Raw genomic sequence first — 67,791 nt, 5'->3', positions numbered from 1 at the left:
CTGCCTGCCTGCCCAGCTCCCCTTCCTGTCCCCTGAGTGCTCAGCCAGACCCTGCTCCTGGGAGCTCTGGAGAGACTGGTGGTCGGCTGCCCCTCTAGAGGGGTGCTGGGCCCATAGCTCTGGGGCTCCTGGCTCCTCTTGCCGCCAGGAGTGCCCAGGCCGGATGAAGCACCTCCCCATCGCACTGGTCCCAGCAGCCGTGGCCTGAGGGAGCCCCCGAGCAGCCGCAAGGGCCCCGCCCGACCACCTTCCCTGTGGCTGACTCCCCGCCTCGGGCGGCCCCTCCCGGGCATGCTGCTAGTGCCCAAGGCTCAGGGGCTGGTGGAGATGCTGCAGACCATCTATGAGACGGAATCCTGTTTCTCAGCAGATGGGATGCCAGGCCGGGAACCAGCCTTGGAAATCCTGCCCCGGACCCCTCTGCACGGCATCCCCGTGACAGGTAAGTGCCTCCGTGTCCCCGCCTGCCCTCTGACATTGGGCATCTTCGTCTCTGCAGCTGAGCGTCTGGCTCCAGGTCTCACCCAGGTGGGGTCCTGCCTAAATCTTTCTGGAGGTCTTTGTTGAGAATATGTGCAGTCAGGGGAGGTGTGCTCTCTCAGGTGGGCTTCCCTGCTCTCCCAGACCTGCCCTCCCACCACGCCCTCCAGCTGCACTGCGCAGCATCTCTTTGGCTGCTGGCAGGGTCGGCATCCAGTGCTGGGGGCTGTGGATTACTAGACGGTCCTGGCCTAGTTGGCACTGTGGTCAAGAGGGGAGAAAGTGGGTCAGTGACCTGCCTCCAGGCTGTCCGCTTCCCAGGTTTGGACAAGAGAAGAAACTAGAGCTGGAGTGTCCATAAGAATAAAGGCTTCCCCCCAGCCACCCCGCCAGCTCCTCTGGTGCGTTCTTGGGGTCAAGAGGGTCCATTGCAGTGATTTCTGCCTGTCCACAGGTGAGCGTGTCCTGGGAGTTGACACCTGGGGAGGAGGTTTGTCCAGTTCTGGTCGAGTTAGGCAGAGGCTGGCAACTGGGATGTTGGGGGCCTTGGCTCCCTTGACTACCCCCACCCCCCATATCGCTCCTTCCCACAGGCCTTGGTTTATTGTCAACACATGAGGATGAAGGAATGTTACTCAGGCTCACAGGGCTTGAGGACTCCCTAACCCTGCCCCCTTCTCAGCAGGGACTCTTGGCTGGGGGTGGGATCCCCCAGGGCTGAGCCACTCCCTCTCTCCCTCCCAGGAACCTGTTGGCAGCATCAGGCCTTCCTGGCACAGCCTCCCCACCAGGCCGGCACCACCAGATGCTTCCTCTAGGGAGGGGCCTGCTGGACCCATGCCTGCTTGGCCCCTCCTGGCAGTGGCTTGGCACTTGGGTGTGGGTGTCTGTGTGTGTGTGTGTACGGGGAGTCTTTGCCTCTGGGTAGGTGGGTGTGGGTCCCAGGCTTTGGATTGGAAGGTGGGAGCCATGTGCCTGCACAGGCACCCGTGATTTGGCTCTAAGCTGTCCAGGGATAGGGTTGCAGCTGAACTGGGATGTGTCAGAGGATGAAGGTTTGGGGAAGATTGGAAAACCCTTCAAACAAGGCCAGCCGTCTGCCTGGGCAGGGATGCCCATGCGGTCTCCTAAGGTCGTGGCATAACCCTGGGGACCAGCCCTGAGGATGCCCGCTGTGCAGGCCTCTGGGATGGGACTAGAACCCTAGGGCCAGCGGTGCAGTCTGTGCATAGTCCCCTGGGAGGGGTGTAAACACAGGGGGCCAGTCTAGCCCTGCTCCAGTCGAGCCCACAGCTCTAGCTAAAGAACCTATCTGCTGACTTCTGCCTTGAAGCCCCTGGGAGTCAAGGTGGTCTCTTGGAGAGCAAAAGGCTGACTGTGCAGAGCATCTCTGCTTGGGGGAGCAGCTCTACCCCATTTGGCAAATGCCGTATCAGCCCACCCATCCTGCCCTGTCCCCACTGTTCTGTGCCTTCCAGAAGCAGTTGGCTGTTGGCCTGAAGTTTCCTCCTTAGCATGTCTTCTCTTCTTCTTTCAAGTTGGACCCCAGAATCCTTGCAGGCTGGATTTCTGCCGCCCCCATCCCTTTGCTAAAGGCTCCCCATCTCTACATCCCGCTGGCCCCTGCAGCCAGTCTGGCTCTCTAGATCCCTCTGGGTACCCCCTCCTCCGCCAAAACCGACACACGCACACTGCCTAGCCTTCTGAGCGGTGGCGTGGTCCATGCTGGCAGGAGGGAGGCGTGAGTCACCTCAGCGGCTCGGGGAGAGGGCTAAGAATGTTCCCCCTGTGCAGCTCTGATGCTGTGTCTGTGACGCGGCTGGGGACAGATATAGGCCTGGATCTCGGCTGCCTTGTTTTTTTTTTGGACTCTGGAATGTAAATAGATGTTTCAAATAGAAACGCTTTAACCTTTGGGTTAAAAAAAAAATCCACCCCGGATAAACACAGCCATGAGGGCCAGGCAGCCTGGTGTTCCCCCCTACTATCCCCTCCTCCCGCCCCACCCCCCTCCCTGCCCCACCCCCTCTCTCCATCTCTTGTTCGTCTCCAGACAGGATGCAAAAGCCTGTGGCTAAAAAAGCAGGTGTCCAGGAGCACTTCGTGGGCAGTGTGCGTCGCCAGGCCTCCCCAGCCCTAGGGTTTGAGGAAAGGGAGCTTTCCAGGGTGGGTGTCTGCCCTGAGCTCTTTGCCCACGCCAGCAGCAAGTCTTTGGAACCCTGTTTGAGGGGTATCCTTGGCGCTCTGGACGGTCTTGTGCACTCTTAGCACGGTGCCTGGCACATGGATGAATGAATGTTGCTTGAGGGGGCTGGCATCCGGGGTTGGTTGACAGCAGGATCCTCGGGCTCTATTCTCAGGCTTGGCCCTCTGGGTGAATAGACAGATATGGTATGTTGCCCCAGTGGGTGAGCCAGAGTCCTGGCGGGCGAGCCCACGAAGGATGCCGGGGGCTCTCCACTATTCTTGTTGAAGGAGGGGGACAAACCACAGCTTCTGCTAGTGCCCTCAGGGCTTCCCTGATGGATGGGGTCTCTGCCTGGCTCCCCCCGCAGCCCACAATGGGCACCCTTCTCATCCAGGCTTGGTCTCGGCTCAGGAAACCCAGGAGATTGAACTCTGGGACACAGTGCTGGGGGTTCCCCTGCCTCCATTCTTTTGGGCCTTGGATTTCCCTCTGGCCTGGATTGGGCAGAGCTGCTGCTTGGGCAATGTGCAGGATGTTAAAAGCAGGCATGGAGGAGGAGTTCTCTTTCCCTAGTGAGGGAGGGTGTGAATTCCGCTCATGCCGGGAAGGGATGCTGTGGATGTTGGGAAGTGCCGTGGGGTTTGTGTTTGGTATTGGGGTTTCCCCTGGATATTCTTTTTTTTTTTGAAAAATTTATTTATCCCTTTGACTGTACCAGGTCTTAGGGCATCTGAACTCTTAGTTGTAGCACGTAGGGTCTTTTTCCCTAACCAGGGATGGAACCCAGGCCCCCTGCATTGGGAGCTCGGATGCTTAGCTGTTGGACCACCCCCTGGATAGGCCTCTCCCCTGGACATTCTTGTTCACATTCTTCATACCATTCCAAGTTTGGCTATGTAGGTGGGTGTGTAGGTGTTGGGGTGTGGGAAGATCGAAAGGGCGTAACTAGGTGGGAAGGAAATTAATATTATAATGTACTAAATGATGGGTATCGGTGCTTTCCTTACCTGTTTCCTTTGGAAAGGTATTAATAGTTATGTTTTACAGTTGAGAAAGATCTGAGAGGTTATGGAACTTGCCAAAGGTCACAGAGTAAATGACTTTGGGCTTTGGACTTGGGTTTTTGTGTAGGGACACCGCTAACCTACACAAGAGCTTCCCTGTGCAGATTTTTAAAAGGCAGCCTTTCTTCCAGGTGGCTGTATACTCATACCAGAGTGGATGGCTTAGCATGCTGGAGCATGCGCTAGATCTGAGCCCCCAACTTGGCCATTCAGTTGGGGGCCCTTGTACAGTCACAGACTGAACCACCGGACGTGGTGTGCCTGTCTTTGTGCTCCCAAAGTTTGTGCTCCTCGACAAGAGAGACCAGTCTGGCCTTGGGGACTCCTGAGGTTTCTGAGAGGAGACTCTTCTCTCTAAATCCTCGGGGCCACTGGATCAGCTGTTTTCCTCCGTGTAAGGATTTCGACCCAAGGGAGAGAAGCGGGCTCAGGAACAAAGTTGAACACCCTGTTGTCCCATTCAGACAGTCTCCCCTGCCCCCATCCCCTCCTACCTCATCCTCTCCTCTTGTTTTTGAGACCCTCAGCTGTCCCTTCCCTGCTGCACAGCTGCCAGACAGGAAATCAAATTAACTGTGTCCACGCACACAGCTGTAACAGCTGTCAGGTTGGCAGCAGAAATGAGTGTCGCCAGCCGGGGGACCCTGTGAGAAAGTACTTCTCAAACTTCCAGTTGCCACAGAATTTCCAAGTGGACATGTTAAGATGCAGATTTCCAAACCGTACCGCTCCCCCCAACCCTAAGTTTCAGATTCCACAGGGTGGCCCAGGAACCAGCATTTTAAACACATCTTAGATGATTCTGATGTGAGTAGGTAGGCTCAGACCACGCTTGGTGTAAGGGCTTTGTGGATGAGTCCCGTGGACAGGGGTTGTGGGGCCTAGCAGCCTGCCAGTGGGTGTTGCCTGTCTCCCTAGAAGGCCTCAGTGAGCTTTGGGACTCTCGGGAGAAGGGCTTACAACAGAGGGATGGAGGCCTTTGCCCCAGTCAGAGTCAAATCCAGCCCCCAGCAGCCTGGCAGTCTTGAGACGGAGGGCATCTTGAGACCCTGGGGAGCAGGTGTCTAAAGGCTAGCGGGGTTTGGGAATTATGACACGTGGCCAGGGACCCAGGGCACAGGGCTCAGGGCTGTACTTGCGGAGAAGAGACAGAGCTCCTGCCCTGGGGCCCCTGCTGTCCATCCCAGGTGTGGAGCAAGCAGTCCCAGCAACAGCTGCAGACTCTGAATGTCTTCAGTGTGCCTTTTAATTGCCTCTAGCATAGTGCCCGAGTGGTTCCTGAAAATGGCTGGGCTGAGAGAAGTCAGTCTACTTCTCTTCCAGAGAGCAGCCCCAAACCAGTGACTCCTTCCGTCTTCACTAGTGAGAGAGAATTTGTGCCTTCCACCAGGGCTCTAGTCAGTCCTAAAGGAAATCAACCCTGAATATTCATTGGAAGGACTGATGCTGAAGCTCCAATACTTTGGCCACCTGATGCAAAGAGCCGACTTATTGGAAAAGTCCCTGATGCTGGGAAAGATAGAGGGCAGGAGGAGAAGAGGGTGACAGAGGATGAGATGATTGGATGGCATCATGGACTCAATGGACATGAGTTCAAGCAAACTCTGGGAGATAGTGAAGGACAAGAAAGCCTAACATGCTGCAGTCCATGGGGTTGCAAAGAGTCGGCCACAACTGAGCGACTGAACAATAACAACATGCAGGGCTCTGCATCCCTTATGCTTAAGACTTTGCTGCCCTTGAGAGGCACAGTCTACCCCAAGGCTTCTGGGATTCTTTTCACTTGATCCCCTTTTCCCATGCACTCCTGGCTCTGGTGTTCTGGGGGCCAGCCAGGTGCCCCGTCTGGGTCCCTGGGCCCTCATAGAGTCTAGCTCTCTGCCCCATCTCTCATTAAATTTAGGAACAACTTTCTAGATTTCTCTTGGTTTTTGGTGGAAGGCAAGAGAGAGCCGGGCTTCTCTGATGGCTCAGAATCCGCCTGCCAGTGCAGGAGAAGTGAATTTGATCCCTTTGTCAGGAAGATCACCTGGAGAAGGAAATGGCAACTCACTCTAGTATTCTCTACTGGGAAGTCGCAGGGACAGAGGAGCCTGGCGGCTATAGTCTATGTGGTCACAAAAGAGTCAGACACGACTCAGCGACTAAACAACAGCAACAAGAGAGAACCAGAAGACCCAGGATTAAGCCTTGCCGCCTCCTTTCCGGGTGACCTTGGATGAATTTCTTCCATCTCTGGCTTTGCTTTACTCCTCTGTCAGCTGGGGGAGTTGAGTTGCGGATCCTGCTGGCCCTTCCTTCAGTGACATTCTAAGAGTCTTTGAAATAAGTTTCATGTTGCTTTTTAAAAAATTTACTTATTTTTAATTGGAGGATAATTGCTTTACAATGTTGTGTCGTTTTTTTCAATACGTCAACATGAGTCAGCCATTCCCTCCGTTTTGAACCTCCCTCCCACCTCCTACCACATCCCACCCCTCTAGGTTTCATGTTGCTTCTGACTAGAAGGGGCTTAGGGTCCCCTGAGTCCTGGCCTCAGGAGGATGTAGAATGGTACTGGGGAGAGGAGTGTTGTCTGCAGCAGGCACAGAAAAGTTAGATGCCTTTATAGGCTTTCCCACCACTGGAAGCTGGCTCTCCAAGAGCACAGACCAAAACTTGTGTTCATCTGAGTTAAGAAATGCTTTGAAGGGATGGAGGGACCCCACTGCTGGGGGGTGAACCTCAGAGGACAGTGTGATCCTTCTTGGAGGTAGCAAGGCAAGGGAGGCGAGAGAGACATGCTGTCATTGGGAGAAGGCTCCTCCCAAGGGGTGCCTCCTCCAGCTCTGGGATCCAGTTTCCAGCCACGCCAGCTTGTGTTGTGCAGGGCCCACCGGAAGGGATTTGATTGGGACAGGACCACAGAGTGACCTTGGGACAGTCTGACATGAGAGAGCTAAGGCTTCATCCTGGCAGAGGTCTGAGCCTGACTTCCTTAGAATTCAGGCCGTCTATGAACTTGTCCCCATGGAATCCTGAGTATTTTATTTCATGCACTTTAGAAACATTCTGAGAAGTGGTCCATAGGCTCTGCCGAAGTGGTCCAGGACACACAAAAAATGTCAGGAGCCATTAATAGCCTCCACCAGTACCTCCTGAGATTTTCCCAGGCTCTGTGCCAAGCTCCACTGCATGTCTTATCTCTCTGGAGCCCCGGCAGCTCTGGGAGGTGGGTGCTTCCTCCCATTTCACAGATGCCCGCCTAGAGCGCAGGGAGGGGGCTCAGTGTCTTGCCCCAGAAAGAGCCTGGATTGAACCCTGGCGTCTCTTACCCCAGAGCCCTCGCTCCTCACCATTACGTGATGTGTGTTGGCTTGCATTGCAGGAGGAGTTGGGAAAATTGCTAGGTGAGAGTCAACCCCAGCTCGCACATGTGGAAATACTGTCTGCATTGTGGTAGAACCTGTCGAACCTAAATTGGCCTCGCTAGTCACGTAAGAGCACAGAAATAGATCATGGGAAACCGTCCTCGGTGGGGAGGGGTCATCGGCGTCACGGGGAGGAGTATGAAATGCTGTTCCTGCCTTCTTCCAAAATCCCTCCAGGCCAGGAGAGGGATGAGAGCCTTTCCCCATTCTCCAGAGGGACAGAACGAGGTCACTGGACGTTTAAGGAAGTTGCTGACTCCCCGGCCTGCTGAGGGAGCTCCTGGGGGCCTGGGTGCTGGTGGAAGGCACTGCCCTCCAGGGCGGGCTGCCAGCCCGTTAACTCTCCAGAGGGGTCAGTTCTCCAGGGCCTGGGATGCCCGGCATTGGGGTTCATGAACCCGCTTGAGCCGGGAATCAGGACACCTGGGTTTGAGGCCCTGCTACTTCCTTGGAGGGATCTCCTGCAGAGCTGCCTCAGAGGCTTGGTCTCCTCGTCCGTGTTAGGAGCCGGCTGAAACAGAATTCCTTTTCTCCCTCTCCCCTCTCTTTTGGAGATTTAATTTATTTATATGGCCACGACACACAGCCTGTGGTATTTTAGGTCCCCCGACCAGGGATAGAACCCATCCCCCCTGCGTCGGAGGGACTGAGTCTTAACCACCAGACCATCAGGGAAGTCCCTTCCCTCTTATTGTTGGGGGTGTGTAGACATTCCAAACTGCTTAATGCACACTTCCCTCATATTCTTTGGGCCCTGGCTCCCCTCCTTCCCCTAGCCTTCTGTGGCTGGGGCTTCCAGGAGCAGGGTCTCTTTAGAGTCAAGTGTTATGCTGCTTAGGTCTGCTGGGTGGGTCCACACACTGGGGTGTGCCCCAGGACTTTTCTCCAGGGGGAACTCAAGATACTGTTTCCCTGCTGCTAGAGTTTGGGTCACAGGCACGCTGGAGTTGGTGACTTCTCCAAGAGAAGGCTGGGAGCTGGGGCATAGCTTGTGGTCTGTTCAGAGCAGGAGGCAGGCTTGACCTTGCCCTTGGGCAGCTGCATCTGTTTTTTATTTTGAACCCTTTTCCCGAAGGTGCTGCTGAAACCCGCTCGTTGTGTCCTAGAATCCCTTGTCTGCCTGGGGGCAGTGTCCGCTTGCCTGGGCACTCTCTTTTTAGTCTAAGCCTGTGCTGGCAGTCATCCCAGAGGTTACCCTGTCAGCACCTGCGTCATCGCCCCCACCCCCGCCCCCCCCCCCGCTGCCCCCCCACCCCTCTGGCGCACCAGGAGCCAGGCTATCCCTGGTTGTACCGCCCAAAGAATCTGCTGTGGGAGCCCCCACTGGGCTGATGGGGTGATGGGGTTCGTGGAGAGACCGGAAGTCCAGCGAGATGGGAAGGAAGTGTCCACTAAAGTGTCACTGGTGTTGCTTAGTTGTCCCCATGAGCAGGGCAGAGTGGTTCCCTCTGAGCCAGAGCCTGGTGTGTGCGGGGCCACACTCTGACGGCTGCCCACCTAGCTGCCTGGGCTGGGACTTCTCCAGGGAGACAGTGTTGGTTAGTCTTGGCCGAAAGCTAGGGGACAGGATGCTGTTACTGCTTGTTCCTACGGCCGTGGCTCCTGGGAGGCAAGGTCAGAGCTCCCGGAAGGGGTGGAGTACGGAGCAGGGCAGACCTGGTCCCTTCTGTCTCCCTTTGCAGGAGGTCTCTGCGCCAGCTGCTGGCTTCCTTTTGACTTCCTGCAACTCTGTCAGGCGGAGGCATGGCATAGGGGGCTGTGTCCTCCCACGTGATCCCTTCCCTGGCCTTGGCTAGCCAGGGTCCCCAGCCTGCCCTCTCAGGGTCCAGCAGTCCTTGCATCTCCTTTCTTCCCTTTCCAGAAGTCCGCCCGTCTCCTCCGTCCACCGGGAGGCGGTCGAGAGCTCCCTATCGTGACACACCCGTTTCCCCTCCAGGTGCTCGGTTCTCATGGCCGCCACTGCCACCTGCTCTGCTCATGCCACACTGGCCAAGGGCGCAGACCCTCGAGGGGTGGCACGCTCTAGGTTTTGTGCCCAGAAAACTACATTTGGAGGGCTCTGTGTCCCCCCACCCCACCCCACCGCCGACCCTTTCCCCGACCCCAGCTGTCCAGTCTTGGCACCGTCCATCTTGGATGGAGCTGGGTTACTACCTGGCAGACCCAGGGGGTGCCGCATCCTGTTTGGGCCCCTCAGGGCCTACAGATTAATATTCCCCAGTCGCCTGTGCTTCCTGCTTGTGTGAGAACAAGACTGTGCAGTGGGGCCCGCTGGCCGCCCCACCACCTGCATACCAACGGGGGTGCGGCCGCGACAGCAGCGCAGGACCCAGCATCTCCACTGCTGCTGTGGCGGCGGCGGCCGCACAGGGACCCTGGTGGGAGAGTCCCTACGGCTGAGCCCGTGGCTTCTTTGCAGGGCTCCGACAGGGGAAGCCAGCATTGCTGGCGGCAGTTCCAGCCCAAGCAGGGTTATCTGCTGGGAGCCAGGAGCGCTTGGACCCTTGCCCTTCCCTGGACGGGCGGGCTGGCATCCGGCTCCCGCAGCCCTGGAGCTGCCGGGAGCAGCAGGTTGAAGCCTGTCCACCTCTTGGCCGAGCGATCAGAGCACCACAGGCCAAGCCAGCCTTGCCGAGGAACAGATAACTCTCCAGCCAGCCTGGGGCCCTGCTGGGTATTTCCAGGGCTGGGGACACCCGAGGCTGGCTGCTGGCTCCTTGTCGCCACCCTGCTTTTGCACACCGGACAGGGCTGTCCACCTCCAGAAAGGGCCTCTGTAGTTTGCCAGGGTCTTTCCTCCTGGTGCTGGAGCAGGGCATGGGTTGGGAGGGAAAGTGAGTGAGCGTGTGTGTGTGTGTGTGTGTGTGTGTGTGCGCGCGCGCGCGTGTGTGTTTAACCCCACCCTCCTGGCCACATCTGGCCACTCCTGCAGATGTGGCTCTGGCCTTGTGGCCGCAGAGTCGTCAGTGTGGCTGGCGGGCAAACCACAGAGGAATGTGCCCGGCTGTGCTGGGGGAAGAAGGGCTGCTGGGGAGCGAGGGAGATCCTGTGTTCAGGCTACCTTCCCTCTCCCACCTCCAGTGGGCCCGGGGGCCACGTTCAGCCATGAGGATAGCATGACCTTGGCCTTCAGCGGGCCTTGCCCCTGCCTTGATGACATCCATTCAGGCTCCCTGGAGAGAGCCAGACTCATAGACTGCAGAGGGTGTGGGAGCTTTCTTATTAGCTCAGCCCTTCATCCCCCTCTCCACTCTTGATAAGGGACGGTGGTAGAGGCCTGGGCCTGTTTCCGAGGGCAGGGGACTCTGGCTGCCATCAGAATGGTAGGGTCTTTCCGTCTGCAGGCCTGGGTTGGCGTGGGCCTCCTTGCCACCGGAAAGTCTTCCCAGCTCCCCGTGACCTCCCTGGACCGGAGTGGGGAAAGTGAGGGCTGTCTTTGGAGAAAGAAATGGAAAAGAACAAGACGGTTTGGCTCTGCCTCTCTCACTTCCTCCTTCCCAGGCAGTGGGTAGCCTGCCTTCCCTTTCCTGCAGGCGTCAGGAGGCTTTGTGGGGTGTGGGCTGGGCTTGGAGCTCCCTGCTGGCGTGGTGTTTGCCCAGTTGCCCTGGCAACCACAGGGCAGTGGTGGGGAGTGATGACATTGAGCGGCCAGAGGACAGTGTACAGGGATCAAGAGGTCGAGACTCATCTTTTCCCATAAGTCCATTGGGATCTGTTGCCATTCCCTGGGGCCTCTTGGCCCATTGTCCACGTGGGGGCTTGGACCCAAGGTCTGGGGGCCCAGCAGATCCCTCCACTCCTTTTCTCTTCCCAGCGGGTTCTTCCTGGGACTCGAGTTCTGAGATCTCTGCCTAGGCTCCAGCCACCCCCCTGCCATTACCCTTCTTCCTGTCTGATTCCCTTTCCTTTCCTGTCTCCTCCTCCCACCTCCTCCCTGCGCCTGCCCTCCCATTCTCTCTCTCTCCTTCCCCCTCCCCCCAGGCACAGCTGCTGTTTGGCTCACTCTATATATAGCGGCATTTTCAGGGTAATTACAATAAAACTGTTGAAAGGAGATAATCCAGCAAAGGAAGCGAGTCTTGACTCCCAGCCCCCTCCAGTCCTTGGTTTGGTGCCGCCCTGCACCCCCTTCCCTTGCAGCCTCCTGCTCCCACCCCACCCTGTTCCCATAGCCTCACCCTCCCACCCCATCTGCCCTAGCTGAGTGTGAGGCAGGGAACAGGAGAATGGATAGACTGTCCATTGTCCGTGGGTGTGTCCACAGACCTTTCCTAGGCTTGCTTAGGCCCCTGGCTGCCAGCCCCATCAGTTCTAGAACCAATGTCGATGCCTTGGTTTCTTGTGTGCTATAGGCTTCTTGGCAGGGACGCTGTGGTGTTGAGAGGTGGGGGAGGAAGCGCAGGAAGGATGGTGGTTAAAAGCATAGGATTTGGATTCACATCTTGGTTTATTGATCACCTGGGCTGTCTGTCTTTGATCATGTTACTTAAACCTCTCTAAAATCTCAGTTTCCTTATCACGAAAGTAATTCAGGAAGATCCCCTGAAGGGGGACATGAAAACCCACTCTAGTATTCTTGCCTGGAGAATCCCATGAGCAGAGGAGCCTGGCAGTCTCTATAGTCCATGGGGTCACAAAGAGTTGGACACGACTGAAGTGACTTAGCACACGCACACGCCAAATAATTCACATAAAATGTCCAGTGGTCGTCTTTGTTAAATACTCATGATCTTCCAGGTACCCTGCTTTAGTTATGCACATTTTTGTAATGAAGTTCATGGCTTCAGTCTCATTTAAAGAAGGCAGAAGGCTGTATTCACGGAGCAGAGGGATTTGACTCCCCCCACCCCTGTCCCCCATTCTCTTGGGGTCTAGTAATCCTGCCTGGTAGCTTTCTGGGCCCCAGGCATGGTGACCAGGGCCCAGTGCGGATGGCCTGCTAACCCCTTCCTGGTTCTTCTCTTCGCAGTAGAGGTGAAACCGGTGCTGCCAGGAGCCATGCCCAGCTCCATGGGGGGCGGGGGAGGAGGCAGCCCCAGCCCCGTGGAGCTGCGGGGGGCTCTGGCAGGCCCTGTGGACCCCGCGCTGCGGGAGCAGCAACTGCAGCAGGAGCTCCTGGCGCTCAAGCAGCAACAGCAATTGCAGAAGCAGCTTCTGTTCGCTGAGTTCCAGAAACAGCATGACCACCTGACCCGGCAGCATGAAGTCCAGCTGCAGAAGCACCTCAAGGTGAGCGTGGGGGCCAGGGCACCCAGACCTCCGAGCCCCGCCCTGGACTCGGCTCACCTTGCCTCCCCACTGCCCCTGCAGCAGCAGCAGGAGATGCTGGCAGCCAAGAGGCAGCAGGAGCTGGAGCAGCAGCGGCAGCGGGAGCAGCAGCGGCAGGAGGAGCTGGAGAAGCAGCGGCTCGAGCAGCAGCTGCTCATCCTTCGAAACAAGGAGAAGAGCAAAGAGAGTGAGGCTGGGGTGCCTCTGGGTTGGGCGGGGGTCGCAGCTGGGATTCCTGCCCCTCCCCCAGCCATGGGGTCCTGGCCCCCAGCTCCTGGGTCAGCCGTGCCCTGTCTCACAGGTGCCATCGCCAGCACTGAGGTGAAGCTACGGCTCCAGGAATTCCTCCTGTCGAAGTCAAAGGAGCCCACACCAGGCGGCCTCAACCATTCCCTCCCACAGCATCCTAAATGCTGGTACGACCCTTGACAGGCATGGGTTGCAGAGGTGCCCAGCTCAAGGGCTGCCTGGCTGCAGGCAGACATGGGGCTTCTGGGCTGAAGTCATGTAGGGGCCCTGCAATCTCTCCTAAGAGATGGGACTCCCCCCGACTCCTGGTTTCTCTCCTCTCTGCCCTCCCGAAGATCCATTTCGTATCACCATAGGCAGTGGATATTTCATAAATGTAGATTGCTTGGTTGCGGGTCCAGCTGGCTGGGTGATCGCCTAGACCTGTCTCCATCTCCTCTCTCTAACCCAAAGACTGGGTGATCCCCTAGACATCTCTCCATTCCTTCCCTCCCCCCCGCAGGGGAACCCACCATGCTTCTTTGGACCAGAGTTCCCCTCCCCAGAGCGGCCCCCCTGGGACGCCTCCCTCCTACAAACTGCCTTTGCTTGGGCCCTATGACAGCCGCGATGACTTCCCCCTCCGCAAAACAGGTGAGTATAGCCTGGCCGCCCAGGTTATGGGGGGGGCAGGGCTAGGCAGAGGTGGGAATGTGGAAGGGCCAGGCTGCAGGTGTGTCCGCTCGTGTGGATGTGTCTGAGCCCCGGCTGCCTTCTCCCCAGCCTCCGAACCCAATTTAAAAGTACGTTCGAGGCTAAAGCAGAAGGTGGCCGAGCGGAGAAGCAGTCCCCTCTTGCGTCGCAAGGATGGGACTGTCATTAGCACCTTTAAGAAGAGAGCTGTTGAGATCACAGGTGCCGGACCTGGGGGTAAGGGCTCATCTCTTGTCCCTGTTCTGAGGGCCGGGGAGTCGGGGGGCTGCTCCGAGCAGGCCCAGGTGACAGCCGCCTCTCCCGTAGTGTCCGCCGTGTGTAATAGCGCGCCAGGCTCTGGCCCCAGCTCTCCCAACAGCTCCCACAGCACCATCGCGGAGAATGGCTTTACGGGCTCGGTTCCCAACATCCCCACCGAGGTACAGGCCCACCAGGGATTGGGCGGGTGGGCCAGAGCTGCTTCCTGTCCTGTGCGTTCTGTCTGGCTGAGAGTGCCCAGCAGGGGCCTTTCTGCCCCGAATGGACAGACTGGAGGGACCTGTTGCCCTGAAGTGGGATGTGTCCTGTGGGCCTCTGCATGGCTCTGACCTCTCAGTTCCCCCAGGTGGGGCTTGGTGTGGGAAGTGGGGTGCCATTCGGAGCCCTCCACCTTGGCCCTGGCCCCAGGTGGCTGTCCTTTGCCTGCTCTCATACCTGTCTCTCCCAACTGCTCCCCAGATGCTCCCCCAGCACCGGGCCCTCCCTCCGGACACCTCCCCCAACCAGTTCAGCCTCTACACGTCTCCCTCTCTGCCCAACATCTCCCTAGGGCTGCAGGCCACGGTCACAGTCACCAACTCGCACCTCACCGTGAGTACGGGGCACATCCCCTCTGGTGTTGAGGTCTTTGGTCCTGGATGCCCCCAGCTGGTGTGTTTATCCTCCCAACGTCCTGAGGGAGATCAGAAGGTCCTCCCCAAAGCTGGGGGTGGGGGTGGGCAGAGGGTAGGTAAGGGATACTGGTTCAACATTGGCAGACCTTGGGGGGCAGTATAAACCCTTCTCTCATCACCATCTCCCGTCCCATCCCAGGCCTCCCCGAAGCTGTCGACGCAGCAGGAGGCCGAGAGGCAGGCCCTCCAGTCCCTGCGGCAGGGCGGTGCACTGACCGGCAAGTTCATGAGCACATCCTCCATCCCTGGCTGCCTGCTGGGTGTGGCACTGGAGGGCGACTCGAGCCCCCATGGGCATGCCTCATTGCTGCAGCACGTGCTGCTGCTGGAACAAGCCCGGCAGCAGAGCACCCTCATTGCTGGTGAGTGGCAGGCAGCTGTGTGAGGAGGGGGTGTGGCCGGACCCCATCCTGAAGGCTCAGCTGGAGGGACCACTTGTCAGGGAGAAGTAGCCAGGGATACTCACCAGGCGTGTCACAGCTCCCCTCAACGGCATCATGGATTTTTTCCGCATTCTACAGATGCCAGCCAGGCACTGTACCTCTGCCATCCTAATGGAGCTCCTATTCCAGGGCAGTGCCATCCAGTAGAAATACAACACAAGGAGCACATGTACTTTAAAGTGTTTGTTCTAGTAGCCCCATTAAAAAATGCAAAAAAAAATTGCTGAAATTAATAACTTATACCTAATTCAGTCTATCTAGGATGCTATTATCGGAACATATAATGAATGTAAAGAATTAGCAGTGAAATATTTTATTTTGTTTTTCATACTGTCTTTTAAACCTGGTAGGTATTTCATACTTAGAGCACATCTTAGTTTAGACAGGGCAGTGGTCATGTGTGACTGGCAGCTATGGGATTGGACAGCATAGCTTTAGACAGACAGCCCGTAAGGACCTGGCAGCATCAGAAGAGGTTCTGCTTAAAAGTCTCATGATCTTGGGCCCTAGGCTTCTCAGCTGGGTGGGATCTATGTCCATGATCAGGGAGGTCCTACCGCTGGGGAGAAATAGTCATTGTTCATGCACAAGGAGGGCCCAAAACTGTGTATCTGCAAGTGAATTAAAGGAAGTATGTAGTGTGTGTGTTAGTCACTCAGTCGTTTCCAGCTCTGCAGCCCCATGGACTGTAGCCTGCCAGGCTCCTCTGTCCATGGGATTCTCCCTGCAAGAATACTGGAGTGGGTTGCCATTCCCTTCTCCTAACCTAGGGATCAAACCTGGGTCCCTGTACTGCAGGCAGATTCTTTACCATCTGAGCCACCTACCATCTGAGCCACCAGAGAAGCCCAGGAACTCTGATAGATTGGTAAAAATGTTCCTGGGCCTACCATAAAAGTTTGACTAAATGAATTAAAGGGAGGGAACAGTGAATCTAGGAAGGCTTGCTGGAGGTGGTGGCTCTGAGCAGCAAGACTGTTCAGTTGTAGGGAGGAGGAAGACTAGGACTCAGGTCTGGGGGCAGAGGTGCTCCAGGCCCCTCCCAGGTTCCACCACCTGCCCCGCCCCAGCCGGTAGAGTGCTGTTCCAGAAGGAGGAGAGTCTGGGGTGGGAGAGGGGAGCCTGGTATCCTAATAGGAATGCTTGCTCCCCTTCCCCCACCTCACAGTGCCGCTCCACGGGCAGTCCCCGCTGGTGACGGGTGAGCGCGTGGCCACCAGCATGCGGACAGTGGGCAAGCTCCCGCGGCACCGGCCCCTGAGCCGCACCCAGTCCTCGCCGCTGCCCCAGAGCCCCCAGGCCCTGCAGCAGCTGGTCATGCAGCAGCAGCACCAGCAGTTCCTGGAGAAGCAGAAGCAGCAGCAGCTGCAGCTGGGCAAGGTGAGCCAGGAGAATCCGACATCCGGGGCTGTGCTGGGGGCAGGACACGAGGGTGCTGGGCTGGCAGAGAGGGAGGCGCATCTGACCTCCTCGGCCACTCCCTGCTGCATCAGAGGAGTTACCTTGCCCTTTTTTTTTAAGAGAATGTGTCATATTTTTTTGAGGGGGGAATATTTATTTATTTTTAAAGCTCATTATTTTATTATTTATTTTTAGCTGCAGGCTGTCTCTAGTTGCAGTGCACAGACTTACCACTGCGGTGGTTTCTCTTGTTGTGGGGCATGGACTCTGGAGTGTGGGCTCCATAGTTATGGTGTGAGGACTTAGTTTGCCTCTGAAACGTGGGATTTTAGTTCCAGGACCAGGGATCGAACCTGTGGTCCCCTATATTGACAGGTGGCTTCTTAACCACTGGAGCACCAGGGAAGTCCCCACCTTGCCTTTTTCTGTCCACATCAAAGCCCTGTATGGGCTGGGCGACCACTGGGAAAGGAGGAGGGCAGGAATAGACTCTCCGGGGCCTCGGGCTGCATGGCTGCGCCCCCCTCCCAGCTGATGGGCCTCCTGGCTCTGCTTCCAGATCCTTACCAAGACGGGGGAGCTGCCACGGCAGCCCACCACCCACCCCGAGGAGACAGAGGAGGAGCTGACGGAGCAGCAGGACGCCTTGCTGGGGGAGGGAGCCCTCACCATACCCCGAGAAGGCTCCACGGAGAGTGAGAGCACCCAGGAAGACCTGGAGGAAGAGGAAGAGGAGGAGGAGGAAGAGGAGGAGGAGGAGGACTGCATCCAGGTCAAGGATGAGGAGCGAGAGAGTGGTGCTGAAGAGGGGCCCGACTTGGAGGAGTCCAGTGCTGGTTACAAAAAGGTGGCCCCCTGCGCCCTGGCCCTTGATCACCACCCGTCTGTCCTCCCTCCTCTTCTTTGCACCTTTGCCCTTCCGTTTGCTCTCCCCTCTCCGCAGTCTGCAGTTTCCAGGCTGTGCCCAGGGGAGCAGGAAAGAGACAAGGGGCTGTGGAAGGGAGAGAGCTGGTGTCAGTCTTAGAGCTCTCTCTGCCCCGTCTGCCAGCCCCTCCCTCTGACTGTGACTGCCCCCGCTTGTCTGCTTCTGTGTGTGTGTGTGTGTGTGTGTGTGTGTGTGTGTGTGTGTGTGTGTGTGTGTGTGTGTGTGTGTGCGTGCGCACATGCACACTTGGATGCACGTGGTCTGTGTATATCTGCGTCTCTGCCTACGTAGGGCCGGTTGTGCGTCGGTCTCTGTGTGCGTGCGTGTGTACACACCCGCCCCCGCTGTACTACAGTCTGCCCTGGCGCCGAGCGAGCGCACACTCCGCACACTCCATTCATGGCGGACACAGCTGAGCCCTCAGGGCCTGACTCATCCCACCCCCTCCCACACCCCCGTCCCTCCCAGCAGCTTACCTCAATGTTACTCTGGTAGCATGACTCATCTCATCCCCCCATCCCTCCCCATCTCCTCGGGGATGGAGATGAAGATGGAGATGGCTAAGACTGGAGTGTCTCCTGTCCCTGGAGGGAGGAGCTGGAGGAAGGAGATCTGGAAGAGAGGGTTGGATTCAGGCCCCCCGGGAGGCCCCAGGGCACCTGTCCTCACTTCCATCTCAGCCTCAGCCTCACCCAGGCTCCCTCCCGCTCTCTCCTTCCCAGGCATTTGCAGACACCCAGCAGCTGCAGCCGCTGCAGGTATACCAGGCACCCCTCAGCCTGGCCACTGTGCCCCACCAGGCCCTGGGCCGCACCCAGTCCTCACCTGCTGCCCCTGGGGGCATGAAGAGCCCCCCAGACCAGCCCACTAAGCACCTCTTCACCACAGGTGAGCCCTTCCCCCATGAGCTGTCTTCCATTGTGTGTGTTGCGGGGGCACGGGAGGGGGCGGTGGGTGGCATGCTGTGCATGACATGGCATCTGGTCTTGGGTGTTGTGAAGGGATGAGATATAGCCTCTGCCTTGGAGGGATGGCCAGGGACCCTCAGAGCACCCTGAAGGGAGGGAAGCAGGCTTTGGCTGTCTCCCTGTGTGCACAGCCACCTGTGGTCGTGGTGGCAGCCTTTGCTTCACTGGGCAGGTGGGGGTGAATGTCCATGTATTCCGGGAGCAGCATCTTTTTCAGGGTCCCCCCGCCCCACACCGAGGGACCACTGATTTTGCTTCCTCGATGCCTCTGCCCTGGAGGCCTGGGTGGAGGGAGCCCGCTATCAGTGGGGCCGTGCTCCTCTAGCTCTTTCTCCTCCCTTTGAGGTTAAGATTGAGGCTTCAGTCCATTCCAGAAGGCTCTTCCATGTGAAAGCGCCCAGAGCTGGGCTCTGTAGGGGCACGGATGGTCCCTTTGAGGGACCCCACTTGAGGATGGTCCCCACTCACCAATGGGGCGTGGGGATGGGGGGCGGCACACAGAGGCTCTGACGGGGGACAGAGGGAAGGAGGAGGTGCTGTGAGGATAAAGCGGATGGTGGTGTTGGCAGCCTGGTGGAGGCTTGAGGAGCAGGGAGACTGCTGACAGGTGGTGATGGGGGAAAGGAATTTCAGGAAGAGAAGAGGAGCAGGCATGTAGGAGGGCAGCTGGAGTGGCCACGAGGAGGGGCTGGGACCAGGGTGGGCCAGGGAGAGCTCGGTGAGCTCCGCTGAGGGTGGTGGGCCGGGCTGTGACACGGCCCGGAGCTGTGCTGGCTGACAGATGTGTCTCCGGCCCAGGTGTGGTCTACGACACGTTCATGCTGAAGCACCAGTGCATGTGCGGGAACACACATGTGCACCCCGAGCACGCTGGCCGGATCCAGAGCATCTGGTCCCGGCTGCAGGAGACAGGCCTGCTCAGCAAGTGTGAGGTAAGGGGGTCCCCCCTCCTTCCAGCTTCCACCTCAAATCCAGCGAAAGTCCTGTGTTTCTAGTGTCGAGGATGCCCTGTCTGTGTCTCTTCCTCATTCTCTTTTCAACCCCTGGCTTCAGGGTCAGGCCCCCATGTGCTTCTCAGTTCCATCCTTTGTGGCCTGGTGCCCCCATGGTCCCCAGCTGAATGGGGGAGGGTCCTGGGCTGGGGTCCCTGGGGGACCGAGGCATACTTTCTCAAAAAACTTTGCATATCCTGGGACTTCCCCAGAGGGCCCATTGATTAGGATTCGGCGCTTCCACTGCAGGGGACCCGGGATCCATCCCTGCTGGGCCAACTAAGATCCTGTGTGTTGCATGGCATGGCCAAAAATGAAAAGAATAGCAATGTCCCATCGATTGAAAAAAAAAAAACACAGCCACCTTTGGATCTCCTGAGGCTAGAAGGTGGCTTCATATGCCCAGACTGTGGGGTGGAGAGAGGTACTGGGCCTGCAGCGCCAGCCTAATCACCAGCTCCCCCTCTTGCTGCTCCCTCTCCCAACAGCGAATCCGGGGCCGTAAAGCCACGCTGGATGAGATCCAGACGGTGCACTCCGAGTACCACACCCTGCTCTACGGTACCAGCCCCCTCAACCGGCAGAAGCTGGACAGCAAGAAGCTGCTCGGTGAGTTGCGCGGCCAGCAGGGAGGGGCGGTGGGCCAGGCTGGGTCTGCTGCCTGGATGGGACGGGGGCTGTCAGGAAGACCGTCATCTGATAGGCAGGTGGGTCTCCAGGGACATGGCTGCCACATCGCACGCCTCCAGAGGGCGCCATTCACACAGACTACAGCATGTGGGTGGCGTGCGTGCAGGAGGGCAGGAGACCTGTCAGGCCTGGCAATTAGCTGTGATGGCCTGTGCCCTTCTGCCTCACCCGTCAGGCCCCTTTCTCCCCGCCACCTGCCCCGGGGAAGGATCACCCCTCAGGATGGGGGACAGTCATCTCCCACCTGGCGTGGGTGGCAGTGGCCTGTTCTCTGCTGGGGTCTGCCCTTCTTTGCCTGTGACTGAGCTCCCTGCCCACTGCACATGCCCACCCGCGGCCCTGGCAGTGGAGGCGCCTTCTAGCATAGCTCTGTACCTCTCCCCTGCAGGCCCCATCAGCCAGAAGATGTACGCCATGCTGCCTTGCGGGGGCATTGGGGTGAGTAGGGCACCCGCCCATGGTGTTGGGTGAGCGGTGCTCCCGGCTCCAGCCCCTCCCTCTCCCCCCACCATGGTTGCACCCCCCTTCTTGCCCTCCCCATTCAAGGGGCACACTGAAGCCCACTCTCCTGCCCCTGCAGGTGGACAGCGACACTGTGTGGAACGAGATGCATTCCTCCAGCGCCGTGCGCATGGCGGTGGGCTGCCTGGTGGAGCTGGCATTCAAGGTGGCCGCAGGGGAGCTCAAGGTGAGTGAGTGCGGGCTGGCCAGGGCGGGGGTTGGGGGGGAACGACTTGGTCCTGCTGCCTGAGCAGCAGGGAATGGGGCAACCTCAGCTTTCCCACCAGTGGGGCACCATCCTCTGTAATCTCACCTCTCAGGTGCAGGTGTGAGGAGGAGGTGACAGCTCCAGACGGACTAGGGGGTGAGGGGTAAAGAGAGACGACCACAAGGCACTAACGTCTGGTGCTCTTGTGGGTCTTGAGGCTACAGAAGGTCGCTTCTGACCCATGCTGCCCTCGGCTGGCCACACTCCTAAAGGTTGTGTGACTGATGTTTCTCACATGTGTTCTTTTCCTGGCTTTTCTCTTCTTCTGTGTCTACTCCAATCCGTGGCCACCTTGCCCGCCTGTCTGCCTCTCGTCTCTGTCCCCCTGTCCATACCTCTTCAGAATGGATTTGCCATCATCCGGCCCCCAGGACACCACGCGGAAGAATCCACAGCCATGTGAGTGCCAGCTCAGCCCTGCCCTGGACCCGCCGCCCTCACCACCTCTCCCTCTCAGCAGAGCCAACACTGTGGCTCCCAGAGTGAACATCCAGTAAGGCTGACGTCCTGCCCTCTTCTTCCCCACCCCACAGGGGATTCTGCTTCTTCAACTCAGTAGCTATTACAACCAAGCTCCTGCAGCAGAAGTTGAACGTGGGCAAGGTTCTCATCGTGGACTGGGTAGGCAGTGCCTGGCGGGACCAGGGTCAGCCTTCAGGAAGCCCCCACCCCAATCCTGTCCCTTCATCCTCAGGGGCTGGAATGGGCTGGGGTGCTGACTCTGGGGTGTTAGCCCAGCCCTCCCAGTCCCCTGGGGCTCCCTCTTCACTGGGGGAGACTCGAAAGTGGTTTTAGCCACTCCCCCCCCCCCCCCCCCCCCGTCCCCCTCAGCCTTGAACAGCCGAGGAGGTCTTTTTGCCTTGAGTGATAGAGATATCCCCTGCCACTGCTAGATCCCCTCTTGACTGGGGGCTGACATAGTACTGCTTCATGGACACCTCGCTTCCTAAGAAGTGGGATGTCTATTTGATAAATGGAGACACGGGGCTGTTGGTGGACTCACCCAACTAAGGTCACTTAGCTTCTCCACCCCTGTGTCTCTCAGCAGAGGGAGAGGCCCCTGCTGCTCCCTGTGAGCTGGGGAGTAGCCAGGAGCAAGCCTTGGCAAGAAGGGATCTGATTTCTCTAAAGCCTAGCTTGGGCTTCAGGGTTCATCACGCTGGATTCTTCTTCAGAATGTTTCAGTTCCTGCCTAACCTTACTGTCCCCCTCTGTGCTGAGCGGAGGGGCCTTGCAGGGGGAGCCACCACCATTCATCCCCTGGCTTTGTGTCTCCTCTGTGCAGTGCCACATCCCGGCCCACGGACCCTGGTTAAAGAAGCGTGGGGGGATTTCATTTTGAATGGAACATGGATGCCCTGTATCTAGGGGCAAGCTTCACCCCCAGAGTTCACCATAGGGTGAGGGTTGGGGGCAAGCTGAATTTTGACCTTTGGGTCAGAGCCTGGGCCGTTTCTCCTGATGCTTCCACCCCTCCCCACTAGGACATTCACCATGGCAACGGCACCCAGCAAGCATTTTACAACGATCCCTCCGTGCTCTACATCTCCCTGCATCGCTATGACAATGGGAACTTCTTTCCGGGCTCCGGGGCTCCTGAAGAGGTACAGCTCCTGGGCTCAAACTCAGGGCCCGCGGGGAGGTAGCAGAATGGGACCTGGCAGGGAGCCGTGGAGGCCCGTGGTGGTTCTGGTAACCTGGGGAGTCTGGGCTCCTAGTGGGAGGACCACGCCGGCCAGCTGCCCCTCCATGCAGAACAGAGGTCAGTGGAGTAAGGGCTGGAGGCAGGGCTGAGGGCGGGGCAACGTCTGGGCTCGCCAGGCAGTGAGAGTAACCCCCTACCCCCTCCACCGTGCTGCCAGGTTGGCGGAGGGCCGGGCGTGGGGTACAATGTGAATGTGGCATGGACAGGAGGTGTGGACCCCCCCATCGGAGACGTGGAGTACCTAACAGCCTTCAGGTGGGACTTCAGAAGAGCCTGGGGAGGGGTGGGAGCCCCTGGGGCCTTCTGTGGGAGGGGCAGAAAGCACGCAGTTTGGTCTGGGTGGAGGGGTCGGCCCTGTGGGGAGACAGGCCTGGCCGAGTCACCTGCCAGGGTCAGCTCGGGCCCTCCCTTTGCAGGACAGTGGTGATGCCCATTGCCCACGAGTTCTCACCTGATGTGGTCCTGGTCTCTGCTGGCTTTGATGCTGTTGAGGGACACCTGTCTCCGCTGGGTGGCTACTCTGTCACCGCCAGATGTGAGCCTGCTGGGGGATTGAGGGAGGCTATGGAGCAGTGAAGATGGTGGGGACAAGTGGGAAGCTGGGAGGAGTGCTCTGCGTGCTTGCATGCCAAGTCGCTTCAGTCGTGTCCAGCCCTTTGGCAACTCTGTGGACTGCAGTCCACTAGGCTCCTCTGTCCATAGGATTCTCCAGGCAAGAGTACTTTCCTGGAGTGGTTTGCCATTTCCTTCTCCAGGGGAGCTTCCCGACCCAGGGATTGAACCCACTTTTCTTATGTCTCCTGCAGTGGTGGGCGGGTTCTTTACCACTGGCGCCACCTGGGAAGCCCTGGGAGGAACGCTGGGGCAGGTCTAAGACTTGGAGTCCTCCTGGCAGCATCCTCCATTCTCCCTCTGCAGTGGGGGAGTGTACCTCCTCATGAAGCTGTAGAGTGATGACGCTGCGTGTTTCAATGGTGGTTTCTCATGATACTCCTTAGGAGATGTGTAACTGGATTAGTCTCTTCATTTTGTCTTTAATGGGACATTCAATCCACGACCTTGAGTATTATGGATATCTGTTTAGGTTTAAAGCCACCATCGCATTTTGTGCTGTTTGTCTCATCTCTTGTGTTTCTTTTTCTCTCCTTACTTTTTTTTTTTGAGTTGACTTTGTTTCATTAACCATTTCATCCTCCTCCTTTCACCCATCCCTGAAGGTTTTGGCCACTTGACCAGGCAGCTGATGACGCTGGCAGGGGGCCGGGTGGTGCTGGCCCTGGAGGGAGGCCACGACCTGACCGCCATCTGTGATGCCTCTGAGGCCTGTGTCTCGGCGCTGCTCAGCGTGGAGGTAAGGGGCGCACAGAAGGGCTGGGGGAGGTGGGCTGGTAGGCCAAGGACCAAGGGGCCAGCGGGGTTGGGGAGGGACCCTTTCCCAGGTCAGGCAGCACCCAGGGTCCTTGGGGAGGTTTTTCTCTTTTTTGGTTCCCAAGGATAGCTGGTAGCCAGAGGCTTTCTGAATAGAGGTTTCTCAAAAGGCTATGCTTGCCCCTGTCATGGGGCTGACTGGAGTGGTTAGAGGGGCAGCCATGGCCACTCCCAACCCTAAGCTTGTTCTTCTTTCCCCTGCCAGCTACAGCCCTTGGACGAGGCAGTCTTGCAGCAAAAGCCCAACGTCAATGCAGTGGCCACGCTGGAGAAAGTCATTGAGATCCAGAGTACGTGGGGACAGGCAGAGGGGCTCAGGCCCCAACTTGCTGAGTAGAGGCAAAAAACCTGAGTGCACGCCAGGGCTGGGGAAGTCCATACGGTTGGGGGTTTCTGCCCCTCCTTGACCCCCTGCCCACCCCTCATCCACAGGCAAACACTGGAGCTGTGTGCAGAGGTTCGCTGCTGGCCTAGGCCGTTCCCTGCGGGAGGCCCAGGCAGGTGAGACAGAGGAGGCTGAGACTGTGAGTGCCATGGCCTTGCTGTCGGTGGGGGCCGAGCAGGCCCAGGCGGCTGCGGCCCGGGAGCACAGCCCCAGGTAGGCGTGCCCCCATCTCGCAGCCCTCGCCCAAGCCACCCCATGCCCGACCATTGCCTCAACACCTCTCTCTGTGCTTGTCCCCACAGGCCGGCAGAGGAGCCTATGGAACAGGAGCCTGCCCTGTGACGCCCTGGCCCCCATCTCTCTGGGCTTCATCATTGTGATTTTGTTTATTTTTTCTATTAAAAACAAAAAGTCACACATTGAACAACGTGTGCTGTGTGGGTCTCTCAGCCTCGCCCCTGCTGCTCCCCTAAGCTGCCTCAGGCCCCTCTTCTGCCTCCGTGGCCCAGGTCTCAGAAGTTTATTCTTTCTGAGGGGTGAGGGGTACCCCGTCTAGGCCTTCTCCCATGTGCTTTCCCACACCCACTTCCTGCGTCCTGTCCTTGTTCCCCCTGGAGCCTGGGCCAACTCAAGGTGGGGACAGGGCCCAGAAAGCACCTTCTGGCTCTGGGGGCTCCCTAAGTGAGGAGGGAACAGCAAGTTTGGTGCCTTGGCTTCAGCTGACTTAGGGAGAAATGCCTTAATTTCACCTTCCTCCCCTCTCCAGCCCCAGGGGAGGATCCCGAGGGTCTCTCTCTACAGTCTTAAGATGTGGAGGGGAGGGGAGGTGGGCTCCTGCCCTGCGATTCTCATCACTTTTCCTGGTGTCCTCACCATCTCCACAGAGCCCCCTTCTCCTCCGTCTTTTCTCCTGGCCTCAGCTCTGTGCTCTAGGATGTGGGCCTGAGGTCTGTGGGCAGGGCAGCCTTGCCTTGCTCTCCTCAGGGCCTGTTTCCCCTTCTGAGGGGCTGGAGAGAGGGAAAGTGTGTGGGGAGGGAGGGGGCTGGACTCTCAGGTTCTACGGGACCAAGAGGAGCTGCGGAACCAGGTCTGCTCCCCCTTGTAATCTGTCGGCCTCCCTGCCCCTCCGCTAGCACGGTCTGAGGAAGGGGAGAAGGTGGTCCCTGCAGGGGGACTCCAGGCTGGTGAGAGCCCCCCTGCTGTTCAGGACCAGATTTCCCCAGCCACCCAGCATACTGCAAGCAGAAGGGTCAGGGCCCAACTCCCTCCTAGGACCTTTGGCTTTGAAGCCTGGGGAGGGTGAGAGTGGGTGGGGGTTCCAGAAGGAGCAGGGACAGAACCCAGGAGCCTGCCCTCAGCTTTAGCTTCCCTTCCTCTGGGCTTCCTTAGTGGGCCACGCCCAGGGAAACTAAGAGCTGGATGAGGCTGGGAGCTGTACTTTTCTCTCCCAGGAGCCCGGCCTAGCCTTGTTTCCAGGGCTAGGAGCCCACAAGACTTAGGGAATGCTGTCCAGCCTATGGGAAACCAAAGATGGGAAGAAGCTCCTGGGGGGCTAAGTCTTCCTCCCTCCTTCTCCCCACCCCCGCATATTCTTTCCTCCTTCCCCTCCCCAGGGCCCCACCAATCTGTTTACATATTTATTATCCTAATGGGGGGCCTGAGCAGGGTTGAGGGAGCCAGGGGAGGGGCACGAGTCCCACCACCACAGGTTTATCATGCACCGTGTCTTGCGTGTTGTGTGTTTGAGATCTTCCTGGGGTGTGGGGCTGAGCCCCAGCTCTGGGCCCCTTCCCCTCCCTCTTCCCATGGCCTGTCTGGTTCTCATGTAAACCCACTCCTTGCTTTGTTTCCCTGGACATAGATTTCAGTTAAGTATCCTGTAACCTGTTACACTGTGTGTCCTTGTGGAAATAAACTTGTTTCTGGCAATGCCTTCTGGGGCCAATGTCTCTGTTCTCTGGGCTCCCTACTCTTCTTTTCTCCAGTCCCTGGACTAAACAATTTAGGAAACAGAGGCTGGGGTGGGAGGGAGTGGGATCTCTGTTCTGTAGGTTAAAGAACAAGATTTCCCTGAACGTAGCCACAGGATCTCCTGGGACCTCTGTGTGGCTGAGGTGGTGGTGGTAGAAGGGGGCCCAGGGCTAAAGGGCTTGCTTTTCTTTCTGACTCTCAGCCTCTGTGGGCACAGGTTGGAGTGGGTGCAGAACAAGCGGTCTGGCAAGGGTTGCCCTGCATGTGCGTAGCCAAGTCTGGTGGAGGTGTGCACGGAGGCAAGAGAGGAGTCCAGAGGTGTGGAAGGGCTTTATTGGGGCTGCTCCGAGCCCCTCACAGTGTTACAGTAACCCACTGTTCTCACTGTTGCCTTTGCTCTTCGGGGACTTGCGAGGGAAGGCAGGAGGACCTTCCTGGGAGAGAAAAGGCCCCTCTTTGGGGCTGTGACCAGGTGGTGGGAGAACTAGAAAATTCAACATGAGCAGGGCTCGCTGGGGGCTGGAAGTGGACGGAGCTGCCTCCCAAGGGTGGAGGTCACAGAGCACAGGCTTTGTGAGGGGAGGTGGGTGCAGGAGGCACCTAGAGTCAGGAAGAGCGGATGGGTGGTGTTTCCTGGGCACTGAATGTGTGTACCAGCCAGGGTACGAGGGCCAGGACCAGGCATGGCCAGAGGGTGTACTTGAGGAAATTGAAGATGTAGAAAAGGCTGATCTGAGGTGGGTAGCCCAGCCAGTTCAGAGGGCCCAGCAGCCCCATGGCCAGCACAAGGCAGGCTAGTTTCTGGCCATATCCCAGGTGTGCCCGCCGTACCTGGGCATAGCAGGGAGAGTGCAGAGCGATGCCCAGACCCAGGGCAGCCCCTGAGTCACGACTCAGGGAGGCAAAAGGTCGGCTGTCCAAGTGCACCCACTCGGGCCGCTCACACCACTTAGAGGCTAGGTTGATGGACCTGTGGAGAGCAAGAGTCTTTGCCAGGAGAGGTAGTCCCCTGGGACCCAGAGGGCTGATGGCTTTCTATCCCTTTAGGGTCTACCGCCATGTTCAGGAGACTGTATGTGAACTAGTAATGTGTCCCTATTGAACAACAGCGAACCAGAGAGCCACCAGGCCAGATATAGGGGAGGCAGGACAGGCCCCTACTTCCCCAAGCTTCAAAGCAGAACTTACCATGAAAGATCCAGGCCCAGTGTAAAGAGGGCCCAATAGATGAGGCTGGCACCCAGCAAGAGGGCCAGCGAGGTCAATCCATAGAAACTTAGCTCCCGCTCCATGGGCACCTGGGGGGTCATCAGCCAGCCCAGGACAGCACCTAGGGAAGCAGGGTGACAGCAGCTTCAAGGAGTTTGGGGATATGACCCTCACCCCAAACAGCAGGGTAGTTTGTCAGAAGGGGAACTTGGGGTTGGCCGTACAATGGGAAGATCGTACACTGGTCCTCCCACTGTCAATGGCACCCTCTGGGTCCACCCCGTTGCCCCAGTTGCTCACCAGTTATTAAGCCAGCCAACACCTGGTGAGGGAAATGTGCTAAGAGGAAGACCCGAGATAAGCCGACCGCCAGCAGGAAGGTGCAATAAGCCAAGCTAGGAATCACCCTCACCCAGCGGCTAAAAAGAAGAGAAGCAGATGGTTCACGAGATGTCTGTGCACTGCTGGGCTTCCCTGAGCACCCAGGCACTTGGACCAAATAACCTGGGGTCCCCAGAACTCCGGCTCTCAGGCCACCCTGCTGCAGGGCTTTTGGGTCCAGGGTACCATCACCCCACCCCCACTGGTGGGCGATGCCAAGGTGTACCTGTGGGCCCGAGTGGCCATCTGGGAAGAGATGGCTGTCATTATGGGCCAGAGGGCTGCTCCTGTGATCATACAGTGTCCAGAAGGGCTGCCTGCCGGGGGATTCAGAAACTCAGTTCGTGGTGGGAGCTGAGTTTGGTGGGAGCCCAGGTGCACCTGGTGATAGCTCAACACAGCTGCCTCCCTGTGGCCACGAGAGAGCCTTCCTCCAGCACTGGCCATAGCTCCCTCTGCCCTGAAGCCTCCCCACCCCCCCACCCAGCCTGCAGTCACTGCTGTCAGACTTCTGCCTTGACAACTTGGCTCTAGTCAATACAAGGTGAGTAACTGGCACACTGGCATGGGCGTTTTTCTCCTACGTTTCTTCCCTGGGTTTCTTTCTCTGGTCCAGTAACTGGGAGACTAGGCCTCTGATGATTAGGTGGTCCCAGCTGAAAAGTACTACTGAACACTCACCAAACGCTAACCACATTGGGCAAAGGAAGTTTGGGGCTTCTCACCTGGGCCAGTTTCACAAGAAGAGGGGAACTGGTGAACCTGGGCTGGAGCCTGGCTATAGTACCCAGACTCATGGACCCACCAAAAGGGCCTGTCTCCAAAGAGAAACCTAGAAGAGAGCAGATGCCATTATATATACATACATACATACATACACACACAAAGGCCAGGGGAATGGGGGTGAGGCAGATGGACACCTGGAATACTCTGAAGGGCTTATAGGGTGGAGTCAGAGAGGACATCTGATTCTGGGTCACTGCCTTGCCACGGTTTTTTATCTTGGAACAGGAGAAAGTGTGCATTTTTTTAAAAAGTGATAAGGAGGCAAGAGATTGTGGTGTGTGTGGGCATGCTCTGAGATGCTCAAAAGTCCCATCCTTATGCCTCCCACTGCAAGGCCAGCTCTGCTCTTGTCATTTACAGAGAGCCCGGGACCTGACTCTCCCTCTCCTTCCCAGACCCTCACTCTGCTGCTTCTCTTTTCTCTATTTCCAAAATTCCAGCCTCAGTTACTTAGGAAAGTCTCTCATGTTTGAAAATGGTAGTGGGGGCGGGGCTTCCCTGGTGGTCCAGGGGCTAAGACTCTACACACCCAATGCAGGGGGTCCAGGTATGATCCCTGGTTAGGGAACTAGAATCCCCTTGCTGCAACTAACAATGTGCGTGCTGCAACTAAAGATACTATGTGCTACAACTAGGACCTGACACAGCCAACTAATAAATAAAACAAATATAAGAAAAGGGGGAGGGACTTCCCTGGTGGTCCGCCTTCTAACACAGGGGATATGGGTCTGATCCCTGGTTGGGGAATTAAGATCCCACATGCTGCAGGGCAACTAAGCCCATGTGCTGCAGTGACGGAACCCACACGCCGCAGCAAGAGAAGCCTGAGCATCCCCCAAGGAGAAGCCCATGTGCCTTAGCTAGAGAAAGCCCATGCACCACAATTAAGAGCCCCCACGCCACAGTGAAGACCCAGTGTGGCCAAAATAATAAATAAATAAAGTCCTTCTATTAAAAACAAAACAAAACAAAACGGAGGCGGGGAATGCACAGGGAAGCTGAGGGAGAATAAAGAAGACAAAACAGTTTAAAATCCCCTGGCTTAGCTAGGTGCTTCGCTGGACCCTGGAAAACACACAGCAGACTAACAGGCTGCTGTGGCCAGAAAGAGAAAAGGTTGGGAGAACAGCAGAGATGCTGACCAGGAAGCCAAGGGCTGGGACAGGGACCTGCCTCTCCCCGCCAAAAACTGAGCCTGGTTCACACACCAGATACTCAACATATACTTAGGAAATGAATAGGGGCTTTGCCATGTGGGAATCAATGGTCTTAGGGGAACAGGACGAGAAGGGAAGGCTGATACAGACTCCGAGGGAGAACAGCACAAAGCAAAGGGCAACTCAGTAGGAAGGAAATGATTAGACAACTGCTTTACCGTTTATAGTAGGGATGAAGCCCTGGTAGAGAGAAGTGGAAGGGAAGGTATTTGGTTTTTCAGCAAGTCATTCTAGCCCATTCAAGTGCCTCCTATGAAACCCCCTTCCCTCCCCCAGGCTGGCAATATGGCAATAGATGGTGAGGTGAGGAGAGGTGCAGTTGCACGCCCAGTGGGAAGTATAGCTCCCTTCTGCACCCAAGAGAACAGGTGGCGCAAAGAGATAAGCCCCAAGGGCCCTACCCACTTGCCTGAGTCTGTGTCAGAGCCTACTAGTGAATGAACGTGAAAAGCAAGAAGAGAAAGTGTTCCCTAAAAGGCAAAGCTTTAGCCCCAGTGCTTTTTGAAATTTACTGTGCACATGAACCACTTGGGGTCCTTGCTAAAATGTAAATAATGATTCAGGAGCTCCCACCTGGAGCCTGAGATTCTGCATTTCTGGCAAGCTTTCAAATGCTCCTTATGTTGATGGCCATGGCCCGGTGACCACACCTTAACTTGGAAGCCTCTTCTGTCCTGAAAAGCCAGTGTTGAAGCCTGACACAAAGCAAGCTTCTTAAAAACTCTATCAAATAAATGAATGAAGAAATGAATCAAAGAGTGAGTTGAGAAGCAGGACCTTCTGCTACTTAAGTCATCATTGATGTTTTTAAAAAATACAGATTCCCAGGCTCTCCCCTGGAGTTTCAGAATCAGTATGTCGGGGGTGGGATGGGATATTTGCATTTTAAACACGCCCCCTTAAGTGATTTAGCTGATCAGGCCCGTTAAACACTAGTCTAATGATTAGGATGGGGACTCTGAGGTCTGAGTTCAAGATGGACAAAGATGCTCAAAGAGGAAAAGTCAGTGGCCATGGGGTAGGGGTGGGGAGGTCTTAAGTTTTCCTGGGGGTGGGGGTAGGGGGGAGCCAGGCCTTTGAGGCAGTTTCTGAGAAGAATCAGGGTCTGCACAAGGCTCAGGGCCCTTGGGGGTGGGGGGCCAGGCCGCCGGAGGGCTTCGCTGTCTCACCACTTGAAGACGAGGTTGAGCCATTCGGTGATGAGGCTGATCCAGAGCACCGCAATGCCCACCCGGCGAGACGCATAGTAGGCCGCGGGGAAGTAGAACAGAAAGAGGCTCTTGGGGTCGCCCAGAAAGGTGACCCAGAGCCACACGTTCTCCAACCAGGGCAGCTGGTTCTGCAGCGCCTCGGCCATCGCGATGCCCGCGCCCAGCGTGGACTCCATGGCGACTCCCGGGCTGGTGTGGCCAGGGTTTGATGCAGGGCGGAAGCCGAGGAGTCCAGGCGACGAGTAAACTGCTACTCACTGCCCTCCAGAGCCCACCCTTAGGAACCGAGGCCCCGCCCCCTGGCGGGGACCAGTGAAAACCCCGCCCTCGACCCCGCCCCTCGCAGCCCTAGGTTCGCGCGAGCCGGGCCTCCAGCCGGTACCGTTTCCTCCTGCGCTGTTCCCAGCCCTTCCTCTCTACTGGGCAGCGTAGGGGACAAATCTTTGCGAAGGCGTTTCCGCAGAGCCCCACGTGGCTGCTATTGCCGGCACGTGGACGTAGGGCGTAGAGGCGGCTCTTGCTGCTCTTCCGGGTCATGGGACAGACTAACCTGAGGATCGGCGGTGTGTCCAGGGTCCTTACTTTGCTGCTGTGAAGACGGACATGTAATATCCAGAGCTAGGGTTCCTTCCGGACCAGACTTTTCTCCTCCAGTACCGCTACCTTCCAAAGACATTGGAGATGTCTTGGAGAGAAGGGTAGAGACAACCCTTGCTCCGGGAAGCCAAGCATCCCCGGTCAGCGCTGAAGTGGGACCCTTAATTTGCACACGCAGGTGGCTAAGCCGGCCCGCCAGTCCAAGACTTTCCTGCTTGAATTCATCCGTTGTTGATTTGGTGGCCGACAGATCAGCCTCTTGCTTTTGAGGGGTCGGTCGTTCCTAAAGGCTTGAGAGTTCTTACACGTAGCATAGACTTATGTCACACTTCCTCCCAGTTCTAAGCTCGCCTTGCCCCTCTCCTTTCGTCATCCTGTCATCTTGCCTTCCAAAACCCCTCTGGGGAGGTAAACCTTGAGATAGCTAGGATGGTGAGGGAGGAGAAGGAGCACACACCTACGACAAAAATTAGAATAATCCTCTGGAGGAACACACACAGGAAACGGAAATCTCAGCTAGTCTAGGTGAGGTCTTACCTAGAGGCAGAGTTGAGGTGGGGGAGATTGTTGAAGTGGTTGCTTCCCTACCTCAAGCAACTTTATTCTTCATGAGTTCTTTGAGAGGTGAAAGTAAGGATATAACTCTGGGTTCTAATTGGAAAGAGATTAATTTCACTAATTAAAAACTTATGGGGAAGGGAATCTGGATTCGTATTTCATTCCCTTGCTAAATGTTTTTCAATTGCCCCAAGGAAAAAATTCACATTTTCTAAGTCTTTTGAAAGTTTGCTTGTGCTCAAGCTAAGATAGCCTTTATCAGTCCAGTCCCACACTCAGTTTAATGATATACTTCTAAGCTACTTTATGCTCCCTGGAATCACCAAGCTCTTTCCTTTTATGGGTCCTGGCATCTGCAGTTCCCTCTTGCTGGTACCTGGCCAATCTCCCTGCTTGTCCATCAGGTCTCAGATTTTTCACTTCTTCCAGAAAGCTTTTCCTAACAGTGCCTGGCTCTGTGCCTGAGAACCTATAATCACAATGTTACATGAAAAGTTGAGTGGCAGTTACATATGACTTGTTATGGGGGAGACATGAAACTTCTCTGAAATAAGCTCAAATATACTTATTTCTGTTACAATGATTGTAGTAATATGAAGTTGATGTCCCTTGCAAGGAATGAAAACACTTTTGAAATTTGTTTATGTTAAATAGTGCCAGGACTGGTCCTTTGCCATCTTCTCTGCCTGTTGTTACATGAGGCTCTAGAATTTCTATAGTGGAGGGGTAGTTGGGTTAGGGGTGGCGACTGTTGATATTAGGGTTGAAAATACATCTGCATCATACTTACATGTTAAGAAAACTGTTTTGTATATTAGATAGTCGTTGATGGGGGAGGGGGGCAAAACTCTTGCCCCAAGGCTTCCTTTGACACTACCACTGCTCCTCCTTCTGGCTCTGGAGAGGTGATGGGGAAGCATCTTGAGTTTCAACGGTAATGGGTGATCCTGGAGAAACTACCACGTAGTAACTACATGTCATGCATTTGTACACATTATTTCATTATCTTCCACTCCTAACTACTATGTGAAGTGTTACCTAATACAGCATAAAAGTTAATAGCACCATTTTTGGAAACAGACTGAATCCTTGCTAGTTGTGCAACCCTGGCAAAGTTTAGTCTAAGACTTAGTTTCTTCATCTGTAAAATGAGGATATCGATTCCTACATCGAAGGGTTGTTGGATACTCAATAGATAGTACAGAAGGAATAAACAGAATCAGGCTTAGTAGTTTGCTCAAGGTCATGTAACTCAGTGGAATTCCGATTCTGGTTTAGCTAATTCTGTAGCCAGTGTCCTTTCCACTACCACTTTGTAATTAGGTTGTAATCGTTTTGGGCAAGTTGCGTTTAGTCTTCTGAACCTCGGATTCCTCATATGTAAAAGAGTTCATTCATTAAACTCGTGTCAAGGTGTGTACATTAACGGAGACTGCAGTTCTCTCCTGTCTCCCCTTTTCATTCCACATAGGTCATTTATCTTTAACTTCTAAAATGGACCTTGCAAGCACTTTACTAAGCGGGCGCAGTTGCACAAACATAATTATTCAGATCCCTCTTTTATTTCCTCTCCTTTCCTCTTCCACCTAGGCTCCCGCCCCACCCAGTCCAGGCCACGCCCTGGCGTATGACGTCAGCACGTCCCGTGCGTCGCGGCGCGGCGCTCACTGGGGGCCCGGCTTTCGCCCGCTGCTGCCGCCGCCGCCGCCGGCCGCGGCTGCTCTCCCAAGATGGCGGCTCCTCCGGGCGAGTACTTCAGCGTTGGGAGCCAGGTGTCGTGCCGGACGTGCCAGGAGCAGCGGCTGCAGGGCGAGGTGGTAGCCTTCGACTACCAGTCCAAAATGCTGGCTTTAAGTATCCTTCCCTGCGTGGAGCCCGAGGCCGGGCCGGCGTGTATGTGCGGTGGTGGGGGGGCGGGGGACGACGGCGGTGGCTGGGGCCCTCTCCGGGCCTAGGGGCGACCGGCTGCCGCGGCGTCCGGAGCGCATGCGCACGACCCTGAGCTCCCCTCCCCCTCTCCCTGGTCCCTTGGTCCGCCTTGGGGACCCTTGTCGCCCTCCCCTTGTGGGAGCTGGGCCGCGAACGAGGGTGGGTGGAGGGGGACTTGACACGCGGATGGCTTTTCGGGGGGAACGCTAGGAGAGGGCACCCAGTGATCAGGAGAGGGGTGGTCGTGGGAGAGGGCTGGTGATTGGAGCCCGGATGGAAGAGGGGCGGGTGGAATCAAGTAGGGAGGGGGTGTGTGGAGTAAGGAACTGCTAGTGAGTGGGACATGGGTATGGAGTTCAGGAGGGGTTGTCTACTGATAGGATGTGGTCCACGGAAGGGCGGTGGTGTTTGACCAAATGGGCCTCGCTTGTTTGGGGGAGAGTAATTGCAGGACAGAGTTTGTAGCAGAACTGGGGATAGGGGCTTGTTTTGCTGGTGCTTGTGTGTGCGTGGTGCCATTGGGGACGGGGTGCTGAATTGTAGGCTTCTCAGTCATTTGGAAGTTGCTCTTTTGGAGATGTTTGTCCTGGAAACCTGGTCCAGAGAGAGGGACCACGTTTTTCAGGGGCTTGTGTATGGACGTGTGGGTTACAGGTGAAAGAGTAAGGTATCTTTTGCTCAGGCCAGCACATGGAATCCTGACTTCTCCACAGTAGTAGCCTTGCCTTTTAAATGTGGCAGTGTTAAACAGAATGGAAAAGGTGGCCTCTTTCTTTGGTGTGGAAATGATTTCTGAATTACTCCAGGAAGCTCAGTCTTGGAAACAAAATACTTCCTGGTTGTAATACCACCTCCTCCTTATATTTGAGCCACAGGTGGATTTATTTGGATTTTTTTCTTTTTTTTAAGAGTTATCTTTTTGGCACCTTTCAAAAGGAAGTTTCTTACTGGGTCTGCTGCCTTTGACTGGCAAGTATTTTAACCAACTTCATTTAAACTTAACCACTTCATTTAAACACTAGTTGTAGATTTCTAGCTTAGGAAAATATCCTTTGAAACTAATTACAGCTCGAATAGTTGGGTTTTCTTGGTTTTGTTAAACACAAGAATTCGTACTTGGACCATATAAGATCTTTTGCATTAGTGGTTTAGTTGGAAGGGTTTTGGAATGAGGAATTACTCTTTCAATTGACATGCAATATGCTTTTGAGAAATGGCTGGAGAATGAATGGATGGATGAGTGGGTTAACTAGCTGGGTCACCTTGAATGAGCTTCCTTTCCAGTGCTGTAGTTTTTGCCTCTGCAAAATGGAAAGTCTCAAATCAGAAAAAGTTTAGATATAGGAAGTATACCAAGAACAGAGGGTACTTGCTCTCCTGTGTGGTTCGTTAGGTTCAAGACAGGCAGTATACATACAGCGTTAAAACTACATTAAGCCTCTTCGTAAAACCAGTAGAGAGAAGGTGATGGAAACACTGTTGAGGCTTCAAATTTTGAGTTGTGTTTGGCTTTGTAAAGCTTGAGATCTTTTGGTTATGGGGTTGAGCGGGAGGAAGGTGATAGGCAAAGATTTGCTGAGAAGAGCTGTGATTCTTGTGGGACTCCCCCCTCTTGCTTGTGGCACACCTTTTACACAAGACTTACGAGAACTGTGTTTCCCATGCCCCTTTGGGATGTGTCAGTGCTCTGCTTGCCCCTGTTTTCCTTAACTTTATTTTTTTTCACCAGAATGTCCCTCTTCCAGTGGAAAGCCCAACCACGCAGACATCTTGCTTATAAACTTACAGTATGTTTCAGAAGTGGAAATAATTAATGACCGAACAGAAACCCCTCCTCCCCTAGCTTCACTCAACGTTAGTAAGGTAAGGACTTGAGGGCAGTTCTGGGTCTCCAAAATGATGGGAAATTTGAGTCTCATTGACTCTTGATGGTACATATATTGTCCTTTTTGTTTTTCTTTTTTTTCAGTGATTTACAATTGGCTTTTGACATATTTAAATATATATATATCTCACTGTAGTTTTTATCTCTTTGTTCCCTGATATCTTCCGAAGATTTTAAGAAACGTCTTAATGCCTGCTGATAGAGAAATAGAGTTGAGTGCTGGCTTTTGTCCTTTGTGAAAGAGAGCTCCCCCCTCACCCTTAACCTGTAGTCCATGTGTGAACTTCCAGTGTTGGTGGGGTTGGCTATGGGCTTTCCTTCTGAACCTCTTGAAATTGTGTATGTGTGCGCACAAGAATATACATGTATTTCCTGGATGAAGATCTGGAGTATTTTTCAGATTCTCAGAGGGATTCATGACCTACAAAAATTTGAAAACTACTGCCATAGAGCTTCATTTTTGTCTTTATGCTTGAATTTTGAAGTCTAACAAATTTAGAGGCTTAGGATATTTTAATCTCGGCTGTATAAATTGGTCTCTGGGAACTTTCAGATAACTTTTCTGATTCTTCAGTTCCATCAGCTGAAGTTCATGTTGATCAATATTGTACCCAAGCCCTGTTTGAGTTTTGCTGTTCTCTCTACGTGGAACACCTTCTCAGAATGACTAGAACCGTATCCATCAGAACTGTTTAATGGCACCTCTTTCAAGAAGTCTTCTCTGATCCCCCAGGCTAAAGTGGTTGCCTCCATTATTTTCTTTTACAGTACTCTAGCCTTCAGAGATAAGGTGATGTATCATTTCCAGTCCAGTATGGGACATTTTTGAGAGTAGAAGAGGGCAGTGCTTTTGTTTTACACTGAGACAAGTTTAGATTGATGTATCCTGGGCAAATTGGGACTTGTCACCTATTCATAGCTTTTTTGTGATTATAATTGTGTATACTTTTCTATCTCACCAAACTTTGTTTTGTGGGAATGGTAACTATACCTGTTTTGTTCCTCACTGAACATACAGAACCTTGCACAGAGTAGGTGCTTCATAAATATTTGTTGAATGAATAAGTTAGGCCTTCAGTTTTTGTAGCAGCTGTCTTTCATTAAGTCTGTTGAATTAGTGTGATGAAATTTTTCCCTCTATAAAAATTATAATAATGTATATTCTTTTGCCCCACTTGGGAATGTAGTGTGTTTGCTACAATTCAGCAAAGCAAGGGAACACTCAGGCAGCTGAAACAACACAGGGTAACTGAGGCTGGCAGCGTGTAGTTACCTCAAATCTGGAGCTCCCTTTTTTCTGAATTCCAGGGAAATACCCCATGTGGTTTTTTTTTTTTTTTCTTTTCTTTTCTGTTTTTTTAGTGATGTCTGAGGACAGATTCAGAAAGGTCTTGGGTTTCATATTAAAGACTGTTGCATACAGACTATCTCATTCTTATACCTGTGGATTTTTGAAACCCTGGTTTACTCCTCCTAAGAGATCTTCGGATGACCTATTAGCAGAAGAGATCTTAAAAGGTTCAAATAAAATAGCTTATGCCTGGTGTGTTGAAGGGAGAAAAGGCTCTGTGTTAGTCTTTAATGTTTGTAGAGTACGAGAAGTCTGTCACTAAGTAACAGCCTTTAGTAAGCAGTTGAGGAAAGATTATCTGAAAGAAGATAGATTTTTCTTCAAATTTAAAAGATAACTAGGATTGTGCTCTTGTACCACGAAGTGCCACCATTTGTGTGAGAGAGGCTGGAGTGGTGTGGATGGGACTGTTCAATGTGGGAGCTGTTAAGAAGTAGTTCTTTGCTTACATTTGACCTCAGGTATAAACAGTTCTTGGCTATTAATTTGCGGATCATCTTTGCCTTTAAGGTTTTGCTTTCTGCTGATCAGTTGTCTTCTAGCATTGTTGTAAACTAGTTGTTTACCCACTCTTTCAGAAAACAGGAGGTAATAGATTAGGGACTACCGGAACCCTTACTTTTCTTACTCTCAGATCTTACCGCAAGGTCTGATTGCCAAGTCTTGAAAAAGGAGTCCGAAACTAAGACTAAAATTAGGTTGAAGAGCTCTCTTTGGGTCTCATTTATCCATTCTTCATTAGTTGAGATGTTCATGAGTAAGCTATATTGGTTTTCCCTTGAAATGAACCTTTGAGGATGCTTTGTGATTCTTGCTGAGATTAGAGGAGCCTTTGGGGCTCTTTATGTTACTGAAAACAGCTAATCTGGGTAGCTACATGTTGCTGGAAGGACATGAAAAGTTCAACTCACTTAAGAGCATGAGCCTGGGTTTTGTTTTGTTTTTAAGATGGTGGATTGTTTAAGCATTTTAGAAGGGAACTAAAAGTGCCCTGAAATCCCTGGAAGAAAACTGTGGTCTTGGGGAATACTACCTGTGCAGAGGGAGATCCGTCACATGATGGCTCATCTTGCTGAAATAGTAAGTGCTGTGTTCAATTAAACCTGTTGATACAAACTGGATGTTTACTCTGACCCAGCAGGAAATGGAAGAACAGGCCTTTTAAAGGAAATACTTAATTCCAGCTCAACTTGAGGACGGTGTGAACTAGCAGTTCTTGGAGATGAGCTTGTTTTGCTTTCGATTGGCACTTTCACTGTAGCTAAGATGTCCTATGTCTGTCCACAGCAGTGGGATGTAAGAGGAAGCTTGAAAGAAGACAGTGGGGTTGCAGAAGGTGGAAGCTTTGAATATTGTTTTATCTACTTCACAGTAACATTGTACTCTGTAAAAATTGTTTCGAATTTCCTGACTTTAAAAAGTACAAAAGCACATCAAAGCCAGTCAAAGTGAGGTTCAAGTTATTTAGCACGTGGCTTATTAGTTTACTTTTTCAAATATAGTTTTGTTTGGTTGTGTCGGGTCTTAGTTGTGGTGCATAGGTTTCTCTCTTGTGTGGCACGTGGGTTCAGGAGTTGTGGTACGGGCTTAGTTGCCCCCATTGCATGTGGAATCTTAGTTCTTTGACTGGGGATTGAACCCATGGATTGGAACCTGCCCCCAGCATTGAAAGGCAGATTCTTAACCACTGGACCACCAGGGAAATCTCCTTATTAGTTTCCTTGCATGAGGAAGGTTTAAATATTGCATGAAGATGAGAGTCCAGGGTCCGTGTGGTAGAGTGAAGTAAAATGTTTCTTAACAAGTTTTTTTGAATTGACTCTACATCTTGTTCTCTGGGCAGAAAGATTGACCATGAGTTATTAGTGCTCTCAGATAATTTGGTTCATGTCAACATTAAGAAAGTTTTATGTTGGTAGCATTTATCAAACATTTACTGAAAATTATTTTATGAGCAGCATTGTGGTAAGCTCTGTTGGGGACCATCCCTTACATTTTTCTAGTGCTTTACAGTTAACAGAGAGCTTTGACACATCTTGTTTCATCCTCACAACCATTTTTAATGTCAGTCCACTCCAGTACTATTGCCTGGAAGATCCCATGGACAGAGGAGCCTGGTAGGCTACAGTCCATGGGGTTGCAAAGAGTTGGACATGACTGAGTGACTTCACTTTCACTTTTTACCTTTTAGTTTAAGTGATGAATAAACAGGCTTAGCAGTTTAAGTGACTTGCTCTAGGTTATATGGCAAGTAGCATGGGAACCAATATTCTTACATGCCACCCTCTGAAATAGCAATCAGCAAACATCTCATTTACTTCTAACGATAGTTCTTAGTGGGTACCATCACCATCTTCCCTGATAGCTCAGTTGGTAAAGAATCCATCTGCAATGCAGGAGACCCTGCTTCGATTCTTGGGTTGGGAAGATCCGCTGGAGAAGGGATAGGGTACCCAGTCCAGTATTCTTGGGTTTCCCTTGTGGCTCAGCTGGTAAGGAATCTGCCTGCAATGCGGGAGACCTGGGGTTGATCCCTGGGTTGGGAAGATCCCCTGGAGAAGGGAAAGGCTACCCACTCCAGTATTCTGGCCTAGAGAATTCCATGGACTGTATAGTCTGTGGGGTTGAAAAGAGTCGGACACGACTGAGCGACTTTCACTTTGACTCACCATCACCATCTTACAGAAGAGTAAACTGAGTCTCAGGATGAGTCACTAGCTTAAGGTCATTCAGTTAGTAAGTAATTGAACTGAGATTTGAACTCAAATCTGATGTTTTGATGGCCAAGTCCCATGTATATTCTGCTTCTGTGTGCTTACCCAAAGAACTTCCAGAGTAGGTTGGCGAAATGAAATGAGTATGTAAGTGTTTATAATCCTAAGTAATATATCTGAGTAAAGAAAAACGTCTGTGTTGTATGGTCAGAACATTAAAAGCGAGTGGGTATGTCTCTTATGTCACTTCTCTGCCTGTTAACTTTACTAAGCATCAGTTTTCTCACCATAGAAATGGAATCATGTTAGTTCCGATCTCATAGAGTTGTTTGGAGGATTGGTTCAGGTTGACCAGCATTGACACATGTTAGTCCTATTCTCCCACATTAGCTGTGTGCAGCCAGTGGGTGGATCTTCCTTGAATTATGGTTTAGGAGCAGGATGGGGGGAGGAGGGCATCATGACAAAGGAAAGCAGCCAGGAACATGGGCAGTGTTAGTTACTGTGTCAGGCTTTCCTGATACTGGATCTGACATTCATTCATGTATTGGAACTTGCCATCCCAAGACTGGGGAAAATCAAAATAGTATATGGGTTCCTCTTGTTGGTGACCAGAATTAACTTGAATTTCTAGGGCAGTGTTATCCAGTGGCATAATGAAGCGAACTCTTGTCTGAGTACAGAAGGTTAGAGTGAGCAGTCACAGAACCTAGGGAGGTTGTGCTTTCAACTTCTGAGACTGAGGTAAAAAACTCATTGAGACAGCCAAGGCAAGTGTATGTATTCATCTGTTCAGATAAATGCCTCCAGTACATCAAATGAGGTATAAGTTGTCTTATACCTCCATTTGCTGACTTGGAGAAGACTTTCTGGAGGAGGTATTTGTATGTTGTGAGGGGAGGCAGGAAAACAGACAAAGCATGGAAAATTGAACTTCACAGATAAGGCATCTACCTCCCTTACCAAACCACTGACTGATTTATCAGCCTGGGGTGAGTATTTATTACCCATTTATACCTTACTAAACAGTGGTGATGAAATAGAGAAGAACCAGGAAGAAGAGATTTAAAGAGTTTTTCCAGCAAGTGGTGATGATGAAAAGTTGGCTGCCTTTCAATAGAAATGACACTTGGAGATTGGTCTGTGGAAGGGCCTGGAAAGGCGGAGAAAATGGGAAAGTCACAATGTTCACTTTTAAAAGTAACTGACCTTACTTACATTTAGGGATGGTGTCACACAGGGAAGACCTCACTTGGCTTTTATTTTGAGTTCTGAGAAGTTTGACAGCTAACGTTTAGCATACCCTTATGGCTTTTCTTGATGTGAGAGATAACCCTCAAGTATGAGCAGATCCCTGAGGCAGTTGGTAGCTACCGCATCATGGCCTGTATTCATGGGCGTAATCTGTCAACTGGGCCCTTGACCATATCTTGACCCTAGTGTACTGAGGTATGGATTTGTCAGCAAGTAGGATCAGATGACGGAGAAGGCAATGGCACCCCACTCAAGTACTCTTGCCTGGAAAATCCCATGGACAGAGGAGCCTGGTAGGCTGCAGTCCATGGGGTCGCAAAGAGTTGGACACGACTGAGCGACTTTACTTTCACTTTTCACTTTCGTGCATTAGAGAAGGAAATGGCAACCCACTCCAGTGTTCTTGCCTGGAGAATCCCAGGGACAGGAGAGCCTTGTGGGCTGCCGTCTATGGGGTCCCACAGAGTCAGACACGACTGAAGCGACTTAGCAGCAGCAGCAGAGGGATCAGATGACTTAGCTACCCTATGCGTAGGTATAGATATATTAGTAAAAGGTAGAATGTGTTCATATTATGTATAAAAATAGGAAGGGAAGGAACTTCCCTGGTGGTTCAGTGGCTAAGACTGTGCTCCCAATGCAGGTTCGATCCCTGCTCAGGGAACTAGATCCCACAGGCTGCAGCTAAGAGTTTGCATGCCACAACTAAAGAGCCCTCATGTCACAACTAAGACCCAGTGCAGCCAAATAAATAAATATTTTTTAAAAAAATAGGAAGAGAAGTAACTACTTGTCTAGGAGAAGCAAGACTGTTCTATCAGGTGAAAATTTCTGGCTCCTGGAAGCTACATATTACTGGCTTACTTGATTAGAATATGTTGTCAAGGCCACAGTCCTAGGTTAGAGCCCACCAGTAAGTTTTGCATCTGGCTTTGAGCGGACAGCTGCTTCCTCACAGAAGTGTCATGAAGATAAAAGTGTAGGTGAAGAGGAAGACCCTATCATTGCTAAGCTAAGGGGGCCCAATAAGTAGTGAGTGGTGTGAGATGAAATCAGAGGTAGAGTGATTGATGCCACTTTAAAAATCACTGGCCTTTGAAGGAGGTCACGTTCAGTAGCCTTCAAACTTCGGGGTCATAGCCATAGTAGGGGATGCAGCATTCCAGGCTAGGGCTCCTGACTCAGTTCAGGCTGTAGTGCCCAGCAGCTTGCTGACTTGGTGGGGCCTCCTTAGGTCAAGAGTTTGGTTCTGAAGGAGGCTCTCTTGACATCACTGGGTGGGGAGATGGAGAGGAGGAGATTCGTCCACCTGAGGACACAAACTGCTGGGCCCAAGCGACTGGCAGAGATGTGCCGTGTGTGTTGTTGCAGCCCCCTCTATATCCGATCTCTCTGACAGGGATGATTCACACTGAGCACTTTACTGATGTCAGCGCTAGTATCTACAGTGTTAAGAAAGGGGCATTCTAACCGACAGTTTCCTGGCAGAGATCAGGCTTGGGGGGAAGAAAAAACAAGTAGTGCAGTCCAGTTATAGCATTGGAATTTAAGACTAGCTTAGGTAAATACCAAAAACTACCCTGGAGAGTGAAGCAAATTGTACATGAACTAGAAAATTAGTGGGGCTATATATCGTGCTAAAAGCTAACAGTCTGGTGTGGTAGCATGTGGGGAGTTTGAAGAACTAGATTCTTTCACAGCTGGACTGCTAATGAGTTGTGTGACCGTGTGTTAGTCACTTAACAATTGGGAACTGTTAGTTCTGTGAATCTCTGATAGGCGAGGTTTCTTTTCCTTTTATCCCACTTCCCTCTCCCTACCCCTCCCTTCCTGGTGCTGCATATGTCAGGATGACTCAGCCCCTGCTTTTGCCCTCGAGAATCTCATGTTTGGGAGTGGTGGGGGGCAGTAGGGCTTAACTTTCGCAGGGAGCAGCAGACTTTTTCTGTTAAGGGCCCAATAATAAATATTTTAGGCTTTGTGCACTAGGCATCTCTGTCACAACTGTCAGCTTTGCCTTTGTAGCAGAAGCAGCAGTGTGTGATACCATTCCAGTAGAACTTAACTAAAACAGGTGGTTGGATGAATTTGGCCTATACGTATAGTTTGCCAGTGCTTGGCATAGCGTAGTGAACATTTAGGAAAGGGTTCTCAGATGTGACAATGGAGTAGGGTCTTGAAGAATAAGTGACAGTTAGATAAAGGGAGGGAAGTTAAATGGAATCAAGCTGATTTGGATTGCTATCAGTTTGTCCATCTCTGCAGTTTAAAAAGTGTTGCTGTTTTGTCAGTGAGTTAAACCAGTGGCGGTTCTCAGAAGGAAGGGAGAGGACTAATGGCACTGTACTGGCACTGTTAGTGTTAGATGTATATCTTAATGAACTCCAGTAACAACCTTTAGGATGGGCCGCCATGAATGGACTGAGGCTCAGGAGAAGTTAGTTATACATCTTGCTCAGGTTCATGCAGCTAGGGAGTGGTAGGTGGGGCTTTGAGCTGGAATCTCTTCTGTTTGGGGGTAAGAAACAAGGGGGTGGCTTTTCTTTTCTGTGTTGCTTTTTCTGCCCTCTTTAGAGCCCAGGAAATGACAGTACCTGGTCCTTCACTGTCTGAATAAAACCAGCTCTTTATTCTGTAAGTGAAGCGCCCATTTTGGCACATAAAGTGCATTTTCCAACTAACTATTCCAGTTGTATTTTGGAAGCGATTCTGTTAAGGATTTATAGCCTCTCTAGCAGCTCTTACAGAAAGCAGAAGAGAGCGAGCCCTGAGCTCATTGGCTAAAGGAAGATTGGATTATGTGAATTTTTTTGAAATAACCTACAAGCCACCTTCTCTGTGCTAGTAATGATGATGTTAATAATCATAATGTTAACAGTGCTATTTGTACAGTGCTTTAAACTCACCTAGTGCTTTCACCCATGTTATCCTTCGTGGCCGTGTGTGAGATGTTTAATATGAGTCTACACTCTCACAGATAGGTGGTTGAGGTCAAATTTCAGCTTACATCCCAGCCAGTTGTTTTTCTTTCCTGGAAGGGTGCTGTGGAGGTTCCAGGGTAGTGCTGGTGTCAGGGTCTCAGGACTAGAAAATTACTGTGTTGGTGTCTAGGAAATTTGGTTGTCTGTTGTAACTGTGAACAGCTTTTGGTGACATAATTACAAATAATCAAGAAAAACTATCGACTTCGCCAACGACTAGTTTTTGTTCGAAGCCAGGTGAGCCATAAACTTTGCTTATGGCTTATGCTGACTTGACTTGAGGCTGACCTCTATTATATGACAACATTATGATGGCCAGAGCCTGGAGAGTGAGGTGGTGCTGTGGCCTCTGTATTTGCAGGGTGTTTTTCATCACAGCTCAAAGCACTTAAAGTACCTTAACTTACTAGTGCAGGAGGCCTGCTTGACTTAGCTTCTCTAGTTTTGGCTCATCAGGAGATGGTGGGTACCTATCGTTATTGGCCCAAAATGCTTTCTCACACAGGATCTGTTTTCTTAAAAGCATTCCTATGAATTACCTTTAACAAAACAAATAAAGGATGTTCTTGAGATTTAGGGCAAGACTGTCCGCCTTCACTAAAAGGTGGACAGTTGTGTTCTGGACAGGGGACCTTGATGGAAATGTCAGAATTCACTGATAAGATGACAGCTGAGTCTTTTAAAATATTTTCTCTTTTAAAAAACATTTCTTTTACATTCAAGTTTATAACTGTGTTTTCAACAATTTAGACTTACTTTTCTTAGGTGGAACTGTTTGGTTATAGTGCAGAGTTCAGAACACATGCTCTGGAGTCGGTCTGTCTGGGTTCAAATCTAGACTCTCCCACTTGTGACTTGGTAAACTTAGGCAGGTGTCTTACCAGTTGTGCCTTAGTTTCTCCATCTGTTCAGTAGGCGTAATTTTAGTCCGTTTCACAGAATTGTTGGGCAGATGAAATGTTTAATACACGTAAAGTGTCGCTTAGTGCGTTGCGTGGAGTAAGTTCTCGCTGAGCAAGTTAGCCCTTAAGGGTTTTAGTGTTAACTGCCAGGCCTCTTTGGCGCTACTGTTCCCCCGTTTGATTCAGTGTTTCGGTTCACTGTTAGGTATCCTGGGACATGATTTCAAGCAGGGTTCTCTGTTTTTTGAGTTCTTAGCTATCTGAGGTTGTAAAGAACAGTATTTTATTAGACATTTTCAAATAGGACCTTTCAACTAGGGAGCAGGGAGACTTGGGAATACTTATAGTTGGAAGACATAGTTTTGAGCCTGCCTATTGGTGACTAAGAATGAGGGCTTTCCAAGAGTACTCCCCAGAATGAAAACAGCAGGAGCGTGCAGGGCCCTTCAGATGACAGTTGTTCTGGCCTGCCGCCCTTCACCCTCCATCAGGCCTTGCAGGCAGCACTGGCAGTTCGGGGCAGCTGCTGCTGTGCTTCCTAACCCCTCTGTGAGGACAGCTGGTTGTCTACACAGGGAAGACAAACCCAGTGTGGCTTAGTGGAGTCAGTAGGTCATATCCAGCAGGTTCTTCTCTGGACTTCGCTTCCCTTGTTGGATCAGCTGTCACAGCCTGTTAAATACTTGCAGTAGGAGTCTCTCTGGATTCCCCACAGCACCTGTGCCTTCCTGGTCTGCGTATGTGGAAATAAGATGGCCCAGCTGGTGACCAAGTAACAGATGAGGCAAGATGCCTGGATTATGTTGTTGTTGGGGCTGCGTCCTCTTGTCACAGTGCAGGAAGAGAGATAATGTTAGTGTTCATTGATTCACTCACTGGAGGTTACCCACCAGCAGGCATGACTAGCAGCCTTTTGATATTGATGTGCCTTGGTGTCAAGTTCATGCACTTTTTTCTGTTGCCCACATCAAGGTCCTGTATATACAGTGGCCAAGTGAGGAAGCACTGGTTTGTAGACAAGGAGTGAATGTTTTCATTGGGAATCATACAAAATAAAAGGAAAAGAAGGTAAATGCAGGTTGTCTTGTGCAGTTATTTCAGTTAGGCCACATGCACATTAGTAACATGTATTTGTAGATTTAGGCAAACTGAGGTTTGCCTAAACCCAGTGTATTTTTAAAGTTGGTGCCTTTAACATTCTTTAAGATTCTAACCAATTAGTGTTTCAGTTTTAGTTGGAAGAGGCTTGCATTGAAAATAGGGGAAGTATGGTGATAGTTACTGAATGTAAAAATTGCAATCCTGATGACCCTCCCAAGCTTAAAAGGCATATCCGACACCTTCTCTGTTGGGAGCCACTTTTATTGGTTCTCTGGCGTTTTGTCGGTAGCCATAAACTTACTAATTGGAGTAACTGGACCATTTATAGATATGCATTAGTTTACAGAAATACAGTGTAGGGAAATGTAGAGCCACAGCTGACTTGAGCGTGAAGAGAGTCATTTGCTTTGCAAAAGGAGGCCTATCCACATTTTTCACAGGTTTTCAATAACTTGTCTAAAAAGAGCAAGGTGGTCTCCCTTCCCTTCTCACCCCAGTTTTGAGAAAAAATGTTTCTAGTTTCTTTTTGTAAAGGTAATCTTCCTCATGCCCACTTTATGCAGTCCTCTCTGGGAGAAATTTACCTCATTTATACAACTTCTTAGTGAAGCAGATCTCTGTAGTTGAATATTAGATTTAAGCATTTTCAGATTGCCATGAAAGTATACTTCATAAACCAACAACTGGAGGCTTCAGGGTTTGCTGTGAATCTTAAGTCCTCAAACCACATTTGCAGGTACAGGTGGAACATTTGAGGGTGTTGAGGTAAATTGAAATACAGTCAGTTTACACTGATTTCTCCTGACTTTTTCAAGGCTCTCCTTTGTATCATTTAGTATTTGGGATCAGTCTGCACCATGGATTGTCATGAAGAATCATCTGGTCCATTCTCCTTTGCTTTAAAAGTCTTTAGAAGAGATTGTGCAGTGTATTTGGGGAGGGGGTAGTGTGTACTTTCAAATCATTGTTCTATAACAATTGTGTTGCTTTTAACTCAGGCCATCCAAACAGATCACTTCTAGCTGAGATTTATATTTCCTTTATTTTGCCTCTGGCAAAAATTCAAAAGTGGTTCTCTTCCAGTGGTTCCCGTCACCCCCAGCTTAATTTGTCAGTTTCACTCTTAAATATTCTGCATAGAGCCTGGTTTTCCAGAACCAACTCTTGTCTTCCTGAATGGGTAATGTTACTGTCTAGTTAACACAAGCTTTATAGAAGCAGCTCTGCCTGACCCACATTGGGAGGTGTTTTTGGTCTTCAGGGACAAATATTTTTAAAAAGACCTCAGAGTGAGACCCTTCTGCCTGTTCATGGGGTAAACATCTGCCTGACCATGAGCCACTTCCCAGGAGGTCTGCAGGAGCTTGGTGAATCCAAAGGCATGCTACTTCCCTCCAGTTTTCCCTTCTTTCAAACTTGGAGACTTCAGCTTTCCTACAGGGTTGTTTGGAAAGAGAAACTCAAGGAAACTCATTGTTACCAGGGTTTTTTTGTGACCGAGTAAGGTTTGCTTGTTGTTGCTTAAAAAATGCACCCCTAGCTGCTCTTGTACCGTGGAGGCTGACTGCTTTCCAGCCACAGGCTTCCTTGCTGCAGTTGGGATTGCCAGTGCTCACTGAAAGCTGTCAGCCTGTGCTTTTCCTTCTCTGTAAAGTTGTTGCCTGGTGGGTCCAGAGTGGCAGGCCCTGGTTTGAAGGATTATTTACTGCTGTTGTATCTGTCTCCATGTCCTGGGGACCAAGTGAAAAGACTTTAAATCCCTACAGAGTCTTGGCTTTTCTTCCCCCTTTTACCTAAGGAGACTGAAATGACAGCATGTGTGAGCTGTGCTCACACCCCCTCCTCTCAGACAGTCTTTGAAACGCAGAGGCAGTTGAGGCTCCTCAGTTGCCCATAACCTGATTGAAGGGTACTTTCTCTCTTCTTCATAGTCAGACTCTTGCTTAATAAAGTGCTTCATTTTGCCAAAAACCAGACACTTTGTTTATTTCCCCCCTGGTGGATCTATATTTGGTTTTGGTGTCAAGGGTTAGTCTTAAGGCAGAATATGAATGTTTAAGAACTCCAAGCATCTAGGTACTTTGGGAATGTGCTGGAGGTATGATCTCTCTTTGCATTAGGAGCTGGTGTTGGGGCCAGGTTGTCTGTGCTCATGTGTATGTTTGTGCATATGTCTTTAGTAGCTGCAGCGTCAGCATACTAAGTATGTGTTCTTGTTTGTGGATCTGAAAAATCTCCTAGTCATTTGTTTGACTTTCAGATGCATTATCTGTTTTTTGTTTTAACTCTCTGTATATTTCTTTTGTCTTACACTCAGACACATTTGTTCTTTTGTAATCCAGCAACCAGTAGTGTGTGGTGGGACCAGAAATGTATGAGAGGGGCAGTAGGGATTGACATGATACCCACCCCTACTGGGAGTGATTTACTGGATTTGAGTAGACTGTTAGATTTTACTGCAACTCTTGATCAGCTTATGATTGTTTCACTAATGGGCAGTTAAGGAACAGACATGAGATAGAATGTAGATCATTGTTTTTTTTGAAGAGCCTGGCAGCTGTAGCCCAAGTCAACGGTGCCTGGTTAGGTTTCTCCCCATGTGAGCACAGATAATGGTACTAGAATGGTTGAGTTTTTAAAACCTCAAATCCTGGTCTTGGAAGGTGTGGTAGACATTAATTTCTAATCCTGAGGCTCCAGGACAGTAGCTGATAAATATCCTTAGTTCTCTCCTTTCATAGAAATGTATGTGTTGCCTTTTGTCTCTGACCATCACTTTCTATCAGGTATACCCCACCCCCAGTCATGCTCTAAAACCTTGCCCTGCTCTGTTTTCTTCCTGGCACTTAGCCCTGTCTGAAGTTATCTTGTTTTATGTTTTTGTTAATTGTCTGTCTCCCTGCCCCTTTCAGTGCTGTATCTTTGGCTTAGTGTAGTGAATGTATCGGAGAAGGTGATGGCACCCCACTCCAGTACTGGAAAACCCCGTGGTCGGAGGAACCTGGTGGGCTGCAGTCCATGGGGTCGCGAAGAGTCAGACACAACTGAGCGACTTCACTTTCACTTTTCACTTTTCATGCATTGGAGAAGGAAATGGCAACCCACTCCAGTGTTCTTGCCTGGAGAGTCCCAGGGACGGGGGAGCCTGGTGGGCTGCCATCTACGGGGTCGCACAGAGTCGGACACGACTGAAGCGACTTAGCAGCAGCAGTGAATGTATGGCACATGGTAGGCATTCAGTAAGTATTGAAAGGAATAGGTGTTTGCCAGGAATAGCAGTAACTATTCAGGTGTATTGTGTGTGTGTGTATTTGTTTCACTTTTTAAAATTGAAAAAAAAATTTTGGCCATGCTGTGAGGCATGTGGGATCTTAGTTCCCTGACCAAACTAAGGAATCGAATGTGTGCCCCTTGCAGTGGAAGTGTGGAGTCTTAATGACTGAACTGTCAGGGAAAGATCCCTTGTTTGTTTCACTTTTGATCTCTGAGAAAACTGACTCTACCCAAACCAGTCTTTTCCAGCATCTTTTCAATTTACGTCCTGATGTTGGGAAGGATGAAGGTGAATGTTTTTCTGAGTCTCTTTCCTCTCGCCCATCCTAGCTTGCCAGCAAAGCACGGACAGAGAAGGAGGAGAAGCTGAGCCAGGCCTATGCAATCAGCGCTGGTGTCTCCCTAGAGGGCCAGCAGCTCTTCCAGACCATACACAAGACGTGAGTTGGGGGAGCATAGGGGTCCCTTGCCTTGGGGATGCTGCCTGGCTGAGCTGTCTGGTGGCTGATTTGTGGGTAGTTGTGTTTCTGAATGTCACCAGGGAAGTTGGGTAGTATGTTGGCAGTATCTTGCATCCAGGGATGTGGTGCTTGTTGCTTTTCCATTTGGAAGATCACTAACAGGTTATCTGTTCTGGGCTTCTGTGTCTTCATCTGTAGAACTTAGTTTTGGATTAGATTATCCCTGAGGGTCCCTTCCACACCTTGTATGCCGTAATTTAGAACTAGCGATTTCTTTCTCTTTTACTGTTTTGATCTTGTACCTTTCTCTAAAAGCTGATGCAGTTTTAGTAAGGGAAAGTTATATCTATCTCACTCTTCCTAATTATACATTGGGGTGAACATAGGGAATTAGGGAGAACAGAAGGCCACCTTATTACCACCTCATAAAAGACATTTTGTCACAGCAGAAGTCATTTGACTCTCCACTAGCTTCCCTAGCTGCTGAAAAACTGAAACATTTGACACCCCCCTCCCCCCTGCTGCCTTCTGTTACCCTATTTAACCACCTGGGTCTGGTGCACAGATGGCAGCTGGCATCAGAGCCGTTTGAGGCCATGGTGTGAGTATCTGAACATTTACAGGTATGTGAAGGAATTCTCTTAGTAATACCAGCTGCCCTGGGTTCCCCCAAGTGTGAAATGGGATGGGTTTTCCCAGCTGGCAAGTACCCAGCTGTCTGATAATTGAGAGGGGCCTCTTTGAGGAGCAGCATTATGGAGTAGGGAGCAGAGTATAAAGATTGCAGTAAGATGCAGGAGTTTGTTCTCCTATCTTTTTAAAGGTGCCATTTCACCCTAGGCCAAAGGTTGGCAAACTAGCCAGCGGGCCAGATCTGATGTGTTTATGTATCATCTGTGGCTGCTTTTGAGGTACAGCATGCAGAAGAATAGTTGTGGCAGAGAGTGTATGGCCTGCACAGCATGAAATACTTGCTACCTGACACTTGATAGAAAGAATTTGCCAACTCTTGTCCTAGGCTGCTGTTGAAATTGGATCTAGTGGCCATAGCCTAGCTGTTTATTTGTAACTCAAATTAGTTTGGACTTCTGAGGCCGCCACCAAGTTTTCTGTTTTTTCAGACCCCTAAAACTTCAGGGTAACGCTCTGGACCGTCCTTGGAATAAGTGTGCATCAGTTCCATTGCTCTTCCTAGCCAGTGGTACCCAGGAAGTGTTTCTTGGTTACTTCTCTCTGTGGGCTGCTGGCCTCTAGTTATTGACTGAGTAGTAAGCTAGGAACTTGGGGTTTGCTTTCTGGAGTTATTTATTCATCAGGCAGGAAGTGTGGGATGCCTTGCAAGAGGTAACTTTCACCTGCTCTCTTTTCCTTCCAGCATTAAAGACTGTAAATGGCAAGAAAAAAACATCGTAGTCATGGAAGAAGTTGTTATTACACCCCCATATCAAGTGGAAAACTGTAAAGGCAAAGAGGGGAGTGCACTGAGCCATGTACGCAAAATAGTAAGTAAAGGAGCCGAGAAACCTTAGGGAGAGAATGACTGCTTGGCCTTCTCCTCCAGCATCAGGGCAGGACGTTAGCCACAGTCCCTGCCTTCTGTGAGCAGCCGTGACCACCTTGCCTCCCTGCACGCTGGTCTCTGCTGCCATGGTGTGGATACTCTTGTGGGGATACAACCACCTGGCAATGCAGAATAAAGCGAGTGGTCAACCCTGCGTCCTCTGCACTGTGGCTTTTTGTAATTATTCAGAGCATTCCATGGTTTTGGGCCTGAGCAATTCCTCTCCTCCCAGGCTGGATTCTTCTCAGGAAGGGCTGGTTGGTATACATCAGTGGCTGTTGGAATCCATGACCCTGCATATGTCATCTGACTTTCTAGATTGAGTTGAAGCATTTGTAAAAACAAACTGAGTATTGGGAGACCAACATGGTGGATGTAACAAGTTTTAAGACTGTAATTCCCTACCTGTTTTCATTTTGCACTTGTGTAAGGAGGGGAGAGGGAGTTTGGCTTATAATAGTCTCCCTTCGTGTTCTACTTTATAGATTTACCTTCTTTTAGACAGTCTTATCTGAAGCTGCTAAAAATGTGGCTGATACAAGAGGACTCCTGCCTCCCTTGTTGAGAAGGCTAATAGACAGCAAGGAAGGGGAACAGTGCTGAATGATCCATGAGCTGGACAGCCAGCACAAGGCTGGTGAAGTCTAGAGTGAACTGTGTGGGAGGCCTTGTGTGCCCATCTGTTTTTCTGATCTAGGCTGACTGATGTCTTTCAGGTTGAAAAACATTTTAGAGACGTGGAAAGCCAAAAGATACTGCAGCGTTCACAAGCCCAGCAACCACAGAAGGAGGCTGCCCTGTCATCCTGAGTCCACACATACGGAGGACTCTTCCAGCATCCAGCCAAGGAGGCGATGGTGGTGGCTTCAGCGGAGGCAGGCCGGGGGAGGGAAGGGATCCTATATTTCCGGTTGGCTCTTGTTAACAGAGGGTCAGCATTTCCAAATCTTAGACTTGAACAAACAAAACACCCAACAAAAAAGAACAAGAGAATAATTTAAAAGTTGAATCATTACTTGACTAACAGACTTCGGTCCACCATGTCCTTTTCACAGCCCCCTCCTGGAACAGTCACCTTGTTAATTTTATTTTTGAAAATTCCTTTCCTGCTCTGCCCTTTCACCTCTGACTTTCCTTTCCCAGTCTGTCTCTGCCATTCTGTTTTTATAAGTGGCTACACTTGCCTTCCGAGTGATTGAAAGAAACTTTTACATCTTCTCTTCCAAAATAAAAGTAACAAGCTGACTGTGATACTTAAGTTGAGACTAGAGCAGCAGACAAAGGTCTCACTTTAAATTTTTCTTTTTTTTTTCTTTTTTTCTTTTTTTGCACAGGGCATGGCTTGAATTAGTTTTATTTTTCTTAACTTTAAATATATATATGAAAATATATATTAAAATGTTCTCTAAATATTTTCTGCTTCTTGCAGGTCTCTTTTTACTAGATCATGGCCACTCTTCCCACCTCATCCCTCTGAGAATAAAAATGTATCGTCCTCCCCACCACCCATAGCCAGGCACCTAACTTAGTGCACAGTGAGGATCTCTCGCAGCACTTTGTAGAGCCAATGTTTGCAGATGGGATCTGGCTTTGAGGGTTCCTGGTGGCTTTTTAGTCTTCTAACTATACGTGTACCAGTCTCACATTTGGCAAAAACCTCAGGATTCTCCTTTTGCCTTTTTCTTACTTCATGGTACTAGAAGAACTTTCTCACCACCCTTCTATCTCCTCGATGGGAACGTCAGCTGCCCCGTCTTGTGCCCTCTGTAGGAAGAACTATTTTGCATGGCACATCTCAGCTCCTCCTTGAAGGATGGTTTTCTTTCATAAGAAACCCAGAGTCCACCTATCCTGACCTCTTTAAGTCTGTATCCAGAGCCACTAGCCCAGGAGGAAGTTTGGGTGACCTGCCGTTTCTCTTCTGCCAACCTACTGCTCTTATGACCTTTCCTACCACCCCTGAAATTTTACAAGCTTACGACAGTTTGTATGTGCTCAGCCAATGGGCAGAAAACCTGGGAAGAATTTCTGGACTTCAGCCCACCAGTTTGTCTGGTTTGACTAACCTGCTGAGAGCTACCTGGCACCCTTGCCCCTGTGCCTAGGCAGTCCAGAGGGGCAGAGTGTATCAGGTACTGTGGCGTGGGACATGGGTGATGCTCATGTGACTGGCTAGAGCTTTGGGGGTGGGGTGGGGGTTAATGAATAGTTTTTTGGCCATGATCTCTTTCCCCTTCCTTTTTTTTTTAATTAAATAAATGGATCAAAATTAAATAATTCAAGCCCTGCCTTCAAAATGAATTTTTTTTTTTTTAGTATTGTTTAGCAAAAACAATAAAACCCAAATTTTTTTAACCATCACTCATGTCTCGGGTTTGTGCGTGCTTTAGAGGCCCCAGAGGGAGATGTCTGAGGATGTGTGTGTGTGGTTAAACTTTCCCTTTAAACTCTCTGCTTCTCTCTTACCCTCTTTCCTTCTACCCCTGAGAACTCATCCAGAAGTACAGTGCCAAGTGTATAAGAAGGGGATCCAGGGTTGGGAGTTGTGTGTAAGTGGAGAAGAGGAATGAATTGGGTGGGTACATATGTAAGACCTTTGTTCAAAAGTGAGAGAAGACTGAGAAGTATACTTTCATATCACCTGCCATTGGCCAGAACTTGATTTAAAGTACCAAGCCTTTGATTTAGTCTGCATGGAAGTGTGGACTTGCGGAGAAGGTAAAAGAGGGAGCACAGGAGACCTACTGTGCAAGGTCTAGAAAACCTGAGAGATGGATTTGAAGAAGTGAATGTGATACACGGGAAATGGCAGTCCTGGAAAGAGGCTCTGTGTCACGTGTCCCATGTCGTTACTTCCTCCCCATTAGTCTCTAGGTCTGTGAATGGGAGGCAGTAGGTACCAACTGTTTCTGGTAGGAAGCACTTTTGACTCTGGTTTCAGTTTATAAAATGATGTGGGGGAACTTAGAGCAATTCAAGAGGTGGATCAGTATGGTGGGAAAGACAAGCAGTGTAGAAGGAAGAACAAGGGCTTTAGAGACAAAAACAGTTGGCTTCAAATTGTCACCCTTCCATCTCCTCACTTCCTGACTCTGGATAAGTCATTTTACCTGTCCATGCTTTGGTTTCTCCAGTTGTGAACATGAAACTAATACTCATCTCCTGGAGTTGCTTGTAAAGGTTCAACTAGGATGGTTTTAAATGGTTACTACTTAGAAGGTCCTCTATAAATGTTGGTATGCATTTCAGTTTGTTCCTAGGATGGTTAAATCTGGAGATGAGACTGGATTAACTTGTTTTCAGAAGCTCCAACTTTGTTTTAGAAGTCTTTGTCTAGATGTCATTTTAAGTGAGACTGATAGGTAAAACATTTGGGGTCCTAAGAACCCTGCCCTCTCTGCCTCTCAGATCTCATCTCTACCTCTTCACTGAAGCTTCTGAGGAATTTGGTTATATGAAAACCACTCATTTTACAGAAAGTGAATTGGTTCCACCAGGGCTTAAGTGACTTGCTGAGAGTATCGCCGCTGCCCACAGTGGCAGAGCTGGAATGAACCCTAGGCTTTATGCACTCATGGGCTCTTTAATGTTGCCCTGGGACTTGGGCGAACTGATGGCATTTTGTATTGCTCATTTCTATTAGCCAGGTTTGGGGTGGAGTACAGAGAAGACTGGTGATTGTGGTAAGAATTGCCACCTAGATGTGAAGAAATGACGCAGTGTTGAGGGCTTGCATCTCTGATAGAACACGAACTGGTCGTGTTGAAGTGTCTCCTTGGTTTTGAGGCATTCTCTTTTCTCCTCAAACACACACACAAACCCTTATATCCCAGTGCCTGGTCACCACCCCACAGCCACATCTGTGCCTTTGGGTTTTCTTCTATTTAGAACATCTTGTCAGTATGGCATAAACAGCCTTCCCACAATGAGTTGATACTGAATCTGTACTGTGTAAGTCTGAACAGCTCATTGCTGATTTTTGTTTGGTGTTTTGAAAGTTGCTCAAGCACTTCAATATTAGTTAAAGGGCTGAAGCTTGGGAACCACTGATTCAAGGTAAAGGCTCCTTGACGTTTTTGAAGCTACAAATTGTGTCAAAATCTGTTTTCCCCTAAGACATAAAGGAAGATCAAGGACGCTTTCAGTCATACATAGAGACGCCTGTCCTGCCAGTATGGCAGATGCTGAGAATGTATAATGAGAATGTTAGAAGCTGCACTGTATCGGTCGAGTGGTGGGGACCAGAGTTTGGGAACTGGGATTGGTCATGTGGGTTGGAGGATGGTCATTGTTTACATAGCAGATTTGCTTTCCCATCACTGTTAGAGGCCACTGGTGCCAGAGCATTCCCCTTTAAGAAACTTGAATTCAGCATGTACTGCCTCAACTTCAGGGGTTTAATGTAACAGCATGACGTACCTTACAGGTGAGAAAGGGGTGCTATGGGGCTGCCGTCCACTGGTGGTAGATTGCTGCTGGGTAATAAAGTTTCAAAATGAGTTTCTTTTTTTAATATAAAAACCTTACATGGCTCATTACAGGCACACAAGAAAGCAAGGCAAACACGTTCCATCCAGGATCACCCAGAACATTACTGACATCTTTCATATCCCCTTGATGTTAACACCCTTCTCCCTGCCCCTTACATTTCTGAAAACACAGCATGCTTTGCTGCGTCAAAAGAAACCTGCCAACCAATTCCCTCATCCCCAGTCCACAGGTGCACTCTAATCTGTGGACATCTTAGAATTAACATAGATGAAAGGCTTGGAGGCTAGGTGACCTCTAAGATGACTTACAGCCTCAATAATCTTCAGTTTTATCTTCTCTGTCTTTTCCTACAATGCCTTGCTTCAGTGCCACCTGTGAAGCCATCCTTGACAGTGGAAATGGAAAGTGATTCCTAAAATTTGTATTACATGGCATTTATGACTTGCATTGTAATTATTTTGGTTTATGGTCTGATGGGGAATTTTGAGGCCCTAAGATAAGGATAATGTAGTATTCCCTAGCTTTCAGCCATTGACGTAACTGAAGTCATTTTGTCACCATTTTAATAACTGGATGAGTTGCCTGAGTCAAGATGAAAAGTGGTCCAGGCTGACTTGAGTTTTGAGGAAAGCTTGGAGTCAAGTTTAGAAAACTGATGAGGGACCAGTAAAGAACACGGGAGGAACTGGGAAGGTGGGTATACCTAGTTTCAGCTTGAAAAGCAGCAGGTTTCTCAAGAGGAGACTGGTAGCTAGGACCAAGGCAGGTTGGACTGTGGCCTCCCATCTTTCTAGTTTTGTTGAAAAGACAATAGAGTAAGGTGTGGTTAAGGCAGTTCTCTACTGACTTTTCAGCCAGCCTCTCTTTCCCTAAACTAATCCTCATGCTGACTCCAGCAGTTAGTCTTTAGCATAGGGACTAAAAAGTGGTGGCTGCTTTTTCTGATCTGGCCTCCTTTCTGTTCTGTCTCCTAGATTAAAGTAGTTGCTTATGCTTACTGTAGGGAGGTCTGTGTACTACTCTAAAGAAAATATTCTGGAATGGCCTCTGAGGTGTGATTTAAGCTGAAATGTGAAGAACAAGGAGCCAGCCAAGGGTGCTTGAACAGAGGGACCAGCAGGAACTAAAGTTGAGGTTGACAGGAATTTGGGATGTTTGTGTGTGTGTGTGTGCTCAGTTGCATCCTATTAAATTTGTGATCCTATGGACTGTGGCCCTCCAGGCTCCTCTGTCTGTGGAATTTTCCAGACAAGAATACTGGAGCAGCTTGCCATTTCCTCCACCAGGGAATCTTCCTGATCCAGGGATGGAAACTGTGTCTCTTGCATTGGCAGGTGGATTCTTAACCACTATGCCACCTGGGAAGCCCTTGGAATGTTTAGGAACTGCTAGACTATAGGCAGCTGAAGCCTGGTGAGTAAGACAGAAATTGGCAGGAGCCAGATTAGGCAGGGCCTTGAAACCATTGTCTTAGGGAGCAGAATTTGTTCTTGACACAGTGGGAGCTGTTAAAGGGTTTCAAGCTGTCAGGGAATTTAGGCTAATGTTAAATGGCAACAGTGGAAGTAGAAAGACTTCGTTCAACTATATTGCAAGATAAGAATTAAGAAAAAAAGACTTGGCACTATGAGGCTTTTGCAGTGGTTCAGGCGAGAGTGGTGGCAAAGGTGAGTGCAAGACTGGACTGGCTGACGGACTGGATGTGAGGACAAGGTGGTCAGGGAAAGAGGAACTAAGGATGACTTCTCGATGAATGGTGAACAGTGGAGAGGAAGAGGCTTGTGGGAAAATGGGGTTCTGTTTTGTTGTCTCACCCATGAACTGAAGAACAGATGGCGAATGGGTAATGAGCTTTGAGTTCAGAGGATAGGACCAGACAAGCTAGACATTTAGGAGTTGTGCCCTTGTCCTGAACGCTGAGAAATGGGTGAGATCCATGGCCACAGTAGGGGTTTTGGCCTCTGATTGAATGGGGCCCTTCCTCCATAATAAACAGGAAGGAAGGAGAAGACAGTACCACTGCAGGTGTGTTTGTGGATTTGGCAGGGAGACAAGGGTGAAAGAGTATGTAGCTGGTGGCTCAGTAAACACACGAGGGAACTCCCATAAGCTCATGAGTGCCCTTTAGAGGTGCATGCTCGTGTGTTACACTGTAACCACGGGGCCACTGGGTGAGTTGTACTGAGCGTGACTTGGTGTAGACAAGTGGATTCTTTGGTATGAGCAGAATAGGTTTATCAGGGAGTTCAACTGAAGATGTTTGCAAGAGAGGGTGATTATAGCAGTGGCCCCTTGACCCCTCCAGGTGCATAAGTGAAAGTGAAGTCGCTTAGTCGTGTCCAACTCTTTGAGACCCCATGGACTATAGCCTGCCAGGCTCCTCCATCCATGGGATTTTCCAGGCAGGAGTACTGGAGTGGGTTGCCATTCTCTTCTCCAGGGGATCTTCCCGACCCGGGGATCGAACCTGGTCTCCCACATTGCAGGCAGACTCTTTTACCGTCTGGGCCACAAGGGAAGCCAGGTGCATGGCTGGTGTCAAACACAGTTCAGTTCTAGTTCAGATTAGCCTTTATGAAAGTGTCTTGCCGTTAGTCACATGCGCTGGCTATGGGAAGGGTATGCAGCCACGTAACTCTAGAAGGCACTATGTGAACAGTGTGCAGACAGCATGCTTCTAGTTCTGAGTGGCCCGTGTGTGGTATATGAAGCTCAGCACAGGTATCCTAGCACTTAGAAATGACCACGATCTTGGAGCTTCTATGGATATTTAAACTGCCTCCCAGTTTACAGCCTCCCTCGCTTACAGCATCCTTGCCTGGCTGCCCCTACTTGAACACCTTCATTGGTGGGGAGCTCGTTACTTTGAGAAGCAACATGTACTAGCTGCACCACACCCTTTTGTCCTCCCTGCAGCGGCTCTAGAACCGAGGCAAGAGCTCCTGTCTCCTGCGCTCTGGTCCTTGCTCTTCATTCCCGTGAGTGAGGGGCACTGAAGCACCCAAGCAGGCAGATATGACTGGGAGCTGTCTTGTTCTCTCCAGTGAAGTAGTCTTTTTAAGCCAACTATTCCAGCCTCTTCTAAGAACTTTTAAAAAATCTTGGTGCTACAATCCGGTGTACAACTTATCTATCCCAGTGTTGTGTTCTAGTTTTTATAAACTGTGTTTTCATATTATCTAAAGGGATAGTATAGGAGAAGGCAATGGCACCCCACTCCAGTACTCTTGCCTGGAAAATCCCATGGACGGAGGAGCCTGGTAGGCTGCAGTCCATGGGGTTGCTAAGAGTCAGACACGACTGAGCGACTTCACTTTCACTTTTCACTTTCATGCATTGGAGAAGGAAATGGCAGCCCACTCCAGTGTTCTTGCTTGGAGAATCCCAGGAACGGGGGAGCCCTATGGGCTGCCGTCTATGGGGTCGCATAGAGTCGGACATGGCTGAAGCGACTTAGCAGCAGCAGCAAAGGGATAGTATAAGAGACTTTAATAGGATCCAGATGTTTGTGATAGCCATCTAGCAACTCTATCAAAAAGAGAAATAAAGTTGTCTGGGTAGAACTTGTTTTTAGTGGACTCATGTGGGCACCTAGTGGCCATGATGTTAGGTAACTGGTGAGACTTGCATGAGCCCTCTGAATTTTGTTAACAGTTGTTACACTCAACTGACTTTTAAAAATTGATACTTGTGTTCCATTCTGGCAACCTTCTGTTTGTAATGTTTTCTCAAAGATTATCGATAATGAAGTTTCTCTGGTATAATTTGCTCGAACCAGATCACTTGAATTAAATCAAAGGGGCTCAAGTCTGATCAACCACAAGCTGAGAGTAATATCCTAGGTTGGTGGTGGCTCAGCTGCCCTTACCATTCTGGGCATCATATGTACTATTCACCTATTATGACCTTGACATCTTAGGGGGGGTGTTTGGACGGCATGAGGGATGATGGCCCACTCTTTGGGTCACTGTAGCTTAGTGGTTAGGTGCTTGCCTGGATTCAGACAGGCCTGAGTCATGTCAGATTTCACCTCTGCCACTAATGAGCAGTATGACTTGGCAACTTACCTAACCTTGCCAAGCATCAGTTCCCTCATCTGTGAAATGAGTGTCTCACTTGAGGATTAAATGAAGCCTCTAATGAAGCTTGGCTCTTGGTAACCATTTCTTCCATATGGCCGTTATTATTCTCTTAAAGAGTTTGCTGGGTGGAGCTCCTGAGCACACAGGAACCTAGAGAGAAAGTAAATGTTTGGCCTCCCAGGGCAAGGCAGAAACACTGGGTACCCTGGACCGGTCCCCTGTTTCAGAAGGAAAGGCTGTGCACTCCTTGAGGGCCAGAGAGGAGTACTTTGACCTTTGGCCTAGTGAGAACAAGAGAGAACATTCCCCTCCTTTGTGTCCAGTTGCCTTAGGCAGGAAGTAGGAATGAAAAAAAGACACCTGTCTGCTTTATGACTTGAGAGAGGGCTCCAAGGCTTATCCTAGTTACCATGGTTGACAAGAAATAGAGGAGGGCCAGGGCTCCAGAAGAGAGAAGGAGGTGGAAGGGGGAACACCTGCTCTTAGAAAAGCAGGGCAGGGTCCTGCTCCCCTGGATAGAAGGCCAAAAGGGCTTGGAGACTTCCTCAACCTGTCCCCTATCCCCACCCTCACGATGATGGCTTCCTGAGAGCTGACTGCTCCTGCTTTGGGCGGTGGGGCTTAGCAGGAGGCAGGCAGGCAGGTAACTAGAGCTGAGATTCCTCTTCCATTCCTGAGCTGCTGCTGCACTCAGCAAATATAATGCCAGGAATAGAGGAGTACACAGGGGTTCTGCTGGAGGTCTTGACCTCGGTGGTCAGATTAGGCCAAGATCTAGTTGAAGCTCTTTGCAGGAGGAGGGGGAGTTTCTGTGATTGTGTGGGAAATAAGTGAGGTGGAGTGTGGAGTGGGAGTAAAAAAGGTCTAGAGAATTAAAAAGGGTGATCTTCCCTGATTGCCTTTCATCCTAGTAGGAATAATAGTATGAGGGGTGGCTGGGGATGGGAGGGTCAGGAGGCTGGGATCTCAGGCTGAAATAGCTTTTGCTATGTACCTAGCTGTTACCTGCTAGGTAAGCAGGTAAGATCTTGAGAGATGGAGGGCAGGTGTCCTTAAGACCACATTGGGGACCTGGCCTACAGTGAGGTCCTGAGTCATGTCTGCATTTATTTTTCTCTCCTAGCATCACCACGCTTCCCAGTATCTTGGATGGAGGAGAGTAACACAAGCTCTCAGCATCCATGACTGCCTGGTGCCATCCTCACTCCATCCCGTCATGGGGCAAGGGTGGAGCAGGTTGGCCACAGCCACAATGGGGCATCAGTTTTGCTTGCGGTCTGCCGGCAGGTGGCCAGCACCATGAAACTGCCCAGCCTTGGGCACTGTGTGGGCTGTGGAGGCCTCCACCTGCTTAGCCCCTTTCCAGGTTCCCTGATAGTTTGGCGACTAAGGTCCATCTAGTCAAGGCTATGGTTTTTCCTGTGGTCATGTATGGATGTGAGAGTTGGACTGTGAAGAAGGCAGAGCGCCTAAGAATTGATGGGTTTGAACTGTGGTGTTGGAGAAGACTCTTGAGAGTCCCTTGGACTGCAAGGAGATCCAACCAGTCCATTCTGAAGGAGATCAACCCTGGGATTTCTTTGGAAGGAATGATGCTAAAACTGAAGCTCCAGTACTTTGGCCACCTCATGAGAAGAGTTGACTCATTGGAAAAGACTCTGATGCTGGGAGGGATTGGGGGCAGGAGGAGAAGGGGACGACCGAGGATGAGATGGCTGGATGGCATCACGGACTCAATGGACGTGAGTCTGAGTGAACTCCGGGAGATGGTGATGGACAGGAAGGCCTGGCGTGCTGCAATTCATGGGGTCTCAAAGAGTCGGACATGACTGAGCAACTGAACTGAACTGACTGACTGATAGTTTGGCTGTCAGAGCTGAGCCACAGTGGTCTCAGCCACTCCGCAGATGGCTCCTTCCAGGGCCTGTGTGGACTGCGGCTGCTGCTGTCTCCCAGTGTCCTGTGGGACTTGGCTGGTGGAGCCCTAGGGGGCCTAGGTGTTCTGGAGCAGCTGTATCTCAGCCACACCAGCTGGCCCCCCCTGCGCCCAGACTTTTCCTTCACCCCGTGCCCTCTACTCTGTCTAGACCTCTCAGAACCTGCTTGCCAGCCTGGACCCCTGCAGCCTGTGGAGCCTGGGAACCTGGGGCAGCCAGACCTGAGCCACAACCCAGCTGAGCTGGGCACCGCTGGGGTCGGGAGCCTCTTCCACCTGTGCTGGCAGAGCTGGCTGGGAACCAGCACAGCAAGTCAGGGGTGCAGCCCTGGCCCCCATGCCAGCCTGGAAGTGCTCCCTGGCTGGGACTGACATTAGTCAGCTGGAGGCTGAGGCCTTTGTAGCCCCGTGAGCACTGGGTCTCCTCTCTATTGTAGGCAACTGACTGCAGCATCTCAAGTTCAAAATATGATGGGCATTTGGACAGCAGGCATGATGCTGCTGCTGCTGCCTCAAACCCCTGAGTATGTGACTGGCCTGCAACAGGCCGTTGGGAACCTGGATGACCTGTGGCACTTGGGTGTGGCACTTGGCCAGCCTGGGTTACTTGACATGTAGCCCTGGGCAGCTGATGGGGTGGTGCTGAACAGTGTGGATTCCCAGCTGGGCTGGTCACTGTGGCTGTGACCGTGGTTATGGTTGAGTGCAAGTGCAGGCGAGGCCCTGGGAGAACCAGAGAGCAGGGGAGCCCTCAAGAGGCAGCTGGGGAAGGGAGAGAAGATGGAGCTGTGATAAAGGAAAAGGGATGGTCCTTCGAGGTCTTTGGGGCTCAGTTGTCTGCCCAGGCAGGTTGGAGGAGCGGTGGGAGGGGAGAGAGAAATGGCTGTGTTCAACTCTCAGGGCCTAGGACCGACCACCCCTCCCTATTTACCCCTGATCTAGCATAATGCTCTCATCTTTCCCAGCCCTGGGAAGAACAGTCTGGCCCCTAGTCCTCAACACCTCTTTGGGGAAGTGGGAACTAAAAGGTAGAAAGACCAGAGGGAACGGGTGGGATGGGTACAGTCAAAGTTGCTCAGTCGTGTCCAACTCTTTGCGACCCCATGGACTGTAGCCCACTAGGCTCCTCTATCCATGGAATGCTCCAGGCAAGAATACTGGAGTGGGTTGCCATTCCCTTCTCCAGGGGATCTTCCTGACCCAGGGATCGAACCCAGGCCTCCTGCATTGCAGGCAGATTCTTAACCATCTGAGCCACCAGGGAAGCCCTATAAGGAAAGCATTCATCTTTGTCTCCTTTCTCTTGCTCACACATGTTCCTGGCTTCTGCTGCTGGGGACTTGATCAGAAGCTGGTTGCAAAAGTTATGATGGAGGTTGGGTGGGTAAGGGTATTGTTCCCATGGGCACAAGCCAGGCAGGCTTCTAGTACTATTTTGTGGACATACACTGATCCCAGTTCTCAGCACTTTGCTCCTTCCTGATGGCTGTGCATTTTGACTCATTTGAATCGGGGCTAGCTGAGGAGATTGGAAAAACAAAAACAGTCGGAAAGTTGATGCTGTAGTATGTGCCTGTATTGTGTGTGTGTGCATGTGTGCCTGTATTTTGGTAAAAACGTGCCTCATGTGGTGGGAGGGGGTAGGAAGGGTAGGCAAAATAACCTTTAACCCATTCTTTTTCTCATTCCCTTTGACTGGAGTTTTCCCACCCTCATCCTCAACTCCCCACCCCAGCAATCACACGATCTCATTCTCTAGTTTTCCCTCTGGATATATCCCTTTCTCACATTCTTTCTGATACACCCAGACTTTAATCATAGTGACTTTGTAAAAAAAGAAAAAAAAGATGTGAAAAGTGTGTTGTTGTCCAGCTTTCACTGGCTGATTGGGAATTTTAAATTCCTATCTTCAGAAATGCTACTTGAACATAAGCTCCTCCCTTCCCCAGGGAAGAAACACACCTTACAAAAGGACCTTACAAAAGTGCTTACAGAGTCTTCAATATTAGAAGATGAATTTGTATGTTGCAGGGTGGTAGATGGGGTGCAGGAAGATTAGGTGGGGGTGGCTGTGTGGTGACAATCCCAGAGTGCCTCAAACTTTTGCTCATTTGTTCAACGAAGTTACCGAGATGACATAGTGGTAACACGTTTTGTTCATTTACTTATCTATTTGGCACACATCTGAATGCATCTCGTCTACCTGGCCCTGTCGATATAATAGTAGGCAGAAACCAGACATTGTCCGTGCCATCATGGAGCTCACAATCTAGTGTTAATCTAGTCATCAATAGACAAGTCACAAATATACAATCGCTAATGTCAAGGGAGAGGTGCCTGATGGTTATGAGAACAAGATAGGGATCTGAGAACAAACAAGTCCAAAGAAAAAGTGGGGGAGACCAGTCGGAAGCCTGATGCAGCTAAACTGAAAAAAGTGTAGCTTGGGCTAGAGTCGGAGCACTAGAGCTGGAGAGATGGACTGCTTGAGATGACCCATGTTTCCTCGTCAGGTCTCTCTCCTCTCAGGGGACAGAAGAAAGGCAGATCAAGACCAAAGTTGTCTACAAGTGGCTCTGAGCAGACCCTCTTACTCTAAACCTAAAACAGAAGCAGAGGGATTTCGTGTGTGTGATTTCCTCTGTGTGTGTGTGTGTGTTGTGTACACCATTCACTGAACCCCTACTGTGTGCTGGGACCAACCCTGTGACGTCGATGTCATTCCAGTTTCCAAGATGAATCTTGGAAAGTATAGCAGATACGTTGAAAGTCAGAGTTGCATTAGAGTTGGAGCCCAGGTTTAGCTGTATTCAAAGGCTAGTTCGCTTACTATTCCTTCCTCTACTCTAGTTTTCAGTTTTGCAGCTATAAGAAAGGACCCTGAAGCTCCCTCGGCAGAAAGAAAAACGGAATCCTGCAGCTACAATACTTTCTTCAGTCCAGAACTAGAGAGTGAGAGCTTTGTTTCCCGACGGAAGCCGCGGGGGGAAGGGAAAAAAAAACACCGCGAGACCCGGAAGTTGCGCGTCGCAGCCTCGCGCCGGCCTTTCCCTGGCCGCCGGGTGAGGCTGCGGCGGATTGCCCTTCCTCAAGATGGCGTCGAAGATGGGTTCGCGACGGTGGATGTTGCAGCTGATCATGCAGTTGGGTTCTGTGTTGCTCACACGCTGCCCCTTCTGGGGCTGCTTCAGCCAGCTCATGCTGTATGCTGAGAGGGCCGAGGCGCGCCGGTGAGCGGGTCCGTGCGGTCGCCGAATGTGGTGGGGGCGGTCCGGCCCGTCCTAAGAATGGGGGTGCGGTGAGGTGGGGAAGAAGTTGTGGCCTAGAAGTTGGGACCCTTGGACTGGAAGGAACTGGCACCTCGGACTTGTTAGGGACTGTGGTCTGGAGCATGGTGGGCATCGAGCTTAGTGCGGGGGTCCTAGCCATGAGAGGGGGCTCAGGTTTGGAGAAGCAGTGGAGCTTGCGGGAACCCGAGGAGTCTCAAGACTCTTCTTCCCGCTTCATCCTTTGCTTCCCTCTGTCCTCGTTCCTTCCCCCTTCCCTACTCGCAGGAAGCCTGACATCCCAGTACCCTACCTGTACTTCGACATGGGGGCAGCCGTGCTGTGCGCTAGCTTCATGTCCTTTGGAGTGAAGCGGCGCTGGTTCGCGCTGGGGGCCGCACTCCAGCTTGCCATTAGCACCTATGCCGCCTACATCGGGGGCTACGTCCACTACGGGGACTGGCTGAAGGTGAGCACCTCGCCCCTAGGTGGGATTTGGCTGTAGTGCTGGGGAAGCCGGTGCCTGGGACAGCTGGACATTGCCTGTTATTAGCCAGGAGCACAGTGCGAAGCCTGGGAAGGTTGAACCCCTTGATTTGTAGCGGTTATTACAGACCACAAGAACGGAAGGACTTTAGAGACCAGCAAACCTCCCCCTCAGAGTGCAGAAATTGAGGTCCAGAGATGGGAAACAGACTTTCCCAAAATCACACCGCAGTTAGCATTACAGATGGGACCAGAACCCAGGTCACCTGGTTCCCAGAACTCTACACCATTAGTTATCAGAACCAGGGAGAAAGGAACCTTAGAGAGTACCTAGTCCACCCATCAGATTTTATGAAATTTATCTAATCCGAGGGCAGCATTCAATCCTGTAGATTCCAGGACTTGTGCCAGGCACTACAGGCTTGGAGATGGGCCTGGACCAAGGCATTACCGGCAAGGAATGGACTGGCAGTCAATTAGGGGAGGCAGGTGTGAGAATAGCTACTGGACGGTGAGATCATTGGTTAGTTTGGGGAACAAAGTATACCCTATGGCAGAAAGAATATTGAACTTTGAATGTGCAGACCTGGGGATGGGGAGAGGGGCAACACTTGGTATCTGGGTTCTGCCACTTTCTGTAGGACCTTGGACGAGTTTATTAACCCCCCTGGGCCTCAATTTCCACTTCTGATAAAAAGAATTATCTTTCTCTGCTCTACCTGCTCATGGTAATGGTAAGAGGGTTTATCAGATGAACCGGGATGTGTAGAGATGGGCAGTTCTGTGCTCCGAGCAGCCAGGAGAAGTGCAATGGCTTCAGTTTCTGATCGGGGTCCCCTCGCCTTGGCCTAGGTCCGTATGTACTCACGTACAGTTGCCATCATCGGTGGCTTTCTTGTGCTGGCCAGCGGTGCTGGGGAGCTGTACCGTCGGAAACCCCGCAGCCGTTCCCTCCAGTCCACCGGCCAGGTCTTCCTGGGCATCTACCTCGTCTGTGTGGTAGGTTGGGGGATTGTTGACTGGAGGTGCTTTACTGGGAGTGAGCTGTGAACCGATGCCTGGTGCCTGGCAGAACCCAGGGAGGTGGACAGAACGAGGCTTGCATGTAGTTCCTGAGGGCTTGACTCCCAGCAGTTGCCCCCTCCAGCTTCTGGGCCTTGGGAGCCTTTCAAGTGCCTGAGACCTGGCTGAGAGTCCCTTCTTCCAACATTATTGCTACCAGGGAGAGAAGAGGGTGAATTGACCATTCAGTCCCAAGCCTGAGAGCCAGAAGGACAAGAGGGACTGGGCCTCTCATGGCTTCACTCCCCCAGAGGACTGAGAGAGGGAACAAAGGAGAGGCTTGGTAGAGTTCAGGTCCCACCTGGGGCTTTGCCACTTAGAGCTGATGGGGCTGCCTGGCAGAGCCAGTTACATTCTCCCTGGTGCTGGGAGTGGGGCCAGTGTGGAAGGGAATGTCAATAGGCCTCAGGTCACTTAGCTTCATCTTAGATACAGAGCACCATCTCCCATGTGCAGAGCTCTGTATTCAGAGGTGAGAGCCCCAGCCTGACTGTGGACCCTGTTTCCTTCTGAGCCCCCAGGGTCAGGAGAGACAGAGACCCTGGCCTCACGGAGCTCCCTCGTCCGAGGGGAGACACAGGTCTTACTTTCAGAAAGCCCCAAGTCCGAGAGGGAAGTCCAAAGCCCACCTGGTAGGGGCTGGCTTGCATCTCAGGGGTGGCCTTCCCAGAATAGGCTTCTCAGCCTATTCGGAGCCTCAGAGGACGGTGTGTCTTTAGGCCTACTCACTGCAGCACAGCAAGGAGGACCGGCTGGCGTATCTGAACCATCTCCCGGGCGGGGAGCTGATGGTCCAGCTCTTCTTCGTGCTCTATGGCGTCCTGGCCCTGGCCTTCCTGTCGGGCTACTACGTGACCCTGGCTGCCCAGATTTTGGCTGTCCTGCTGCCCCCGGTCATGCTGCTCATTGACGGCAATGTGGCCTACTGGCACAACACGCGACGCGTTGAATTCTGGAACCAGATGAAGCTCCTTGGAGAGAGTGTGGGCATCTTCGGGGCCGCTGTCATCCTGGCCACTGACGGCTGAGTTGAGCAGCGCGAGTCTGAGAATTGGGGGCAGGGAGCCACTGAAGGCCACCCTCCATTCCTCCTTGCTGGCCCAGTTATGTTTATTTATGCTTTTTGGTCTGTTTGT

General features: G+C 51.5%; 4 protein-coding genes across 5 annotated transcripts in view; 3 read left to right on the top strand and 1 right to left on the bottom strand.

Annotated features, from left to right (window-relative positions):
- Positions 1–24,417, top strand: part of HDAC5 (histone deacetylase 5) — a 36,957-nt gene extending 12,540 nt beyond the window's left edge. Inside the window, exons 3-28 of one of the 2 annotated variants that reach the window (XM_052658413.1) lie at positions 368–442; positions 786–934; positions 12,115–12,371; positions 12,453–12,597; positions 12,712–12,826; positions 13,162–13,292; positions 13,422–13,568; positions 13,659–13,771; positions 14,070–14,201; positions 14,424–14,646; positions 15,896–16,107; positions 16,688–16,975; positions 17,776–17,941; positions 18,820–18,953; positions 19,502–19,622; positions 20,092–20,141; positions 20,284–20,391; positions 20,816–20,871; positions 21,006–21,093; positions 21,957–22,076; positions 22,335–22,432; positions 22,594–22,712; positions 23,395–23,528; positions 23,811–23,895; positions 24,038–24,203; positions 24,293–24,417. In XM_052658413.1, coding sequence (XP_052514373.1) covers positions 368–442; positions 786–934; positions 12,115–12,371; positions 12,453–12,597; positions 12,712–12,826; positions 13,162–13,292; positions 13,422–13,568; positions 13,659–13,771; positions 14,070–14,201; positions 14,424–14,646; positions 15,896–16,107; positions 16,688–16,975; positions 17,776–17,941; positions 18,820–18,953; positions 19,502–19,622; positions 20,092–20,141; positions 20,284–20,391; positions 20,816–20,871; positions 21,006–21,093; positions 21,957–22,076; positions 22,335–22,432; positions 22,594–22,712; positions 23,395–23,528; positions 23,811–23,895; positions 24,038–24,203; positions 24,293–24,332 — 3,472 coding nt within the window. In that variant the 3' untranslated portion in view covers positions 24,333–24,417. Of the gene's footprint in view, positions 1–367; positions 443–785; positions 935–12,111; positions 12,598–12,711; positions 12,827–13,161; positions 13,293–13,421; positions 13,569–13,658; positions 13,772–14,069; positions 14,202–14,423; positions 14,647–15,895; positions 16,108–16,687; positions 16,976–17,775; positions 17,942–18,819; positions 18,954–19,501; positions 19,623–20,091; positions 20,142–20,283; positions 20,392–20,815; positions 20,872–21,005; positions 21,094–21,956; positions 22,077–22,334; positions 22,433–22,593; positions 22,713–23,394; positions 23,529–23,810; positions 23,896–24,037; positions 24,204–24,292 lie in introns of both variants that reach the window. The other variant, XM_052658414.1, reaches the window with a different exon arrangement.
- A 1,855-nt stretch (positions 24,418–26,272) lies between these two features.
- On the bottom strand, positions 26,273–31,047 carry G6PC3 (glucose-6-phosphatase catalytic subunit 3). Its single transcript, XM_052658471.1, has 6 exons — positions 30,724–31,047; positions 28,277–28,383; positions 27,778–27,868; positions 27,471–27,589; positions 27,150–27,291; positions 26,273–26,931 (listed from the first exon to the last, which is right to left on the bottom strand). The coding sequence occupies exons 1-6, from the start codon at positions 30,939–30,941 to the stop codon at positions 26,568–26,570; spliced, it is 1,041 nt and encodes a 346-aa protein (XP_052514431.1). The 5' UTR covers positions 30,942–31,047; the 3' UTR covers positions 26,273–26,567.
- Positions 31,048–33,610: 2,563 nt separating this feature from the next.
- LSM12 (LSM12 homolog) lies at positions 33,611–53,684 on the top strand. The gene is made up of 5 exons (XM_052658485.1): positions 33,611–33,774; positions 35,579–35,712; positions 49,641–49,750; positions 51,147–51,273; positions 52,049–53,684. Exons 1-5 carry the CDS (start codon positions 33,651–33,653, stop codon positions 52,139–52,141), a joined length of 588 nt encoding a protein of 195 aa, XP_052514445.1. The 5' UTR covers positions 33,611–33,650; the 3' UTR covers positions 52,142–53,684.
- An 11,229-nt stretch (positions 53,685–64,913) lies between these two features.
- The window catches only part of TMEM101 (transmembrane protein 101), a 3,513-nt gene continuing 635 nt past the window's right edge, over positions 64,914–67,791 (top strand). The window contains exons 1-4 of the mRNA XM_052658477.1: positions 64,914–65,071; positions 65,396–65,576; positions 66,446–66,592; positions 67,375–67,791. The exon at positions 67,375–67,791 is cut by the window's right edge and continues 635 nt beyond it. Coding sequence (XP_052514437.1) covers positions 64,935–65,071; positions 65,396–65,576; positions 66,446–66,592; positions 67,375–67,683 — 774 coding nt within the window. The 5' untranslated portion in view covers positions 64,914–64,934 and the 3' untranslated portion in view covers positions 67,684–67,791. The remainder of the gene's footprint in view (positions 65,072–65,395; positions 65,577–66,445; positions 66,593–67,374) is intronic.

The sequence above is a fragment of the Budorcas taxicolor genome, chromosome 19 (assembly GCF_023091745.1).
Source record: "Budorcas taxicolor isolate Tak-1 chromosome 19, Takin1.1, whole genome shotgun sequence".
In the NCBI taxonomy this organism is placed as follows: Eukaryota; Metazoa; Chordata; class Mammalia; order Artiodactyla; family Bovidae; genus Budorcas; species Budorcas taxicolor.
Note: the sequence above shows the minus strand (reverse complement) of the source record. Positions and strands in the feature narration are given on the sequence as shown.

Coding starts and splice junctions, on each gene's coding strand:
- LSM12 (XM_052658485.1), top strand. CDS start 33,651: ATGGCGGCTCCTCCGGGCGAGTACTTCAGCGTTGGGAGCCAGGTGTCG. Junction 35,713..49,640: donor CTTCACTCAACGTTAGTAAG/GTAAGGACTTGA, acceptor CGCCCATCCTAG/CTTGCCAGCAAAGCACGGAC. Junction 49,751..51,146: donor TTCCAGACCATACACAAGAC/GTGAGTTGGGGG, acceptor TTTTCCTTCCAG/CATTAAAGACTGTAAATGGC.
- G6PC3 (XM_052658471.1), bottom strand. CDS start 30,941: ATGGAGTCCACGCTGGGCGCGGGCATCGCGATGGCCGAGGCGCTGCAG. Junction 27,869..28,276: donor TTCTTGTGAAACTGGCCCAG/GTGAGAAGCCCC, acceptor ATCCCCCGGCAG/GCAGCCCTTCTGGACACTGT. Junction 26,932..27,149: donor CTGGGCCTGGATCTTTCATG/GTAAGTTCTGCT, acceptor TGCTCTCCACAG/GTCCATCAACCTAGCCTCTA.